This window comes from Ascaphus truei, chromosome 14, assembly GCF_040206685.1.
Source record: "Ascaphus truei isolate aAscTru1 chromosome 14, aAscTru1.hap1, whole genome shotgun sequence".
Taxonomy (NCBI): Eukaryota; Metazoa; Chordata; class Amphibia; order Anura; family Ascaphidae; genus Ascaphus; species Ascaphus truei.
In genome coordinates, this window is record NC_134496.1 from 45,206,995 (window position 1) to 45,279,083 (window position 72,089).

Genomic DNA, 72,089 nt, shown 5'->3' on the forward strand with positions numbered 1-72,089 from the left:
GATGGGTCTCATCAGTGTGGGGTGGATTTTACTGGGAATGCAAGAGAGGCTATGGGATAGGCTAAACCATAATACTGAGTTAAGTTATGGTGAGTAAAAAAAGTGACAAAAACCCTGTCCCCTGGCTTCAAACACTTAACACCCTACCTTATCTACAGTAAATATCTGTTGTTTTTTTTTTTTTTTCCTCTCTCCACACTGTTTTAGCCATAGATTCCTTTGTATATCAGTATTGCTTGACCTGAAGAAGAGAGGATAACTCTCGAAAGCTTGTCCTATGACATACATTTTTAGTCCAATAAAAAAGGTATCACCGAATACTAAAGAACTAATTTATTCTGCACTATCGCAACTGGACTAACACGGCTATTTTCTGCTTTATATATATGTATATATATATATTTTTTTTAAATTTATTTATTCCTTCTTGAAATTGAATTGAAAGAGTGCCCTGTGTTGAAAAATTAATAACTCACTTAGAATCATTAGTGGCATATGCGAGTATGTCATTAGTTCTCTTCAAATTATTTAAAGGTCCTGTCCAACCCTCTTGATGACATAGATGGCCAAATATGGTCCTCTAATGCAGGGTGCTCAACTCCAGTCCTCAAGCCCCCTCCCCAACTGGTCAGGTTTCAAGGATATTCCAGCTTCGACTGAGCCTCTGATTTAGCCACCTGTGCTGAACCAGGGACTGATTGAGCCACCAGTGCTGAAGCAGGGATATCCTGAAAACCTGACCTGTTGAGGGGGCATGAGGGTTGAAGCTGAGCACCCCCTAGTGTTCACCCTCATGACACAGAAACCCATATTCAGGCATCTACGTCATGACGGGGCAGGACAAACTGACTGCATCAGAGCTGCTCGGGGAGACACGGAGAGAGATTGCTTCTCTCTGGGACACCTCAGTGCTGCTCCATCAGACTGTGGTCCCGATTTAATGTACTGTGTTGGGGCTGCAGATTTCAGCATGTTGGTCTGCGGCACAGAGAACAGTAAGTCTGGACACATCTAAACGGCTCATAAAAGTGGAGCACGCTTGTAGTTTATGATAACCTATTATTTACATATGTGCGCCAAAGACATCATCGAAACTTTGCTCAAATATATATGTATATGCTGGTTTGTGGCACCATCTGCTGGATGCGTGTATTCACATACTTTTGTGAAACCTTGAATATTATCTACTGTATATCCAGCAAAACTATTTCTAATGTTTTTCAGTCACCGCTCATTATTGAGGGATGATCTCCTTACAATTCGTTCCTATTTTTAAAACGTACAAAAGCACAAAACGTTGGTGGATATGGAGCGTTGTCACCATATGGTGCTGCATTTTATTATCGTGTATTGTCTTCTATTTGTGACATATAAGTGATTAAAGCAGTGGGTCAGTTCTAAGGATGAATTGAGTGAATGTGTTTCACATTAGACAGTGCCAGCTCCCTGTGGATGTCCTTTGTGCAAGTCACTTTATCTCCCTGTGCCCCAGGTACTAACATTAGACTGTAAGCTCTATGGGTAAGGGCTTGTACCTGCAAAATGCTATGCTCACTACGGGGCCATATAAGGAAAGTGAACTGTGCACTCCCAGGCTTGTCAAGTCTCACTAAGGCCGAGATCCACAACAGTGATAAACTTTAGCACGCCTCAGCTTCGTTCATATGAATGGGATTGAAGGCGTGCTAAAGGCGTACCCTTTTATGGATCTGAGTCTAAGTAAGTCCTAATTTTAAATTAGTGATCTAATAGCTCTCAATACAGTTTTTCTCTTTGAACTCTGTGCTTTTCCATTTGTTTCAATACCCCCAAAATCGAATGTATTTAACTTTGTAGGTGACATCTCTGCTCTCCTGCCATGAAACACAACTCCACTACTTTACTTTGTAAAGCCCCTCCCTGAATATACCTAATTGCTATTTAAAGTGTCTTTTTGTTTTTTTCTTAAAGCATGGTTAGCTCAAAATCTCAATCCCTGTGCAGATAATGAATGATGACACCCCATAGTCCTGCCATGTGAGCAGGCACACACAGCAGCACACATACAGCACAGATATTGTACACAGCACAGCAGTACATATATACAGCAGCACATATACAGCCGCACACACAGCACATATACACAAAACAGCACAGCAGCATATACAGTACACACTGAACATACAGCAGCACACACAGCACATATACACAAAACAGCACAGCAGCATATACAGCACATATACACAGTAGCACACAGAACATACACAGCAGCACACAGAACATACACAGCCGCACACAGAACATACACAGCAGCACACAGAACATACACAGCAGCACACAGAACATACACAGCAGCACACAACACAGCATATACATATATACAGCACATATACACAGCACAACAGCATATACACCACACATATACACAGCACACATATACAGCACATATACACAGCACACATATACAGCACATATACACAGCATAGCACAGCAGAGCACACAGCACACACAGCATAGCACAGCAGAGCACACAGCGCTGTGCAGGCACTTCCGTATTCCGCTGGTAACTAAGGCCGGTTGCTAAGGGCGCCAACAACAGAGAGCCGGGGATCTGCAGCCGGGCCCGAACCGATAACGGTTGTGGGATACACAATACCGGGTGTGGGATACACAATACCGAGGGTAGGACACACAATACCGGGTGTGGGATACTGTACACAATACCGGGGGTGGGATACACAATACCGAGGGTAGGACACACAATACCGGGTGTGGGATACACAATACCGAGGGTGGGACACACAATACCTGGGGTGGGATACACAATACCGAGGGTAGGACACACAATACCGGGGGTGGGACACACAATACCGGGGGTGGGACACACAATACCGAGGGTGGGGGACACAATACCTGGGGTAGGACACACAATACTGGGTGTGGGACACACAATACCGGGTGTGGGATACACAATACCGAGTGTGGGTGTGGGACACATAATACCGGGTGTGGTATACACAATACCGAGTGTGGGATACACAATACCGGGTGTGGGACACACAATACCGGGTGTGGGACACACAATACCGGGTGTGGGACACACAATACCGGGTGTAGCTGGCGCCCGTTACAGATTGGGAGAATGAGTCGCCAGGTTCTCGCCGAGATGAGCTGGCAGGACGGGTTCGCCATCCCGGTGGCCAACACGGAGAATAAATCCCTGGAGGCGGAAGTGAGTCCCGGGGGAGACCTTCCATTCATCTGTCAGTGTGTCTGTCTGTCTGTCTGTTTTTCTATCTGTCCATCTCATTTTCTATTAATCTATTTGTCTGTATGTCTGTCAGTCTATCAATATATCCCATTATATATATATATATATATATATATATATATATATATATATATATATATATATATATATATATATTTCTATCTCACCATATATGTATCCATATCTAGCTAGCTATATATCACCTATCTATCGCTACATATCTATATATCTTTCCATTTCTATCTTTCCATATCTATCCATCCATCCCTATCCATCCATCCATCTATATCTACCTATATTCCAGAAATGCTACTTATCTAATCTAATAGGGAATGCCTTTCTGTTTATTTAGCCCCCTTTTGTGCTGGAAGGTTGATTTGAATTGTGTTGTGGTCCCCATCAGTACTGAACGAGTTCATTGCTAACCCATCCTCTTACAATGATGATAATGTATTTGCCAAATGGGCCTGCAAATCCGTTTACTCTGAGCTCAAAGTTTACTGCTTGTCTCTAACTCACAATTGACCTATAGATTGCAGAAAGTTGGGCTAATTGTTAACTAATATCCCATCTAGCACCAGACGCTCCTGCAGATCTTTGTGACGTAATAACAATGCAATGCTCATTACATTCTTTCAAACATTATATCACTAAGTTAGTTCACCTTTGTAATGTACTTTATTGCACATTTTATAACAGTACGTTTCCTTTGTGTAAAGGATTCAGCCCCACACAAACCTAATATGTCAAACATTGGTGGGATATGCTGTTGTTGACAAAAAAAAAAAATCACAACTTTATCCTGTAAATCGTCTACTTTCAGCTGCAAATGAAACAGAAGGAAAAGACAAGTTTGTCAAATCTATTAAAGGAATTTGAAGATCGAATCCAGGCCATGGCTGACCATCTTAAAAATGTCAGGCAAGAGCTGAATTATACTCAGGTAAGACCTATGTTAGCTGTATAGTCATGGAATCCGAATACTCAATATTTTCTTATTTTGCGACCTTGTATTCACAATCATACCAATCCATTATTCATATGTAATTACCCATTTGGTAATTGCTTAAATCCAAGAGCAACATCAAGTGTTCTGTGCCTTGGAGGTCTGTGTTTTCTCAATGGTCCAGTCCAGTGTAGAGCTTAATGAATAGATCCCATAGTCTTGTATTCGAGCAAATAAAGCATTTATATATTCATAAAACTATGTATGAGTTTTGAATGCATAACCTTTTGGTTTGTTGTTGAAACTAGGTATAGTTTGGTAGAGCGCAACAACCATCAACATTTGACCTAGTAGAGTTCTTCATAGATGAATTTAACAAAGTGCTTTCAAAACCTTACACATTTCTTCTTTATGTGTAGAGACACAAATTGAACTAAGAGATTTCAAAAGCTCTCTACAGTATAAATTAATATATGAAGAACATCAAAACTTACAACCAATCTGTACTTCTCGAGGGCCAATATATCTACTAGCACTTTGAACTATACATAAAAAATGCATTATCCTAACAAAGGACACGTGTCATATCATACAAAAATGAACAGAATAGCATTTATGCAATGCTGATACTTTTCACCAAGCTGTTGCAATTCAGACATTTTTGTTCAATAATTAAAAATGTATCATTAGAATCCCCAGGATAAATATAAAATATTATTTGTTAGCAACGAAATTAATGAACCTAACGTATTAAGAAGTTACAGCATGTAATGAAAAGAGTTACAGTGGTTGACGTATACAAATAGGCGCCTAATTATGTCCTTCATTTGTGTTGTAATATATGTTTATAGAAGCCTGCATGCATCGGCCCAAAGAAATTGATGAGAGGCAATTAAACTGATAACTGTTTTTACAGTCTCTTTGTAGGGCCAGAGAGAAAGAAGCAGAAACTGAAGAACACTTTAAAGCTCTCGCTGAAAGGGAGATTGGACGTCTCCAACAGGAAATTCAGCGACTTGAAAATGAGCTAGTGTCCTTGAGAGAAAAGAAAAATAATCAGGAAGTAAGGTTAAAAAATATATATCATTTATCTTTGCCCATAATTGCGTATTCAAGGTGAAGGTGATTGTAACAGCAGAGCTTGTTGAGCAGTAAGTGTTGTATTTCAGCTCTAGCTAAGACTGTAAAGCTGACTTTTAATTACTAAATTACAAAAGCATAAAAGGTTTTTTTTAAATAACATATGAGTTTCCATCATACAAATAATTGTATTAGCTTTACATCCCAATGAGAGATTTACCGAGTCCCAAAGTTCATGTGCAATATCCCCTTTGTATCATTATCACTTTAGATCAATACAAGGTATAACAATCTATACAGAGGTACAATCAACTGAGTTATTAGTTGAACAGACTTAAGTTAGCTTTGGTAATGTGTTTTTTTCTTCTTTTCTTGTTCAATCTCCTTAAAATCACGATGTGTTTATGTAACTTCTTTCCACTAATGTTTTTAGAATAACATATTCAAAGCCACACAAAAAATGGAGAACATTAAGTGTCAGCTCAACTGGGACCAGCAGGCTTTGGAAGCCTGGCTAGAAGAGTCGGCAAACAAAGATGAAGACTCGGTAGCCATCCAAAAATATTCTCAAAAAGATGATGGGAAAATTAAAGTAAGTAATAATATAAATTCTTTGTTATGCAATTTTACCCAGATTAAGCCAAGAGCTCACTGAATAAGTCTTAAACTGCGCGTATAGTGCCCGCGACGGGCGACGGGACGGGTGACGTCACCCATCGCTGCTAGCGAAAGTTATATTTCACTTTGCGGCGGCGTTGCAGGCTTACTGGCATTTGATTGGTTCAGGGTCTGTCACATGAGGCGACAGCCCTTGAAAAATCAAATATTGCCAGCTTCCAAAATCCGCGACGTGACGTCGCTCTGTAGCATTGTCGCCGTCGCGCTTACTATAAGCGCACATGCTGGCAGCGCAATGCATTTGTTTTTGGGCGACGTCGCGGGCGCTATACGCACGGCCTTAGTAGCAAAGGAGGGAGAGGGATTAGGTGGCATGATACCTTTTATTGGACCAACAAGTAGTTGATATGTTACAGGCTTGCCTCGGGTTGCCCAATGAAGGACCCGAGAGGTTGGAAAGCTTGTAACATATCAACTACTTGTTAGTCCAATAAAAGGTATTCCTCTCCCTTCTTTGCTACTATATGGAAGAAAGGACCCACACGGCGACCCATCCTTCTTTGCTGAATAAGTCTTATGCACATAGCCTTTTTTTCTGACATTCATGTAAAAGATACCCTTATATTTCCGTAGGAGCTCTCACTGCAGATTGAAAAGATGACCACGGTGGCTAACCAAAAACGTAAACTTTTAGACAACGAGCTAACGGAAACCATCACTGCGCAGGTGTGTATAATGTACAGGCTTGGTATGAGAAATGCCTTTCACTGGATTATCAGGAGTTTTAGACTACTGGCTTCGCAGCTCTCTTCCATTTATTGCCTCTCACCCCAATACTGTTTTGCATCAGTACATGGAAGAATCTCTGCATGCTTTGCCATAAGACACTTTCCAGTACCAGAAGATACCCTGTGAGGCCATAAAGTGTCTTCCGGTGTCTGACGGCATAGTACTACTTAGTAAATATGGACCTCAATCCCTTATTTGGCAGCTTTGTATGCTGGGTGTTGAAGGTTTTGGTGCTGAGTTATGCCATACAATTCCTTGATGTGGGATTTGCTTCTGTGATATGAATTAAGTAAGAGAGGAGAACTATCACAAGCGTGTACTATAATATCTATTGTTAGTCCAAATAAAAAAGATCTCACCTAATACTGCATTACTTCTGTGATATGGTAGCAAGCATGGTCCGATAGAGAGATTGGGTTTGTGTTATGTATTAACACAGCGGTGCGCAAACTGGGGGACGCGCTTCCCGAAGGCCCTTAAATTAAGTGCCAGGGGAGCTGCAGGGCCTCTGTAAACCTTTATTAACCTAGGCTCCGGCGGCTTCCTTCCTGCGTCGCCATGGCAACGCGATGTCATCATGTGACGTCACGTTGCCATAGCAACGTGACGTCATGCCGCCGGAGCGTAGGTAAGTGGGGGTTTAGGGGGGCACAGGAGTGAGGGGACCGCCGGCAAGGGGGCGCTGGGAAAAAAGTTAGCGCCCCCCTGTATTAACAGACATTTTGTGAGTGATTTTGTGTGCACATGGTCTGATCAAATAGTACATCTTGTTTTACAGATTGAACTGGACAAGACGGCAGAGAATTTCCGCAAAGCCCACTCAGAAAGGCAACTACTGATCCAACAATGGGAAAACACCATAGACCAGATGCACAAAAGAGACAGAGAAATTGATCACTGTGCCTTGGTATACATTTTAAAAACCCACTTCCATACAATCACTTTATTCATTTGACGTACAAGGGACGTGCCAATTTTTCATTAAGCACTCAGATATGTTCATTTTGGCTGAATTTGTACAGCTGTTGAGCCATTTCATCCTCTGTGCTGATGTTCCTTATTATTTGTTTCATTTTTTAGTATATTGCACCACAGCAAAACCTTGCATTCTTTAAAATTAGTTACCCGATAAATATATCATGTGCAACCATGTGTTATTCTATTGATAACCTGTATTTGTCAGGTGGCTTATATGGTACCAACCTGTACGTTCTGAGGTTTGAGAGATGCAACAATGTATAGTATAAGACTAAAGCCAGAACCTGCTTAAAAATATAATATATTGTGGGTTCGACTTGCTTTTCTCTTAACATAATATCATTCTATGAACTTATTTATGATGAATGGACATTTGGGCATTGTAGATAATCAACAAAGGTTTTATTTTAATCCATTGGCATTAATGTACTCCACCTAAAATATATTTTCTAAAAAATACAAATTCTTTACTCTCAACTCTGCTTTATTTCCGTGTTTATTTTTGTATTAGATTGGATACAATAATGTCAACATTGTATATATATATATATGTAAGAAAAACGAAAAACACAGTGTCCAATTTGACTCACTTGCTAGCGAGTTTATGCTGTGGATTACGTACAGGGGATTCATGCCTTATTTTAAATATTCTGTACTATCTTTTAATTGTTTGTGACCGTTAATTAATAAACTTGTATTTTTTGATATCTCATATGGTAAACCTGAGTGCTATAATTTTGGGCTCCTTTTTCTTTTTTCTTACATATCCATTGGCCCATGTAGCACCACTGACATACTATATAGTATATATTTATGCTGTCAGTTTATGGTTACCTTTATCTAGTCGTGTGGATGCGGGGTCCACTCTCTCTCTTAATTTTTATATATATATATATATATATATATATATATATATATATATATATATATATATATATATATACATATATATACAAAAATAAAAAAAAGAGAGAGATGTACGTTTCGGACCGACAAGGTCCTTTCTTGAGCTTGAGAAAGGACCTTGTTGGTCTGAAACGTACGTTGCTCTGGAGCATGTTCGTTGCCTGATGTTTTATTTAAATATCATTCTTCATTTGAGTGTGCTGCAGACCTATTTTTTGTATATCTACTGGACTGGTTGGTGTTTCCTGCCCATCTGTGTGCACCTCGATTTCTGTTAAGTATATACCCCCCTTTTTTTCTTGGTTTATAGTCTGATGTTTGTGTGTGTATATATATATATATATATATATATATATCTCAGAAAAATTAGGTATATTAAAATGCATCTGTACCCTAGTTACTAGCCCAGATCAAGCAGGAGCTAAGAGACAGAGAAGGTGTGATTAAGGAGAAAATCCAGTTTTTGAAGAGTGAAATTGACAACAATAAGGAGTATGAAAACAAGATTTCCAATGCAGAAAGGCAGGCTGCCAAGCTCGGAATAGACTATCAAAAACAGGAGGTCATTCGAGGTCACCTTCAAGACGAGGTAAGAGCAGACAAATAACTTTCAGTATGCAGACTATGAAAAACTGCAGCAATGATAACAGTCACATCTCATTCAGGAGTAGTGTCGCCAGGTGGCTTCTGCAAAAATACGGGACACAATGGTGAAAGGTGCGACACGCTCGAGACACACACACATGCAGACACACATATCTCTCTCACCTCTCCATGCTGTTTCCTCCTCTCCTTGACCCCACCCCCAGGTTCCTGCCACCTCCTCCTGATTGGTTGCATTACCCAGCAGCAGCAAATTGGGATGGAGGAACCTGCCCAGCCCCCTAACAGCAGCCCTGCTCTCTCCCTGCTTGGGGAAATCGCGCGGCCCCCCCCAAGCCGTTCAGATCACTATGTCCAGAGAGGTAATACCAGACACATACATGTCCAGTATTACCTCTCATTTTTTACTGGACAGGTTGTCCAAATACAGGACAGCCCGGTTCAATACTGGACACCTGGCAACCCTATTCAGCAGTTACATTAACCACAGCTGTTGAAAAAAAATCTATGTTTTATTACAGTACTATAGCCAGAAATCCTATCTGGTAGTACAGTATCCGAGGCACGCTACTGCATTAAAATGGTTGTTTTGTACATTAAGCAAATTAATTCAACTTGATGGTTTCTATAATAAATGTTACATGTTTACCTTCATTACCAGCTGGATACTTTGAAAATTACTGTGGATAGGACTGCTACTGACGTAGAGGTTATGAGAACGCAAGTTACCAATCTGAAGAAAGAAGTACAGGATAAACACAACAGGTACCATTCATTTGTGTTATTTTGTTAGGACTGTATAACAAAGTCAGAAATTTGCCGGTGCTTGATTAGGGACCAATTCTATATGTACGGAAGAGACCCAATAGGTCGCTTCTGCACATATAGAATCAGCCCCTTATTCTGTAGGGTGTGATAGGCCAATCAGGCGCTTCTGCACGTTGACCCCTGTTGAAGTCAATGGGGCGTTCCTTGCGCTTTATAAGGGGGACATGCAGCAAGTGCAGGTACAGGTTTCCACACCCGTTCCAGCATTCCCAACGGAAAACCCGTACCGGCCCATGATGCTTGTGCCCCATAATGTATATTTAGCGATTTCTGAAAATGATTTTGTTTTAAATAAAGTCATGAATGTTTATATGTTTATTCTTATATTTCTGGCCCACTCCCAATAAGAGAAGGAGATCTGTTTCTGAGATAATATTGATACTATATTAGTTACCTGTAGGATTTATTTAAATCCTTTTGTATAGGGGATGGCAAACCCATGTATGCTGAGTTTTGTACTGTTTCCAGGTAGAAGAGTAATGGTTTGGGGGCTTCTTAACTAATAAAAGAATATCAGCTTCAACATCACTGACCTTACAGTAGTTGTACTTTTCAGGCTTTACTACACTTGCATTTTCCAAATCCTGCCAAATTGTTTATTTGTAGCGTAACAATATTCATTTCACAGGTTACGTCTGGCAAAAGAATATAATGATGGTCTTTCTCAAAAACTAACGTTTGTGACTGAATCAGCACTGACTTTAGAAGAGAAAGCATTGCGCATAGAAGAGATACTTAAAGAACAAGAAAAAACGGTTAAGGTATCTCTCTCTTTCCTAGCAGTCCAATGTGTTTGTCACCGGAGACCAGTACTTGTAACACCTTTTATCACCAGGGATCACTATCACCAGGCAGGACACAATAATTGAATACAACAGAATTTATTCTGGCACACCAGCAAACACACAAAATACACAGTACACAATATACACTCAGCAAGTGGGGGTCTGGGGGGAAGTCTCTGGCCTCAACTAGGTGCAGGTCGTCTGCTTCAGGTATGTATTTATGTCTTTATTTATATAGCGTTTCACAGTAGTAATACACTTGACAATCATGTAAATAACAAATAATACAAATAACAGATCATGGGAATAAGTGCATCAGACATAAAAGTAACATTGTGGAAGAGGAGTCCCTGCTCCGAAGAGCTTACTATCTAATTGGTGGGGAGAACGTACAGAGACAGTAGGAGGGCATTCTAGTAAGTGCGTCTGCAGGGGGCCAAGCTTTATGTATCATGTGTATAGTATTAGCCACAGTGCTACTCATATGCTTCTTTAAGCAAGTGTGTATTAAGGTGGTTCTTAAAGGTGACTAGAGAGGGTGCTAGTCGTGTATTGAGGGGAAGGGCATTAAAGAGGTGTGGGGCAGTCAGTGAGAAAGGTTTTAGGCGGGAGAGGGCTTTAGATACAAAGAGCGTAGAGAGAAGACCTCCTTGAGCAGAACGCAAGAGTTGGGATGGTGCATAATGAGAAATTAGGACTGAGATGTAGGGAGGGACAGAAGAGTGTAAAGCTTTAAAAGGGAGGAGAATTGAGTGCGAGATGTGGGATTTGATAGGAAGCCAGGAGAGGGATTTCAGCAGGGGAGACGCTGAGACAGATTTAGGAAAGAGAGAGTGATTCTGCCAGCAACATTTAGGATAGATTGTAGGGGAGACAGGTGAGAGGCAGGAAGGCTGGACAGCAGGAGGTTACAGTAATCGAGACAGGAGAGAATGAGGGCCTGAGTCAGAGTTTTAGCGGTCGAGTAACAGAGGAAAGGGCATATCCTGTCCGCTTCTTTTCCCAGGCTTCTCAGTGCTTCTTTCAGTTCTATCCAGCACAAAGCACTTTCAAATCTCCCGCTCAGCGCCACGCGCTGTCTCCTCTGGTCAGGCTGCTCTGATGCTCCTCCACTGAGCACGGTGCTTGTGTATGCTCTTTTACACAAAGCACCTTGGAAAAGTCTGCCAGCACGTCTCCGATCGCCTCCACACTTTGTCTGCACCTCCAGCGCTTATCCTTAGCCTGGCCGGACTTCTCCGGCACTGCAATGCTGAGCACTCTGCTATTCCAAGCAGAGCACTTTTAAAAAGTCCGCCACGCGCCTCACCGGATGAAGCCTGGAGATGTCTGGTTCCCTGCACCGGCCGCGCTCCTTATATAGCCCCCTCTGGCTATGCTCAACATGGAGCAAGGAGCGGTGGCCAATCACAGCGCAGATCATGACCGGGCAGCCAATCACAAGCGAGGGCTTACCTGGCTGCACTAATGGGAGGAGGGGGCTGGCTTAGGTGCCCAGGACCGTCCCTGGAAGACAGAGCGGCTGGCGGCGGCAGATTTGAAAGCTGCCTATGGGAATTGCGCTTCGGGACCCAGTCCCGGCAACAGCTTCCCCCGGCCAGCCCCAAATCGCCCGCTTGGACGGCGTCTGCGGGGAACAAAGGGTCTCCCCGCTGAGAGCCCGCCCCAGACCAGATAGCCAGCCCTTTTCCTGCCCGCCATTTGCCACAAACCGGTATTTAATTGCAAACAACACAGGTAATTTAATTACTGTGTCTGCCTGCAAGGAAATCATTCCACATAACTTTTACACATGCTGGCTGCCTTTTCTAACTGCATGGGGAACAGGCTACACTTAAACATGTGGAATACATTTTCCTTTTCAGGGAATAAAGTGTGTTTCTTTACATATACCTTCATTACATTTTCTGTTCCCAAGTTCTCCAGTTTTCTCCTTCCAGAAATTAGACTGTGATTTAGCTCTTTTCTGGAAGGGGTTACACAAAGCATATCATGAAAGGAAGATATCCTCCAGCGTGTTGACTCAAGTACAGATGTTGGGCATGGAATAGATAAATACAAAAAGGGAACACCGATGTATTAATAAACGTTCTAATCCTATTTAGACACTCTAAGTTTTGCTTGTACACTTACAGACTGGTGAGTTTTTCAATCTATAAATTCATTTTCACATGGAGTTTCAGAGGTTACATCAAATCGTTGAGGCTAGCTTTCAGCTTATTCAGGATACTTGACCTGCACCCAGCATTTATCTGGTAAGAAGAGGCTGTCGCTGACATGGAAACGTTTCACAGATTTGGGTTTGATCACTTTCATGCCACATTTATATAATTTCTAGACATACTGCACATTGGCTCACGAGTATATTTATTAGCACGAGTCAACATAATATTGTGACCTGTATCCCCAGGATCTACAATTCCAGCTCAAACAAATAAGAGAGCTGCATTTCAAGGCATCTCAGGAGCTAAATGAACAGATAACAAAAGAGAAGAATATCACATCAGAAATTAATGGAAGTCGAGGCTCGCTGAGGAACCTTAAAAGCCACTTGCATAAACTTGACCTGCATGCTCTAAAGCAACAGGGAATCATTTACAATCAGGTACAAATCTAGACATGCTCTGTTCTTTAATTACTATGCTGCAAGCTCCTGATATACTACTTTGTGTGATTATGAAGGGCTAACCACGTGTACAGATTGTTACAAATGAATGACAAAACATCTGTTTTCTGTAGAAAGACAGTCAGATTTGAAATACTGGTAACAGCCCAAGATATAGAAGACATTGGAGGAAGGGAATTTTTGCCCTAAAACAAAGTGGGTTGATTGAACGTATACAAAGATAATAGGAGTAAATATTATTACATTAGGACAGGCGTGGCCAACTCCAGTCCTCTAGGGCCACCAACAGGCCAGGTATTAGGGATTTCCCTGCTTCAGCACAGGTAGCTCAATCAGTTGATTGAGCCGTCTGTGCTGAAGCTTGGATATCCAGAAAACCTGAGATGTTGGTGGTTCTTGAAGACTGGAGTTGGCCACGCCTGCATTAGAGCTTTGAGTGCATTATACAGATTATAAGTATTTAATGGAAGGGTGCTGTTGTCCTTGACAGCTTGTTGGTGTTATTGTAATATTAAAGGGTCAGGTTTCAGTCACTGCATCAAGACAGGGAAAGCTCTGGGTTCTTACATTTGTCATTTTAAAGCAGCATTACATTCCCCCTTTTTTTCCCCCTCTTTTTTTTCCTTAATTTTATATGTAAAGCATGCAACAATGTATAATTCTACATTCTTACCTAAGCTTGCAGTCGCTGGTAAGCACATTATTGTTACAGCTTTCAGGGTAGTAGGCAATCTGCTGTTTGAAACACGGCAACAGATCTGTTTGTGATACTTTGCCGCCAAGTGGCAGAGCTCACAAAAAGGTGTGTGTCAGAGTCTGCTTCAAAAGAGGAAGTGGATATGACTTTCTAAATGGTTGCTGTAGCAACCAAAGAATGATCAGTACATTAAAATAAATCATTAAAAATGTCATTAGAAGTTAAAAAAAAAATGCAGACAGTATTATCTGATACTACAGAACTGATTTATTAAAAAGCATATAAGATTTTTCACGTTTTGCTGCTTTAAAGTAATTACATTCTAGTAAAATCAGGGAATCTAAGCTCCTAGCAACACTTCGTAGCAGGAAATATGTCATTGCTGTTCATTTGCACCTTTTCTCTGTATGTGTCACTTTCTGTCAGAGGTGGCACCATTTTTTTCTATTGAGCATCTGTAAAACGTTTTAGTAAGAATAAATCCAAATAAAGGGGGTTGGATCTGTGCCACACCTTCTATGGCAGGTAGCCAACTCCAGTCCTGAAGGGCCACCAACAGGTCAGGTTTTCAGGATATCCCCTTGCTTCAGCACAGATGGCTCAATCAGTGGTTCAGTCAGAATGTCTGTGAGCCATCTGTACTGAAGCAGGGATATCCTGAAACCCTGACCTGTTGTTGGCCCTTTTGGACTGGAGTTGGCCCGTCACTGTTCTATGGTCGCTGGATGTTCACAATGACGTTGGCAGGTTTCAGAGCAGGGATCCTGCTGCTGTATTATAGATAGCTTCAGTACAAAATGAACACCATTATCAATAACAAAGCCTTCATTATGGAAATGGTTTCAATAGAACTGGTAGTTCAAAGCTTTTGATAAAAGTCCAATATACAGAGAGATCTTCCAATTCATTTTTTTAACTATCCCCATAAATGTACGTGTTCTTGAACAGGATTTTCAAATCCAGCAACTGGAGCGCAGGCTGTCACATTTAAAAGGCGAGGTCAATACTGACGAGATGCGTGCGTTGGAAATAAAAATATCTGAACTTACCAAAGCGTTTGAAGAGCGTAATGCGGCATTTAATCTCTTAAGCACCCAGCACAAAAAACTCCAGGTAACAGGTTTTGATTTTATTGGCAAAGAAAATAAACAGAATTCAAATGTCTACGTTAATATTGTCATATTTCCTAAATGTATTATTGTCTTTCCTATTCTCATGGTACAGCATTATAGAACGTGTTGCCACCTTATAAATAAATTATACAAATAATAATTTGTTATAGTAATACAATCTTGGCATGCACTTTTACGAGGATGCCTGCAGTTAAGCATTTCACGCAAAAAATAAATAAATCTGTACTTTTGAAGTTGTTAAATTTGTGTACAGGGGGATGTCCGTTTCACCACCAGAGAACTTGAAAAAACTGGACAGGAAAAAGATGATCTGGTCAGTAAAATAGAAGAATCTGCACTCTTCAACACAATGTCTGAGAAAGCGCTGAAAAAGATCCGAGTTTCCAAACTGGTAAGTAATGTATTGCAGTTGGTCTTTTTTTGTTTACACACTGTTGTTTTTACATTGTCTCTTACTGCACAATACCAACAACTAGTTTTGTTATCAAAATCCCGTTCCCATAACAACGTATTACAGCAGGGGTGGCCAACTCACCCTCAAGAGCCACCAACAGGTCAGGTATTAGGGATATCCCTGCTTCAGCACAGGTGGCACAGTCATAGTGGTTGAGCCACTGATTAAGCCACCTGTGCTGAAGCAGGGATATCCTGAAAACCTGACCTGTTGGTCAGTGACGGATTTAAAATGTTGCCCCCCCCCCCCCATAGATACTTACCCTGCCTCCTCCTGCAGTGTCGCGGCATTAAATGACGCTGCAACGTCACATGACGCTGCATTTCCATGACAACGCGATGTCATGTGACGTCACGTTATCACGGCAATGCGCTGCCATGTGATGTCACAGCTACAGCCGGAGGAGGACGGCACGAATGAGAAGGTAAGAGACCGTTACAGAGGCTACCCCGCTCTCCCCTGGCTATCAGTGGGGAAGAGAGCCACCCAAAATACAATACACACACACCTTTGATGTGGTCTAAGGCCTCTGGTTTCCTGGCTCTCCCCAGCAGCTGTTGGGCCTCTCTCTCACGCTGGGCCTTCCTCTCTGCGAGACCGGCCCTCTCTCCCGCCGGCGTGCGCCAGAAGCTGGGCCGAGCCTGGAAGTCACTCTCAGCTTCCAGCGGGAGAGAGGCCCGGCCTGGCAGAGAGGGAACCACAGCAGCTGGGGGAGAGCCGGAGGCCCAGCAGCCGAACACAGAAGTTGGGCCTGGCCGGGTCCAACTTCCAGCACCGGCGAGCCAGGCCCACTACAACCCAGCTCTCCCCCCTGTCGGCAGGCCCAATTACAGCGCTTCTATCATCTCGTCCTACAACCTGCCCCCTTGATCCTATTCCGTCACATCTCCACTCCCTCTATGGCACATTAAGCCCCACCTTAACTCGCCTTTTTAACCTCTCTCACACCACTGGCAACTCTCTTGCAACTCTCTTGCTTTTAGTATTCAAATAACCTACATTTAGCAGAGGTTGAACTTGATGGACATATGCCATTTTTTTTTCAACCTCATCTACTATGTAAATATGTGACCTTTTCTATGGCGTCTTTCTAGGATTTAATGGTTGAAGACAATATCCTAAAGCTGGAAATTAAGCGATTAAGAGACATGCTCTACAATAAAGCCAGCGATGTGTTCTCCTTGGAAAAACGTAAGTTGCAGTTACAGACGGCGATGAAAGAACGGAAAGAAGAAATTGCAGTCCACAAAGAGATGCTTAAATCAGAGTTCAGACTTGTGGAACAGGAGCGACAAAGCATAAGGTAATTTTCATTCTGAATAACTTCACCCTCCTCTCTCACTTGGGACCAGCTCCACAAAAGGGTGCTACGTTTTAGCACACCTCAGCCCCCATTCATATGAATGAGAGTACAAGCGTGCTTAAGCTTAGCGCCATTTTGTATAATTGGGCCTTGGTCTAAGTCAGGGGTAGCCAACTATAGTCCCCAAGGGCCACCATCAGGTCGTTTTTCAGGATGTCCTTGCTTCAGCACAGGTAGCTCAATCAGTGGCTCATTCATAGACTGAGGGTCCCTTGAGGACTGAAGTTGAGCACCCTGCATTAGGGCTTTGAGTGCATGATACAGATAAGTATTAAAGGGTCAATTTTCAGTCAAAGACTGAGCCCCTGATTGAGCTGTCTGTGCTGAAGCAGGGATATCCTGAAAACCTGACCTGGTGGTGGCCCTTGAGGACTGGAGATGAACACGCCGGGTGTTTGTGAACATTTTTTAAATTCATCATGTGTGGCCCAAATAAAGTCTTGAATAAAAACGATTTGCAAAAGCAATAATAATAATATCCATGCTATTTCATAGATTTTTGGTGTGAAATTCACTGAAAATGGCATTCTGCTATCATGAAAAAAAGGGCTATTTGCATCTGATTTAGACCATGCATTTAACATGTATCTTGATTTAATAAACCTCTTTCCCTGTCCAGTTCTGAGCTTCATGACCGACTTGCGAAAGTAGATAAAATGAGAAAGAGATATGAAATCCTCACTGTTGCAATGATGCCCCCCGAGGGCGAAGAGGAGAAATCACAGGCCTATTACATCATTAAGGTAAATCAAAATATCAATCTTAGAACAGTCGTAATCAAACCTATATGTAAAGAACTCTGCCTTTTTTGTTTTCATGGCTGTTCATCGATACTTTAAAAATTACCTTTTTTTATCCTATTGTAGCTGAATATTTCAAAACCCAAACTTAAGAAAGATTACTTTTAAAACAGCATGTGATTTAAATGGTGGATTAAAACACAAACACGGCACTTTTGTTTTGCTAATTACACCTATTTTTTTATTTTTTTTTAGTGCATTTTTAATTTGGATCTAATACCCATCATATCTCGGTATTCGATTCAATACGAATGTGTCTGTCTGTCCCATAGTTTGTGATGTATAGAATCTTAATGGTCAATCACAATAAGCAGAAGGAAAACTTAATTGTCCTATCGTTGCTGCTTATCTTTTAGGTGACCATCTAGAACAGTGATTCTCAACTGGGGGTTCAGGAGGTGTCTCCCCCCTCCAAAAAAACGTAATGGCGTATACCAAGTTTCTGAGCCGGTGTGGGATCTGCACACTTAGGCCTGGGACATAGTGCCCAAAACAGTGCGGAGGCTTTCCCTGGCCTTACACAGCGCGCCGTCCGTGGGCGTGTCGGGGGCGGGCCAGTGACGTCACAGAGCTGGGTCGCCCTTATTGGGCCAACCGCTCACGTGACCGGCCCTGCGCTCCGGCGCAGACACATGCTTCCCCAAGCATGCGGACGCGTGCGCGAGCCCCTGCTAAAGCCGCTCTCATTGCGGCTGCAGGGGCTCAGTGCCGAGCAGCAGCACACCTCAGCACGGGTCGCATAAGCGCATGACCATGCTCGAGGCCTTAGGCCTCGGCGGTGCTGGGCGGGCACGCTCACGCTGGTCGCTCTGAAACACATTGAGGCAATGTGTGTGGCCAGCGTGAGCAAGCGCCTGCGCATGCTCAGCGCTTAGATGTTTGCAGAGCAAGCAAATTTGATTTTGTCGCTCGCAAGCGCGTTACGTGAGCGGTTCGCCTGGCCGCAGCCTGAGTAAGGCCCCAAACTGTAACTAGGGATGCCAGGTGTCCAGTATTGGGGGAGGGAGGGGCGGGATTTCCCTGAGCAGGACTGTTGCTAGGGGGCAAGGCAGCTTCCTCCATCCTGATTGGCTGCTGCTGGGTAATGCAGCCAATTGGGCGGTGTCAGGAGCCTGAGAGTGGGGCTACGGAGATGAGGAAATAGCATGGAGAGGTGTTTGTGTCTCTCGCACCTTTCACCCTTGTGTCCAGTATTTTTGGAGAGGCCACCTGGGAACCCTAAATTTAGTGTGTGGTACAGCTGTCAATTACAGCAGGAGTGTCAAAGTTGCTCCCCACAAAGCTTTGCAGCCACAGCGGCAAGGCATTGTGGGGTGTCTTTGAAAGTTCCTGCAGTGTTTGACAGCTGTACCACCCATTCTGCCTGCACACATTGAAGTGCACTTTGGGGCCTTATTAAGCGTGTGTTCCCCCCACGAGCTCAGGTCTCGATACTGGGATCAGTCACACAGTGTTGGCTATATTCTGAGTAGGCAAGAAGATGTAATAATTAGGGGTCCACAGAACAAATATTTTCTAGCAGAGGGTGGTGCAATCAAAAAAAGGTTGCAAACCGCTGATCTACAAGTACAAAATCCGGGAGCATGTTTACAAAGTTTAACCAGTTTGCTACAGAGTACTGTATCCTGTATCACCCTGCAGGTCATGAACGCAACAATGCTAATGTCCATTCTCTCTCATAGGCAGTGATGAAACTGAAGGCATATAAACATGTTATAATCAAAAGATGCTTGTATCTTTCAGGCTGCACAAGAAAAGGAGGAACTCCAGCGTGAAGGTGATGCTTTGGATGCCAAAATCGCTAAGGCTGAAAAGGAAATCAATGCTTTAGAAAACACCCTTCAGGTTATTAACGGTTGTAACAACTCCTATAGAAAATCATTTTGCAAAGTCACTGAAACAAGTAAGTCTGTTCATAATTCAGTACATCTTTTTGATTGCCCAAAAAGTGTGAATTACATGATTATTAAAAGGCCTTTGTTTTCAATTAAAATATAGACTAAAAATACACAAAACACTTTTTTTTGCACAAAAACTTTTTGTAGAAATATGTTCTGCGTTTTGTAATGTTAGGTGAGGAATATGAAGAAAAACATCAACTTGAGGAGCAAAAAAGAGCAGTGGAAGAAAAGTATCGGTACAAGCGGAGGCAGATAAGGGAGCTGCAAGAAGACATGCAGGTAAGGATGGTGGAACCGTAGTGCGAGACAGTAACGTGCAATGTTCACCGCAACTCATTTATTCAGGGTGCTTGGCTACAGTATTGCAAAGGTTTCAAGATGGGCTACTATGGACAAACGTGGGCAGCTCCATAACTACGGCGGTAAGAGATAAAAATGTATGATATTTTACGGTTGCAGAGGTCCCGCGCTCTCCCCCCCAGGCATTTAAATGAACCGCGAGAGGCCTCTGCAACCTCTACTTACCAGGATTCAGCACGCCTGACCATGGCAACACGGCGTCAAATGTGACATCACGGCTGCCCTGGTAACGTGACACGACCCGGCGGTGTCATTTGACGCCGCACGAGGTAAGGAGCGGGGCGGCCAACGTAGAAGGTAAGGCAGGGGAGGGCGCCGCAAAAAAAGTTTGTGCGCCCCTGGGCTAGGACGCCCTTAGCCAAACTCAATCGTTTGTTGAATTTAACTAGTATATATTTCTGGTAAATGACACAATTACTCTTCAGTCAACAACCTGTTCGTGTAGTACTACAGCAGTAACAGTAAAATGCGAAGCATTGCCGGAAGAATGTAAAGAAAAGTCAGTATGTCTGACAAGCTAGTAAGGTTACTGCTCTCATCCACATGGCACCAGGACTGGTTCTAAGGAGTCAAAACAGCCGTGCTGGGTTATGTACCTGCGAGAGCTCACTCAATAAAAACTCAAGAAAGTCACCATGTGTTTAATCAAAAAAATAGATACAGAGAATGTTTTTATTCTTATATTTTGGTGTGCCATGTAGCTTCTTAAACTTTGCAACGAATGTAGGCAACCTTGTCTGCCACATTACTTGTCAAGCTGTGTAGGTAATGAAAAGGTCATTTATGAATCTATCACAGAATCTTTTAAATGAATACAAACTCTGCTAGCACTTTATCCACCTTAAAGCTGCAGTTCAAGCAATATCCTACGTGTTTTTTTCTAAAATCAGTTCTGTACTATGAGAAAATACTTGTAGCATTTAAAAAATTTTTTTTTAATTAATGTTTATTGTATTATAATGTAACGAGCATTTGTTCCTACAGCAACCATTTACAAAGTCACATCCCCTTCCTCTTCTGAAACAGGCTCTGGCACACCCCTTTTTGAACCCTGCCCTCTCTCTAGCAGTGAATCAATTGTATCTAGTGATTGCTTGGTCACATGATCTTTCACACAGAACTTTGCATCTTTGGTCCTCTTCTGCTGCACTGACAGCCATCTAATGAACCCCTGAGCCGAATCTTCACTGATCGATCACAGGAGAACAGATCGATCAGCAACTTAGCTAATTGCTTGTCAGTGAGCAGATTTTTTATTTTTTTTTAAACAGCAGCTTGATCTGCTTTAAATAGTATGCAGCTGTACAGACATACTGTATATACAGATCTACATAGTTTTACATGTTGTAAGGCAGGGGTACGCAAACTGGGGGACACGCCCCCTGCTCACTTACCTGGCTTCAGTACCCGCGTTTCCATAGCAACGCAGTGTCAAATGACGCCGCAGGGTCATGTGACATCCCATGACCTCACGGCATCATTTGATGGCCATTGCCATGGAGACGTGCCGTCAAATGACACCGTGGGTCACGTGACCCTGCGCAGCATGTGACGCTACATTTGTGGTAAGGGAGGGGGGCGGCGCGCAGGACGTTTGTGCACCCCTGTTGTAAGGTATGGAACTGGGAATAATAGCTGTTCCCTACATATTGATAAGACTCACTGCTTTGAAAACCACATAAATAAAGATGCATCTGAAAGTCTATATGATCTGTAAAATAATAAAAGCTGTACTTCATTCCAGATTATGAAAAACACTTTTGATAGCATAATGCATGAGGAATCATCCCACCAGGAGAAGGTGAATGAAATGCTTTCCTACACCACACAGCTTAACAAAGAAAAGCAAGATCAAAAGCAAAAGTTAGACAGAGTGATGAAACAGGTAAGTTTCACTATTGTGTAATGGTCTCGATTTTTATTTTTTATGCTTGTATTTAGGAATATGGTATCCAACCTAATATGGACATGTATGGTGTCAATTAAAGCACTTCATGTTTGAGAAAATATGATTTGGAAACCCCAACCTGTGAAAATGAGTGTTGACACCTTAGAGATGCTAAGAATTTTAAGGTTCCATTATTACACAGCACCTTCCCCTTACAGAAAACACAATCCATGTATCGAAAATCTACAGAAAATAAGACCACTTCTGTAATGTTTTTGATGGTTAATTGGATTACCAAAAACTGTTTAATTTGAAGGTGGCTTTATCACAGTAACAGAATGTGTGTGGTGTGTGGTGTGTGTGTATAAAAATGTTGCTATATTTACTAAAACAGTGTTCCAAAACGGTGAGAGAAATTCGTTCAGCTAAGAAAAGCAGAGGAGAAACCCAAGATGAGCAGGATGTGAACCTTCGTGATCTCCGAGACTTCAACAGATCAATTAACAAGATGCTGGCTAACGCAATGGAGGAACACCCTGACTTAGCGGCAGCTTTTAAGTTATATTTCCAACAGGTTTGTGGTTTATATCCCTTCATGCATTCTTAAATAAGTGTGCAGAAATAAGAACCTTACGGTTCACAATTACTAAGATTTGCTATTCTATGGGTGGCAAACGCCAGTCCTCAAGGGCCACCAGCAGGTCAAGTTTTGAAGATATCCCTGCTTCAGCACAGGTGGCTTAATCAGTGCTGAGACAGGGATATTCAACCTGACCTGTTGGTGGCCCTTGCAGACTGGACTTGGCCAGCCATGTGCTATTCCCCATGGGTACCTTCTGGTGTTGGAAGGGCTCTTATAGAGAAGCACCATGTATGGGCCCATGCCCCTAAAATGTATATACTGTAGCTTTAGAAGTGGAATGGAAAGTGATTTTCCTTTTGCTATTTCTTAATATTTTTCATACAGGGTCCAAGACTTTCCTCAAATGAAAACCCACTAAAGGGAGGCAGTGTCATAATTAACACAAGAAGAATATAGAGAATATATATATATATATATATATATATATACATACATATATATTTTGCATATCCTTATAAATACAAACTCCCCCCCCCCCCCAAAAAAACCCCCATTAAATCTATTTTTTATTTCAGTTTGGTTTAGAAATACCTACAACTAGCTCTACCCCAGGTAGTTCCAGCTCAAGATCTGGTTCATCGAGGAACTCCGCTTTGTCTGTCCGGTGAGGTTGATTTTTAGAAATAAAATAAACTGACAATATTGTTGATATGAAAAAGTGCATGTTAAGCATAGCCTAAAGCAAAAGTTAAATAAAAATTATTATTGCATGCGACAAGACAGGACCAGAACTGTACAGAGGAAACACAGATGCTGTGAAAATATAGTTATGCACTGGCTATGTTGAGATAAAAGCCTGAAACAGACCCAACATTATGCAGTGTGTGAAAACCAATTCCAGTTTTCACCCGAGAAAACGTCACTAACTCTGTAACCCCTCTAAAGACGGTGTTCCGATGAGGGAGAACTCAGAGCCAAGCACCTAACTGCCTCTTCTACACTACAGGACAACCTGTTGTCAAATTAAACCTTAGTCTTTGAAAAAGTAATTTGGAATAAAAATAATGAAAGGGCTTAAAGCAGCACTCCTGGGGACACTTATTTAATAGGGTCCAAGCAGGGGGTCTCCACAGCTGACCCATGTTGATTTCAGCTCCAGTGACCCCCCTGCTTCCCGAAATACTTACTTCATAGGGGGAACTGGTCTCTCTGCTGTTGAAATGACCTGCGTCACATGGGCCAATAGGAAGCCATAACAATTCTTTGCGGCTTCCTATTGGCCCACGTGACGCAGGTCATTTCAACAGCAGAGATATTGGCACCCCTTACGGAGGTATCTTGGGCTATATCGGCTCCCTGGATCGGAAATCAATGCGGTTCAGCTCCGGAGACCCAGCATCAAACCGATTATGGTTTGTTGTTTAAAGTGCTGCTGTAAGCACTGCACACCTAATGATGCTAATGCTACAAAACACCCCCCTTTTTTTTTTTAACACAAAAATGATACCAATTATAATGGATTTTAGAGATTAATAATGATCATTAGCCATCGATAGTAGCTACAGCACTTTAGTCTTAACAGTTGTATACAATTAACTTGCAGCCAATTTAACATTTGCCGTCATATCTGTCACAGTCGCACAAAGTGCCATTATAATGAAGGTAGAGATATTTTTTCATTTTAGATCAAGTTTATCTAGAACTTCAGCCAGCTCCGGACCATCCCCCAGCATAAAAGTTGTTGACCTCAGGCTGCCTCCCACCTCTCCAGCCTCAAGTTCATCATCATCCGCTCGCAGTTCCAGAACTCCGACTACGGGCAGAGCTCAGAAAAGTTAGACAAACGCAGAACCAAGTGTGAGAAGCGCGTCACAAGTATCTACATCACCAACAGTTACAGTTAGAACAACGGGTAACACCTCGTTACTATTCTTATATTAACCTTACAACTGTTGATTATTCAGGATTAGCATTGTTCTGTTTTAAGTAAAAACGGTTAGATTACAGTTTCTGCTTGACAACATTTTGTGTGGTTCTCCATTTGGTCAGATTGTTTACTAATATAAAATAAAGATGCTTGGCTCGTAATACGTTTTAAAGTGTGTGATTAATAAAACAATACACAAAACTCCGTTCTTAACCAATGTTAAAATATCTTTACTCGATGCATAGTTTGACATGAAGTTAAACAAGTAGAGAATTCTTTAATAAAAATCAAAAACTATAAATACGATTGTTCTGCACAACCAGATGTAATTTACAGCAGAACAATTTTTTTTACAATGGTAGATTGAGCAGCATCACTAAACATGGTGGTGGAATATGCATCTTTATTGAAGAGAAGATACATTTTCCAACGTTCTTTGGCCCAATATTAGATAGAACAGTTTCTGTAATGCTCTTGGTGGTAGCAAGATCCCAGTTCTATAAACCCTGAAGGATAAAGAGTTTGAAACCGTTTCTCGTACGATTGATTTTTTTATTTTATTTTGGGGCGGGGGAAAGAGTGCTAATTTTACAGCCACTTATGTAGAGAACGCCAGATAGGTGGCATTCATGCTCTTTCAGTTAAAAAAAAAAAAAAAAAGGAAATGATTTTAACACATTGTACCAGAACACATTGCAGGCATTTTAAATAACATTTTAGGCACCTGACATGGAGTAATTAATATTAAAAAATAGTTAAAAAGTTACAAATCTGTTCTGGCCCAGATGCAAAATGATGTTTGGCAATTTCACTTGGTTTATAGAATGTGCGTTTTGTATTTCAGCATATAGAATTATAGTAACAGAAATATTCACTTGCACAAAAGCAGGAGTTTTATTCGTTTTTTTGCTTACTGCCTTTTTCTTTCTTGAACTCCGCAATCTGGCTGAAAATGTTTAGTAAATTCTGCGGCAAATTGTTGGGGGCAGTTGCACTGCCATTGTGCGCTTTACCACTTACTGGTTTCCTTGTGTCTTCCGTGTGTGATGCCTCGCATCCGCCAGCACTACTTTGAAGATTATTTGGTTGAAGCAATCCACAAATATTTCCACTAGACTTCCTCTCTCTGGCGTCAGACTTTGCCGCAAAATACTTTCTCTGACAAGGCTCAGACTTTCTACTTAATCTACTTGACTGTGCTTCTTCAGGCATCTCAGAGAAGTAAATCTTGTGTTTGTCATCTGATTTTTTGTGGAAGGAGTCGGTGGAAACCCTTCTACCAGACCCGGATTGACCAGCTTTAGCCACGCTGTACGTTCTGCTGCTACTTGCCTGAGTCTTTGCACTGCTATATGAATCCCTGGAATCTTCAGACCTACCTCCAAGGGGCTCCATGATTTCCAAGGACGATGAAGACCGAGAGCGGTATCTTGTTTTCTCCTTTGCCTCTCCCTTCTGAGTGCCTGATCTGTCTCGCTCTTCCAGCATTTTTTGCATTTCTGACTTGCGGTTCAGAAACGAGGCTGATGTGTCAGCAGGAGGGGTGTAACATTCCTCTTCCTGAAGGGATGGAGCTTTAGACGAACGATTTTTAGACTGGCTTGAGCACTCTGAATGGTTTGTGCGTCTCTTTCTCGTAGTCTTCTTTTGATCGTCAGAGGATGAAGATGAAGAGGAAGTATCCGAGGATGAAGAACCACTTGATGTAGAGGAAGATGAGGATCTTTTTCTTTTTTGCTTCCTCCTAAAATACCAATAACTAATAAGCAATTGCCAAAAACACAGGTGCCTAATCACAGCCTGCAACATAACTTGGACTCAAAAATAAAATAAAACACAGACTTCCAATCAGCAATACAGGATTCTTTTTTAAAATGTTATTACAGGATTGAAGTGATGGGGAGGGGAGGGGGGGGGGGGGGGGCAGGGGTCTCTGTAACTGAACTGCGTTAATTTCAGCTCCGGGCACCCCGTGCTTCTAGACAAACGTACCTCCCCTGTAGGTGGTGCCAGTTCTCTGTGGAGTTTAAATGTGCTGGTCACGCGGGCCAATAGGAAGCCTCACCGGATAATGTCACAGCTTTCTATTGGCCCCGCGGGACATTAAAACGCCACTATGATAGACACAGTGTTTCTCCGACTGTAGAGATACCAGCACCCCTCACGGAGCTCTAAAAGCAAGGGGTTCCCCCAGAGCTGAAAATAACAGTTCAGCTTCGACGACCCACTGTTTCAGTCCAGTAATAAAATTAAAATAAAGTGAAACCTGTATTGCTCTTTTACGATTAATGCCAAGTCAATGATGCATTCAGAGAAACTGGAAACATTGTTTAGGTTTAAAAAGAAACCATTTAAGCGCACAAATTCTAAATAAACCTAGCGCGGGGTTTACAGATTCTAAATAAACCCGGGGGGCGCAGGGTTTACAGAGGCCCTACGCACTTCCCGAAGGCACGTAATTTAAGTGCCGGGGAAGCACGAAGGCCTCTGTAAACCTTACTTACCTTGCTTCTGTAGACACGACCCCATGGCAAGGTAAGAGGTGGGGGGGGGGGGGAAATCGGTGCGCAGAGAGGGGAACAGCTGGTAAGGGGCGCAGGAAGAAAAAAATTGCGTTCCCCTGCACTAGCTGATCCTTTTTGCACTACTATAAATACAGAGACTAACCTCTTTCTGTAAGGTCTGGTGAATAAGGTGTACAACCGACATTCCACGGTCCAGAGGCACTCCTTACCAATTGTGGTTACCACTTATTAGTGAGCAAGTCCCAAATATATTAGACAAGATTAATTTCAATAACATTTTAAAATATTGATATTTCGCAAAATGTTACATACCTTTGTTCGGGTTTATTATTATTATTTGGTTTACCTTTTCTCGTCTTTTAGGAGTTTACGCAATTTCTCTGCGCTTGTCTCCAGCTGCTTTTCTTTGTGCTTTTCTTCTTTTTCATCCTGTTTCTCTCTTTTTTCCAGAGATTTCTTTTTTTGAACCCAGTCATCAAAACAAAATCAGTTATTACAAGGTAGCAATTTGAGAAGCAATATGCGAAAGTTCCCCACCACCCACAGCAAAAACACAAAAGGAAGAGTTGGAAACCATGGATGTTTTGTAATAGAATTAGAATTTTTCAGGGGTGTGTATATAAAAGCGTAAAGAAATAAAATTAGAAGCACAAGGAGTCAATTGCCAGTTGACATTTCATAAATGTAGTCCGTTGTATAGCGATTCATGCCAAAGCATGGTAAAATTGTACATCAACACACCAAAGTTTAAAGAGAAGAGCAACACATCCATTTGACACAGTTTTGGTTGTGATTAAGTAATAGAAGTTGGGAGATTTGAGAATATATTTCATACAAACCAGTTTATGGATAAGAACCAGGTCCGACATAGGTGGTGGTTGAGGAATCAGTCCCGTTCCAATTTGTGAAGAGCAATAATAGATATTCACGGCCACAGCACCAACAGTTCAAGGCAGAAGGAAATACACACACGAAAAACACATCATCAGTATTACAGGAAAACACAATTTAAAAAGAAGTATTTGTGCAACAATAAAAGTTCTTAAAACATGGAGGCTTAGTAAGGGAATTCTACGGCTCTTTGGCTCAAGTTATAACCATATGAAACCATGTAACACTAGAGTGTACAAATAATATGCCACACTTGAAAACGAGAGGCAACTCAATGTATTACTTCCTGGTAAAACATTTTATAAATAAATATGTTTGCTTTCCTTCAAAGCAGCGGGAACGAGAGAAAATAAAGAATCACCTGCATGCTCGCTCGCACTTTCATCAGTGCCTCTTCAGCCTCTGCAAAGGTCGCGTCGACACTCAACGCTTTGTTGTAATGACTCTCAGCATTCAACAGTTTATCTTCTTCCTCAAGCCTAAAATGATAAGAGGCACGTTATTCGATTAAAAAAAAAAAAAACTTCAAGCAACGCCATGCATGTAGTTTAGGGGTGCGCAACTCCAATCCTCAAGACCCCCCTGTAGGTTTTAAGGATATCCTTGCTTCAGCACAGGTGGCTCAAAGAAGACTGCACCTGCTGTGCCAAAGCAGGGATAACCTTAAAACCCCAGAATTGCTGGGGGAGGAGGGGAGTTGTATAACAAACTGAAAACCTGAAAACTAGTCTTCCAAGCTGGTACTTTCCTGATATTCTGCAACGGACAGTGACACAAACAGTTTTAAAATGCTGAGCATGCTTTGACTTCTGTAGCAGGTTGTGGCCACCTCCCCAGCAGTACAAGGTCTTTGCAACACTTTCCTCTCTGTGACAATTTGTTGCCAATATTCCCAGCAGCTTGAGCTGCCATCTGCAACATTAGTAATATACAAATACATTGTAGCTGCTATTACACTCACTGAAGGATTGATTGGAGCGGACAGGCAGCCATTTAGCGAATCCTGGGAAGCAGGATCTTTGCAGATCAATTATGGAAGCTTAGTTTAGTTTTCAATTTAAAAAAAATATATATATATATATATATATATATATAAATATAATATAGATATATATATTTTTTATATATAAATAAATACACACAATAAGTATATGTTTTTGTTTTAAGTGTAGCTTGGATTGCCTCTAATAGGAAGAGCAAGTCAGAAGTTTCTACTAAAATGTATTAAATCGCACAAAGAAATTAAAAAAAAAAAAAAAAAAAAGGGGGGGGGGGTAAATATTTTTTTTTTATGACAAAATCAAGATTTCATAAGGGTCCCACAAGCTGGGATAACAGTATTCACTTAGCCAAGCTACCGACAGTGTCATCCTAGTGTCTCGGATACTCACTGGCCTCCTCTTTCTACAAGCGTTTGGCAAAGATACTTTCTTGCATTTCGATGCGTTGGACAGTTCTCCAGAGCAACTTCAAAATCGCTTATCGCTTTGTTTAAACTTCCCTTTGTAGCGTATCTAGAAGACATTTCAAAACAACCATTCAAACAGGTCTATTTCAGCAGTTTGTCAACACCCAAGTGAATAACAGGCAATTGCCTAGCGGCTAAACACATTTACTGGAATGTAACTACCAAATACTTACAGTGCACCGCGCGCTACCAACGCTTCAACATTTTTGACATCTATTTCCAAGGCCTTGTTATATTCATTCATAGCATCTACATGACGACCCACTTTAAAATAGTCAACTCCAATCTTCACACTAGAAAAACAAAAAAAAATTTAAAAAAAGTTACCAATAGATTCATAGTGGGGGAAATAATGTGCAGTCATTTTCAAATGCATTAAAATCGAAGGCTGAATTACAAACCATTTTAATGCCCAAGACGACGATTGTTTTTTCCTTAAATAAGGAGCGTAGTCTTCATTACGATAATTTTCCCTGTGGGGAGAGAAATTAAATATTGGTTATTTTACGACACTTCCAATATAATAAATGTTCAGCTTTATCAAGGAGGCCGGCAGCTCAATGCTTCACTGGCCCCTTTCAGACTATAAAAACTCAAAAAATGGAAGGGCTCCGAACTGCGCATGACAGATTTCCAGACAGCTCCCGGATGAATATAACAAAACTTTATTGGCACATTACACACTAGGGCTACACCACGATCTCCCCCTCTACGCGTTACACGCTCTAGTACAGCGCTTCGTCTCGGAGGTAAGGGTTATTACATTTCCCTCCTACTCCGGTCATCTTAGTGGCCATGCGTAGCTCCCTCTTTCCCAGCCACACATGACCTTGCTGACACCATAGGTGCCAACTACTGACTACCGAAGCGCAGGACAGTTTTTTTCTTTGGATTATAAAAACTCAAAGAATTATTTGGGGGAATGTGTGTGAAGAATACAATACTGTTCTCGTCATCAATAGAGTGTGGAAATGGATGTGGACATTTAAAATGATGTCGTGTCATGCAGGAGTCGAAATCAAATTCTCTACAAAATTTGCAACACTGGGGATTTCTTCTAGTAGTTATAGAACAGCCACCTGGTAAATACTATATTGCCTCCGTATAACCAAACGCTGTAGCCCTGGGGTGGGCAACTCCAGTATTCAAGGGCTAATAACAGGTCAAGTTTTAAGGATATCCCCACTCCAGCACAGGTGGCTCAATAAGTGGCCCAGTCGTTTAAAAAAAAAAAAAAAAAAAACACACACACCACATAAAAATATATTGGTTAATGATCAACAGAAAAGGGCAGCTGAACGTTTTGTAGACAGGACGATCACAAAGCAAACAGACGTTTTCTTTATGAAGTTTAGTTTTCCAGTTCAAACATTACCTTTGAAGGCCTCTGATTAAAGATGGTGGGTTGGATTCATCAATGCCAAGTTTACCCAAGAGAAACTCCACTATTGACGGGTTAGAGAAGCCCAAGGATTGCTGCAAGACCTTTCCATAAGTGTTCAAATTACTACTGGAAACAGCAATACTTTGCCTTGAAGGAAAAAAAAAAAAAAAAATTACCACAAAGGATGCCTGGCTGCGGCCACGCTGCCGCCGAGCGCGCTTATGCTTGAGAGACTACGTGGGCGTGTCATTGGCTGGATCGGGGCTGTGTGCATTGACTGGTCATGTGACCCTTCAGCCCGCTTGAAAAATAAATTTTCCATCTCCCCAAGCGCACGTGCACGAGCGCAGCGTGGCCATGCTAATTTGATTGCACTAAAGTGAGCGTGTCGAGGCAGCAGCCTTAGAAGTTCAAGTGCTTAATGGCATTAGGTTACAGATTATAGTAAAGCACTGCAATCATGAAATGAACTGGACATGAAGATTGAAGTTGGAGACATTTGTGTTCCTTTTCAAATCTACATGTAGGTATAAAACACATGGAATATAAGATAACTAGCAGAATAGCAACCACTTAAAAAACACACTGCCACTTTACATTTACCTAAAATGTTTTGTAACCGGCTACACTCATTTTGAGACTGAACATTTCTAAAAAGAACAAAAAAATACTTTCTTACTTGTAATATTCAGGCATATCTTCAGAGTTTATTACTCCCAGTTTAACAGAGGACAGGTGTGTGGAGAGAGCAGATTTGTGCAAAGACAGAGTGAGCTTCTCATGATAACGATCGACGTCCTTTACCGCAGCTAAAAATGGCAACAATATGGTTGTCAATCAGATACATAGATATATTTTCCCTCTCTCTTTCGTGTTTAGGATAACCACACATCTATCCCAACCATGTTTGAATTCCCTTATTGTATTAGCCCCTACCACCTCCTGGAGACCATTTCCACCAACCCAGAGAATGACCTCTTGTTCTAGTACGTCTCTGGAAAATGCCTCCCTCTTGTAGTTTGTTGAAACCCTTTATGTATTTAAAAGTTTATCATATCTGCCCTCCCCTCTATCTTCTAAACTGTTATCAATAACACTTTATGCTGCAACAATGTACTGGACTTCTAAAAACAATAGTTTGTTAAAGTTGGGTAATTAATTTAAGCACGACAGACATTACCTTGGATTACATCTCCAAGTTGATAATATGATAATGGGTCACCGTGGCTACTTTGAGAAGGGACATCTCTTACGGGACATAATGCCTGCAACAAATCAGTGAATATTTTGCAATATTTATAACAAAAATGAGTTTGTTCACATTTCCCCACAGCGCACATTTACACCCAAACACCACCATTTACTCTAAATAAGAAAAACATCGGAACTATGCCAAGTGGACTATTTTATGATAGTCAAGTTGTTGATCTGCTTACACTTATTTCTAAAGTTGATAGATCTCTTAAGATGCCGCTGCCCATAGAGATCAACACCACGAAAAAGCCAAATTCACGTATGGAGTTTATTCTTCCAACTACCACATCACCACGTTCCACATCTCGAAAGAACAGCTCACTCTTCTCCCTGCTGGGAACCTCCATGAATTGCTCCAAGGGGGGCATGACAGCATAATAATCTGAAATTAAAAAGGGATATAAAATCTCAAAAATAATACATGTTCAAAGCGTCTGACAGTCAAGAGCAAAAAAAAATAATTCAAACGAGTTGGTGTCTAAAACATTGAAGTGATCTCACGGCCAATATAAACTTTTTTTTTTTACATTTTCCTGCTACGCATTATTTAGTTTGAAAAGGAGAATTACTTACTAGGCTAAGTAACTGCATAGGGGAGGAATTGAACATGATTATTTCGTCTCAAACAATATCAATAGTAATACCTGTTAACTCATTTGATTCGGAAACCTTTGGTGCATTAGACGTCCATGAAACAGCAAAAAGAAGGTCCGCTTTCCTCGCGATGAACTGTTGTATTTCAATATTATCGACTTTCCTTTCCTTCCTGATGGAAAATAAATAAAAAAAGTCACAAGGGTTTTTAATATTCAGCAGTTATAAAGCGACAGCAGATTGTAATTATGTAGTTTATTAAGAAAGCACAATGAAAATGCTGCCTACTATGTACACTACAATTTAACAGTACAAAAACTAATCATCTTGTACTGCCAACTTCTAGGGCTTAAAACATTTATCTGTTCAAGAGAGATATATATTATTGAAAGTTCAATAGCGAAATTCTTCAGAATACTGTAATATCCCTTTTTGAAAATAAATAAAGTTACTTTTGTCTGCCCAGTACGCCCTAAATCTCATTGTATCTTTAGGTGCTGTAAACTGCAGCACACTCCATTATCGAGTTCCACTCCAACACAACTTGGGGTCACCCATCAGTTAGATTCCCACCCCCACTCCATCCTCCCCGTGGGGTCTCTCCCTACGAAAGATTCCCCTCTCCCCCCATTCTCCCCTTGGGGTCTCTCCCTCTTGGGGTCTTCCCCACTGAGACCCCCCCCCCCAGTACTCGCCTCTGGGGTACTGCCCCAAGGCCTCCCTCCCAGAGACCTCCCCACCTGTACTGCGGCCACTTGGGCAGGTCCCCCAGCAGCTGGTTGAAGCCGGCGTGCTCGTGCTGCTCCCGCCGCAGCTGGGACAGGAGGGCTGGGCCGTGGTAGCTCAGGCACTGGCGGACCAGGTCCTTCTCCATGGTGCGGCCGGGTCACCGACCAACGGAACAGGAAGCGGCGAGGCCTGCACCCGACTGCCGAGCAGGAGGAGGAGGCCCGGGAGGAGGCCCGACACCCTGCGCCGTCAGCAACAACACGTACTGCTCGCTCACCCATGAGAACTCCAACGTGATTGGTCGCTATGGGTGATGGGTTAGAACTCTGTTTGCCGATTGGTCAGTTTGAACATCCACGTTCGGCCATCTTTGATGTGGGCAAAAGTTTCTCTTCTGTGGCTTTGAGTGGTGCAGAGAAGTGTCTGTCAACATGATAAGGAGCTGATTGGATGCTGAGCTTTGTCTCTGCCCCTAACTGATGGAATATTTTTAGGTGCAATGCTGCTGTTGTTTTGTGGGCCAGATGTAGATAGTAAGGAGTTTCCTTTAGGATAAAAATTAGCTAAAGAGAGAAAGTGATTAAATAGCACAATTTCCCCCCCACATCTTTATATAGTACAGGTAGTCCTCGTTATCCAACGTTTCACTTTACAACGAATGACATATCCAACGCTTTACAATGCAACCCTATGGGACGTTTTTCAACGCCTGAATGCGTTATCCGACGCTCACCGCCACTGATTAACATGGGGCTCACTTTACAGCGGTTTCACTATCCAACGCTACTTCCAGAATGGATTCCGTTGGATAACCGAGGACCGCCTGTACTGAGGATGCATGTAGCACTTTACATAGATACAAACTAACAAAAAAAGCCACAATACAGGAAGGGAAATATAATGTAAAACTGGCATATGTACAAAAAGTCTACAAGTAAACATTGGAGAGATGAGGAGTCCCAGTCCCGGCTGTGGAGGGAGGCAGTAGTAACAGTGTTGATCCAAAGAGGATCAGAAAGGTTCCCTCTACATATAGCACGCGATGCTGGATTTAAATAGGCGGATAACAGTGATCCAACAGATAATTACTGTTAGGTCTATTGACCCATAGGAACCGGAAAGATCAGAAAATAATAAAGTTTTATTAATTCAAATATTCATTAAAAACACACAAATTCATTCATACATTAAAATAACCCCATAGTGAAGTGGCTAAAACAGATAGCTTTCAAGGATAAGTATGTCTATATATCATGGATTCAAGCTGCTGTCTATAAACATCAACTCCAATTTTAAACACAGTGGTAATTGGAACAGTAATGTGATCCTGGCACATAGTGAGGCTCTTACTTATATCTTTAGGTATATTGTATATAAATATACATATAATCTAATTAATATCCAAAAAAGACCTTTATTTTATTTTAATACCTTTACTTAATACCTTTATTTCATATAGCGCTTTTCTCCCAAGGCGACTGAAAAGCACAGCACAATTACAGTACTGCATAGCGCGTGGTACGCAGCACATAGGATTTCCACAGACGCAGTCCCTGCAGAGCTTACAATCTATCATTTTGGTGCATGAGGCACAGGGAGATAAAGTGACAACCAAAATCACAAGGAGCTCTGCTGCCCCAGCACTTGACATGTAAGTGTGTGTGGTTTTTAGACTTTAGAGGGCGAGTAGCAAGTTTTGCAGAGGATACCGTTGCTGGGTTAAGGAGTTAAGCATACAAACAAAAATCTGCATTTCTGAGTTTACAAACCCATTTTTGGGGCTGATACAGGGGTATTAAGTGGTTTGTGTACAATCCGAAAGGGATGACACAGGGATTCTACCTGGGTTATCCTGCTTTAAATGCAATGACTTCACCTCCACAGTATTCCCTTTGTTATTATAGTGGGGTTATTGAATGGGGGACACGTAGGGAAAATATACATGTTAAAGACATCAAAGCAGAGGGCACTAGAGAATAGAACAGGTGCCAGGGGTAAAGGTTGGCAAAATATAATTGGGAAGGGTATGTATCGAATATACCCCATGCAGCAGGGGTGGGCAACTCCAGTCCTCAAGGGTCACCAACAGGTCAGGTTTTTAGAATATCCCTGCTTCAGCACAGGTGGCTCAATCAGTGGCTCAGTCGAAAAGCCACAGATTGAGCCATCTGTGCGGAAGCTGGAATATCCTTAAAACCTGACCTGTTGGTGGCCTGTGAGGACTGAAGATGCCCACCCCTGGATTAAAGCAGCGTTTCACTAAATAGACCTCCCTAATGGGTTTACAATTGAATTTACATGAAAGGAAGACCACAGAGATGGCTGGGGAACACACACGTACATTAAGGAAACCAGGACGTAGTGGGTAGGATAATTGCATTTAGTGAGGGGGTGGTGTCTGCATCTGTAATAACACAAAGAGGAGAGAAACTACCAATAAGTCAAAAATATCTATCAAGAGATATAGTAGGTGTGTGGCCACCGCAATACAAATCGAGTAATTGAAAAATAGAAGGCAACGCTGAAGCAGCTGGGTTCCCTGCCAGGGGTCTGTGCAAGGAATCATTTCAGCAAGGGATGTTCCCAATAATGGGACAGCGTTTTATTCACGAGCATGCAGATGATGCATCTTTCCTGGCCTCAATGGACCCAGGTATGGGAGGAACAGGAGAGATAACAATAGTGCCTTTTATACCCCCCTCCACCCCCAATCTGTAATATGAGTGGTGGGGATTTATTACGCGTTGATTCGGGTAGTATAATGTAGACAGGTAGTTAGAATATCCATTGAAGAATGGGAGGGTTTCTAGCTGAGCAACCTGAACGCCATCTTGTGTGTTCACACTAACTGGAAAAGCTAGAGGCCAGCACCTACATAGTTAATAGAATTAACAGGGAAAAGGCAAAGTTTCCTAGTTATCTAGAAGTAGCAAGGTCATTAATGCAAAGGGGCATTAGAGAAATACTGAGAAAGTGAGAGAATTTAGGGAGTAGAAAGAATGGGGTACAGGGGGTCCCTCTGGTACCTACAAACGCAGGGTTTACGGAGAGGCCAAAAACAACAAGGGTTTGTTCTCATTATGATGGAGTTGGTCAGAATAGCGGTTGATGGTATGAGTAGGCATATCAGAAGAATGTCTGGAGATAAACTATAGGGAGACATTGTTCTACATGAATGTCTAAGACTAGAGATAAGTTAAAGATGAAAATATATTTTGTTACTGCCTGGGGGGGGGGGGGGAGGCACTGAGTTTGAAGCAGGGAAGCCTGGTTCAATTCCTGGTGTCGGCTCCTTGTGACGTTGGGCAAGTCACTTTATCTCCCTGTGCCTCAGGCACCAAAAACATAGATTGTAAGCTCCTCGGGGCAGGAACCTGTGCCTGCAAAATGTCTCTGTAAAGCGCTACGTAAAACTAGCATCGCTATACAAGAATATGCTATTATTATTATTATTATTATTATTAATAAGAGTTTGCGCACCACTGCGTGAGTATGACTCATCTTTCTATATTCCACAAGAGGGCGCTCCAGCCCTTCTATGAAAACAGGTACACACTAGTTCTCCTATATACTGAACACTGTACGTATTTTGTCACTTTTTTTGTTGTTCCCACCGTAACATTTTTAATGCCCATCTATATAGGAATACATGAGCTTACAAGTCCTGCCATGGCGCTGTTCCAATTGTATTATATTATTACAGTTCACCAATAAAGCACTTGTATTGCAAGATTCATTTGTACAGTAATTACAATATAGACATAACATAGAGAGCTGCCCTGTGACCCACTGATCATTTGTCAAATCGGTTATCCTGCAGATCAGGGGTGCTCAACACCTATTCTCCAGCACCCTCCCTCCTCCCCCCCAAAAGGTCAGGTTTTTAGGATATCCCTGCTTCAGCACAGGTGGCTCAATCGGAGGACTTGAGTTGAGCCCCCCTCGCTGTACATTCAGAGCAATGAATAGGACACAGGCAGTGGAAGATGCCTCGTCTCTCTCACACAGGCAGACATACAGTAGGTACAATGTGTATCTGGTTTTATTAGGAATACTAGAAAGGTATTGTGCAAATGTGTTCAATATAAGAAGCCGGGGTGACCAACTCCAGTCCTCACGGATTTGAAGGACATCCCTGCTTCAGCACAGGTGGATCAATCAGTGGTTGTTGAAGATGGAGCCACCTGTGCTGAAGCAGGGATATCCTTAATACCTGGCTCCCTGCTGTTTGCCCTTGAGGACTGGAGTTGGACACCCCTGTAATTAAGCAGTTACAGTACATAAGCAATCTACCTCTGGGTTACGGGACAGTTTAGGAACAGAGCCCGGTAACTTAGTTCTGATAACTCTACACTCGCAGAATATTCAACCTCGAAATAAAGCAGATTTGAGAAAAATTGCAGTGATGGCCATTGGTCAGCATCCACACAAAAATGTATTTACATTGAAAAATATATACAAAATCTGAGCAAGTGGCACTGCATCTTTACAAGTGGCTAGTTCAAGATATGCTCATATAGAACCACTGAGCATTTGTAATGGAGAAATTTAATATAATGTTTTCTCATCACCACAATTATCCTGCACATAATCGTTTCCATTTTTTGTTTTTGCATCACGTGTAATCTTTTAACCGTCTTTGAAAAAGGTAAACTCCTGATGCGCCCTCCTGTATAAAATGATCAATTAAACCAACAATAAAAGAAAACGGAAACATTAAAGCTTTGGTTATGAATAATCCAATCTAGTCTCAGATGTTTTTATGACTGTCACCGAAATTCCCACTATTATTTCAATGATGAAAACGGCATTTGAGGGTTCTTTTTATTCTTGTATGGTTGCAACACGCTGAATGACTTAAAGGACAAAGATCATTTTATAACTAAATCGCTGAGTATTTGCCAAACATAATTAACCCCTGTGCTGCCAGAGGGGCAATACAAGGGGTTAATAACAGGTACAAAACATAACTAGTAATCAGGGTTGCCACCTTCTAATAAATAACCCAGAGACTTTTTTTTTTGCAGGTTTTTATGATCACGCATGCGCAGTAGCTAAGTGCCAGTCGCGCATGCGCAGCAGCAAAAATATTAATTGTTCCCGCTAGAGAGCGGGCCCCCCAAGAGCGCAGGCCCCGGGGCTATAGCTACGCCCCCGCTTTCTGTGAATGTAGACGCGCAATACCTTCTGTATATGTGGCCCTGTGCACAGAGCACCTACAGGGAGGAAATTCCACTGGAATTTGGAAGAGCAATTCAGCACGAATCTCAGCATTGAACTGTTTCAGCGTTTTGAGCGGAGTCCCATGTGGAACTCCTCTGAGCCAGCAGGTAAATACTTTAACGCAGATCATTCTAAGAAGCTGCACACGTTCATATTTGAACATCCGAAAGAAGAGGTCAATTCAATTCCTTTTTTTCCTTCCGATTAGCGTTCATATGGTCCCAGAAATCTAAGGTTATTACATCCGTGGCAGGTCCATGTTCTGTATCTACTTATTTTGTGTTCTGAATAGCATAACCCAGTTGTGCTCAAGTACCCCCTCCCCCCAACAGGTCAGGTTTTCATGATATCCCAGCTTCAGCACAGGTGGTCAGGTGTGCGTAGCACAGGTGGTCGAAGACTGAGCCTCTGAATTAGCTACTTTTGCTGAAGCAGGGACTGATTGGACCATCTATGCTGAAGCTGGGATATCCTGAAATCCTGACCTGTTGGTGGGGGGGGGGGGGGAGGGCTTGAGGACTGGAGTTGAGCGCCCCTGGTTTAAGCAATAGAGAGGTGACGACATTTCGTTTTTATCCAAGCCCTTTACTCTATGGATTTGCAGGTTTTTTTTGTTATTGGTTATTTAGATTTTGAAAATGACCAACAAAATAAAAAGTAAATACAATGAGAAGGAGCATTATCAATACTATTTCAAATGAAAATGCACATATAAGTGTTTATTCAAACACTTTTAAACTATGAACTATTTAATTGACATCAAAATATTGGGAAAGAGAAACATAATACAAGAAAATATAATGTAACATTGTTAAATAGTATTTGCAATTTCTAACTTTAAGTTGGTATTTTAATCAATCATTTTAGGGACGTCCATTTATTATAAACTCCACATAGTAGAGGACAATGCTGTTACATTTCTTTACAATGAATATCTGTGAAGGTTGAACGGTGACATTAAGTTTTTGTTAAAATTGAGTTTTCAAAGAGATGGTTACACGTTTGCTCTTGTACTCCTTGGCCTCAGGAAGTGAGTATTACACGTGTCATATATTAATTTAGTACAAACAAAAAAAAGCTGTAACCTATTAGAAGTACTCCCTCATCTCTGCACAATTGTTCTAGTACCCAAATTACTCCAATGGGATCCACTGGGAAGAGGTTGATGAATTTCATTGGACAGTGCACCAAAGGGGAGACCCTTATTTATTTTAGAATTTTTTTTTTATCCTAGACTATGTTATAAAAAGAAGACAATGAAGGGATTTAAATGGGCCAGTTACAGCCAGGATAATAATTCTCTCTCAAGTCTTGAATACATTTTCACTAGGCCAAGCTGATGGTAAACTATCACGAGATACAGGAGTCTTTCTCAGCCGTATCCTGGGTTTCAGTTTTCTTGGGAAAACCTTGCAGGCTTCTACATAAAGAATGAGACTAATATATACTGATCATTTGTTGGATCAATATACTGAACCTTGTATAAATCCACTGGCAGCATCATTGCATTCTGCTCAAGGATGTCTTCTGTCTATCCCTTCTGTATCTAAAGCCCCCTCCTGCTTTAAACCCTTGTCAATCACTGCCCCACACCTCTGGATTGCCGTTCCCCTCAATATCCGACTGGCATCCTCTCATTCTATCTTTAAGACCCATCTGAAAACACACCTCTTTAATGAAGCAAATAGGTAGCTCCTTTGGCAGGTTTTATACATCTAATAGGCACCGACCTTGGCCCCTTGCAGACACACTTACAAGAACACCTTCCTGCCTCTGAATTCTCCGGACTTACAACTTAGATTGTAAGCTCTTCGGGGCAGGGACTCTTTTTCCTAATTTCACTTTTATGTCTGAAGCACTTATTCCCATTATGTGTCATATTATTAGGTCACGTGTATTACTCCTAGGAAGCGCTGTGTACATGGACGGTGCTATATAAATAAGAATATACATGCATAATTTAGGAAACACGCTACGCGAAGGTTACATGTAACTGTGGGGGTGAGGAGCGGTGCACGGGGAACCCTCACAAAACTCGCTGTCTCCACTGTGCTATTTGCTCTATCAGGCAGCTCAGATCACTAATGACTAATGAGAGGATATGTTGAAATAAAGGGATTAAAAAAGGAACCCGGTGGGTTTCTGTCACATGCAATAAATGTATTCAGCTCTTCCATAATGAAGAATTCTTCCATGTTTCCACTGCAGAGATTTGGTCGGGGATTCCTTTTTTTAATTTATCACGGTACATAACAAAGACAGTAACTAACCTGTGCTCCAATGCAAAGAGACTCTAGATTTTATACAGCGTCTGGCAGAAGTTATTATTTCTGCAGTGCAAATAAAATGAGATGGTCTACAGTCTCTCTCGCTCTTTCATTGGGCAACACTATCGTTATTTCAGTGGGACTCCATTGTAGACCAATACCTTTCCCTTGTAATTAAGGAGATAGGAGTACAGGCATACCCTGGTTTAAGGACACTCACTTTAAGTACACTCGCGAGTAAGGACATATCGCCCAATAGGCAAACGGCAGCTCGCACATGCGCCTGTCAGCACATCCTGAACAGCGATACCGGCTCCCTACCTGTACCGAAGCTGTGCGCAAGCGGGGAGACTATAGAGCCTGTTACACATGCGTTATTTACATCAGTTATGCACGTATATGATGTTTGCAGTACAGTATATGCATCGATAAGTGGGGAAAAGGTAGTGCTTCACTTTAAGTACATTTTCGCTTTACATACATGCTCCGGTCCCATTGCGTACGTTAATGCGGGATATGCCTGTATACACTGAATGGAACTGAATTTGAGTTCCCGGCAAGTATTGATTAGAATTACTATAAAAGTACCACTGCAAGGTGTTGTAACAAATGTAGCCCCTGTAAACAGCACAGGCAACACCTATCTTCCTCCTACTGTGGTAAGTCCTGTTAATGACAGGCCCCAGTAGTAATCATGGTTTTTCCCCCCTTCCTAGCCCTGCCCTGAGTGGTAGATGCAGCCCCCCAACTCTGCTGCAGGCATGAGACAGAGGGGAGGTTCTGCTGACATCATGAGGGGTGGGGCTGACTCTATTTAGCAGCCAGCTCCTGTAAGTGTTGGTCTGTCTGCGCTGTTCTGTCCGAGGAGTTGGAGGAGACAGTGCGGTCTCGCCCGTGCCGTTCGTACGGGAGCAGCGAGAGGAGAGGAAAGACTCAGCCCTTTTAGTAGAGCTGATAGTACCATAGACCCGGTGGACCAATGCCCTCACCCCCAGTGCTGGGGTGATGGGGAGAATCCATTCCCCACCCAGAGGATAGCCTCTGAGGTGGGCCGCGGGGTATTGACGCCCCAGCCCAGACGATCCTGTCGGAGGAGAGACTTGGAGGGAAGGAGAGGAGGACAGCCCTGTACAGGGAGGAGGGTCGTGTGATAGCAGGGCATTGCTGTTGTTGTTGTGGCTGCTGGACGCCACTAGATTTGGAGTCGCTGATCTGACCAATAAAGAGACAATACTTTTATACCAAGACTGTTGTGTGATTTGGAGCATTCACCCGTGGACCAGAGGGGGTTCTTCTATACGGGTCCTGTCCCATATCCCTGGGAGCTATAGAAGATGGAGGCGCTGCACCACTGAGAAAGCATGGAGGCTACCACCCCAGAAGCCTGGTCCTGTCTCCCCAATAACAACGCGGGAAGCTCAGGCCCTCCTGTTCCACGCAGGTATGCACCACCCCTACGCATGTAATCTGCCCTCACGCACCCTAGACACCACAGATGAGTCTGGGGGGGGGAGGGGGGAACAAATAAAGACGCATTTTTTCCAAATGTCAGCCTAGTTTGAAAGTTGATGGAATTTACTGTTTATCAGAAGGATGTATTCGCAACAAAATACGTACAATGTCTACAAACGGGTGTCGTTTCCTGGTTTTCTGCTTTTGTATGTGTGTATATTAGAGAAGCCGAAAAAAAGCCTTTATCAAAAAGCAGAGTGACTCCTTAACGAGAGTGACTCCGCTTCTTAACGAGAGTGACTCCTCTTCTTAACGAGAGTGACTCCTCTTCTTAACGAGAGTGGCTCCGCTTCTTAATGAGAGTGGCTCCGCTTTTTAACGAGAGTGGCTGCGCTTCTTAACGAGAGTGACTCCGCTTCTTAACGAGAGTGACTCCGCTTCTTAACGAGAGTGGCTCCGCTTCTTAACGAGAGTGACTCCGCTTCTTAACGAATCTGTTGTCAGGAAATTGTTTTATAGGGAAAATAGAAGTCTGCGACCAGGGAACAGGTTGATGTACAGTAAGCCTTCTTGATAAATAATGTAATAGCACAAATGGCAGGAGACACGTAGGCACGCAACATGGGGTTGATATTACTTGTTAGAAACCACCTGCAGGGTTTACGTGCAAAGAAAAGCAGACATGCAGGAGAAAAAGACAGGCGGTGGGTCATTGGAGTTTGCAAAACTTTTACATTTGCAAGTTTGTTTAATTGAAACCTTCCTCTGTCCCCATCAGCTACTACAACTTCTTTCCTGTAATTGGCTCGACCTATATGGCATTTAAAGCAGTAAAACTTGAAAATCTTATTTTTTAAAAATAAATCAATTCTGTAGTATTAGATACTGTCTTCATTTTTAAACTCGTAATGCCATTTTAATGATATATATATATATATATATATATGTATATGTTTATGTATATATATATATATATATATACATAGTTAAGTGATGGTGGGTACAAAAAAGTGACAAAAACCCTCCACAGCAAAGCATATAGCAAATGGAAATTTTACTGAGCATAATGAGAGAGAATTATTATTTTGGCTGTAACTGGCCCATTTAAATCCCTTCATTGTCTTCTTTTTATAACATAGTCTAGGATAAAATTTATTTTTTTTAAATTCTAAAATAAATAAGGGTCCCCCCTTTGGTGCACTGTCCAATGAAATTCCTCAACCTCTTCCCACTGGATCCCATTGGAGTAATTTGGGTACTAGAACAATTGTGCAGAGATGAGGGAGTACTTCTAATAGGTTACAGCTTTGTTTTGTTTGTACTAAATTAATATATGACACGTGTAATACTCACTTCCTGAGGCCAAGGAGTACAAGAGCAAACGTGTAACCATCTCTTTGAAAACTCAATTTTAACAAAAACTTAATGTCACCGTTCAACCTTCACAGATATTCATTGTAAAGAAATGTAACAGCATTGTCCTGTACTATGTAGGGTTTATAATAAATGGACGTCCCTAAAATGATTGATTAAAATCCCAACTTAAAGTTAGAAATTGCAAATACTATTTAACAATGTTACATTATATTTTCTTGTATTATGTTTCTCTTTCCCAATATTTTGAAATAGTTCGTAGTTTAAAAGTGTATGAATAATGCATTTTCATTTGAAATAGTATTGATAATGCTCCTTCTCATTGTATTTACTTTTTATTTTGTTGGTCATTTTAAAAATCTAAATAACCAATAACAAAAAACCTGCAAATCCATAGAGTAAAGGGCTCGGATAAAAACGCAATGTTTTAATATCGTCACCTCTCTATTGCTTAAACCAGGGGCGCTCAACTCCAGTTCTCAAGCCCCCCCCCCTCCCCCCAGCATCTTCTCCAGCGCTGGGAAGTATAAAGCGCCGGCATATTCCGCAGCGCAGTACGATAAGGGTACAGAGTTATGCATCTTAATACATAAAATTGAAATTTGTGGGGTTGTTGCTAGATGTGGTGAATCTGATTGGTCCGTGGGTCTGTCACTCAGCCTCTGGCCAATCAGATTGGTCCGTATCCCTGCCCCGTTCCGCACGCCTCTCATGCGTGGCTCTATGACGTCACCTAACTGCCACTCTGTTCTCTTCCTCACCCGCAGCTCATCTTCCCCCTCGGCCTCACACAACTGCCACACACACACGAGCACCCGGCCACTGTCCTCTTCACACAGCGGCCCGGACCACCGGCACTCCCCCCCCCTCACCCCCCCACCCATCACCCCCCCAGCACACCTCCCTGCCGGCTCCCCCACCATCACCCCCCTCCACCCGCAGCTCACCTCCCCTGATTGTGTGTCTCTGGCTGGCTGATTGCGTGTCTCTGATTGGCTGCCTCCCGCCAGGAACCGCACACACTGACTGACAGCCGCTGCCGGACTACATCCCCCAGCTTCCCCTGCGAGCGGGTGACGCGCCGGTCCCGTGACCCGTCCCGCCTGGCTGCTCCTCCCCTTCCCTCTGGTCCCCTTCCCCAGGGCACTCCCTTGCTTGCCCGTGTGGGGAGGGAGATGGGCGCGGGGGTGGGGTGGGATGTGTGTGTGTGTGAGACACTGTGCGTGTGTGAAACTGTGTGTGTGTGTGTGACACTGTGTGTGTGACACTGTGTGTGTGACACTGTGTGTGTGTGTGTGTGTGTTTCACACTGTGTGTGTGTGACACTGTGTGTGTGTCTCACTGTGTATGTGACACTGCGTGCTGCGCAGGTGGGGGACAAGAGCTGCGCAGGGGGGGGCAGAACTGCGCATGGGGCGGACCAGAGCTGCGCAAGGGAGGGGACCAGAGCTGCGCAGAGGGTGGGGGTGGGAGGGGGGGAGACCGGAGCTGCACAGGGGGGGGAGCGGAGAGAGGGGAAGCGGAGAAAGACTTGGGGAGCGGAGAAAGAGACAGGGGGAGTGGAATGAGGAGGGAGCGGGAAATTTTAATCCCGGGCAACGCCGGGTCTCTTAGCTAGTATCACATAAACAGAATGACATGCCCAATAAGGACAAACAGATACAGGAGGTAATCAGCGCCCTGACCCTCAGAGCTCACACTCTAGAGGGAATGATGGGCAATGTTGAAACAAAAAGTAAAGTGGCTGCTCGTAGTGGGGGTGGAGTATACATCAGGGTGGAGTATGGTCTATCTGCACTGCTGGATCTATTCAGGTTTGGGGGTGGTGGGGATGTAACTTTAATAGTGCATTCTTGAATACGTTTTCCTGGTGTTTGAGTAGCGGGAAGTTGAATTACAAGGAACGGCAGGGAACAGCTCTACAAGCATCACCTGCAGTTCTCTAACTGGGACCTGGCCGTGTGATTTGGGCTGTTTGTTCCTTACTGCCTGAGACTAGTGTAGCAGCTACAGTACATCTAGCAAATATTTTGCTTGCGTGAGCATTGTTATGAGCACTTCACAAGCATCCAGAAAGAAAAGGTGCCAGATATACAGAAGCCGGCTAAAAATAAATGATCTACTATTTCAGTTCAGAGGAGACATGATGATTAAATGTAATAGCTCTGGCCTCTAGACTGTTATATCAGCAAAAAGCGAACGCCAACTATAAAACGATAGCGGTGGGCAGTGTCATATCGTCATTTCCCCAATCTGCACATACGCAGAGGAACAAGACTCATCTAAACAGCATGATGCATTTTGCTTTGTTTATTAAATTAGTCCCACCTGATTTGGAAGCATAAATTAAGATAAATCCTAGGTATTGCTAGTACTCTTAGTATTTTGGTAAACTGTTTCTCTTTAAAACCTTTTGGAGGGGATTTCAACGGAAAAAACACCAAAGCTAAACTGTGTTCTGATGCATGTTTAAAGTACTAGGTTTTTACAGGTTGTCATTATTAGTATATAAGTGATGTTAACTTGATGACATCATAGCAACTGCTATTTTGTAACACGATGACATCACAAGCAGATGCTTGCAATTGAATGAGGGAGGTGTATGTTGTATAAAGGGGGTGTCACAAAATATGGATTCTTTTACTGTCACAGATTTGGATGATATACTGAAAGTATTTCTGAGTGTGTGCAGTTTCTACTCGGATAACGTGAGCGATAAGCATGCAGAAATATTTGGTTTTATAAGCAGATAAAAAACAAAGCACTGGGGATGACAATGAAAACTGTCCTCTAAAGCAAGCGAGCGAGTTTTAGCTGTGACTAGGACGGTAGCTACAGTATGTGTGTGTTTCATCTCTGCAGAATATTTAAACTGTGTCAGTAAATAAAAATAAAAAGATGTCTAAATCATGAATGGGGCGAAAATCTTCTCCAATATGGGGATGGCGGCTTCACAGTATTCTGGATAAGGGCATACAGAGTCAAGTTTAGCCATTGATTTTGGAGAAGCACTGTCGTGCATACAGTTGCCAGGTAGCTTCTCCAAAAATACTGGACTCAATGGTGAAAGGTGCGTCAGGTCACTATGTCCAGGGAGGAAAATACCGGACACATACATGTCCAGTATTACAGTACTTCTCATTTTCTACTGGACAGAATATCCAAATACAGGACAGTCCGGTTCAGTACTGGACACCTGGCAATCCTAGTCGTGCATCATCACTGCCAAGTTCATAAACCTTCGTAAACACTTTGTTTCCTGCTGTTGAAGGAAGCACTGGGTTAAAAGGGACGTCCTTTCTTCACTTGTGATGCTTCAAGGAAGAGTAAGGAGGGAGCCTGAGTCTAGTCATCTAGCAGAGCTTTGCAAATGTATAATAGCTACAATAAATCACCTAGGCATATAGGACACGACAGGGCGACGCTCGGCATTCACGCAGTATTTGTATGAATGTTTCTGGGCGACTCACCATACAAAAACATTTATAAAAATGGCCATGCAATGAATAGCAATACTTACACCAGCCGGAGCACGGCTAGGGCCTGGGGACGAGCAATGGGCTGATATGAATCTTACGACAAAGCATGCACCTAAAACATAGCCAAAGTATATTTTGAGAAGCCCAGTAAAGGTATTTTTGTCCACCCTACTCTATATTGTAACTCACAATAGTATTTATTGATTAGTGTTATAATATGACGATAGTATGCTGGTAATGTGCTGATGTTTCTGTAAACGTAACTTATATGTTTGTTGTTCCCTTATAACCTCCTGATTTCAGTCAGGGCATCTGCTTTAAAGGAGCAATTTATGCGCTTTTTTTATTTATCATTTTTTTTAAAACATAGAATTGAAGCAGGGGGGTCTCCAGAGCTGAGCCCCGTTAATTTCTGCTCCGGGGACCCCCTGCTTCCCAAGATACCGACCTCCAAAGGGGGGTGCCGGTATCTCAGCAAAGTTTACCCGTGTCCCGGGCAACGCGGGTCAATACGGCTTCCTATTGGCCCGCAGGGCGGGGGAACTTTGAAACGCCGCCATTACGTGAACCGAGTGGAGCGGCTAGCGGCACCCCCTACAGAGGTATGTTTCTCTGGAAGCAGGGGGTCCCCGAAGCTGAAATTAATGGGGTTCAGCTCCAAAAAAAACCCTGCTTCAATCCTATGTTAAAAATAAAAAAAATGGCATACTTGGATTGCTGTGTTAAGATGGAGGCTTATATATTTTTACAAAGCCGCCACATTTCACTCACCCACATTGTCACAAGAGACAGGGCAATGTGTACTAAGACTGGGGGGGGCGCAAATTCAGTCCTCAAGCCCCCCCCTATAGGTCAGGTTTTCACGATATCCCAGCTTCAGCGCAGGTGGCTCAATCAGAGCTGATTGAGCCACCTGCGCTGAAGCAGGGACTGATTGAGCCTCCTGTGCTGAAGCAGGGTTATCCTGAATACCTGACCTGTTGGGGGGGGGGGGGGAGGGCTTGAGACTGGAGTTGAGCGGCTCTGTACTTAGTAGTGCTACTCCATCCGACGGTCTGATGCCTGAAGACCTTTTACACCCCATTTGTCTAAAGCTATAAAGTGTGGCACCGCTGGCTGTGGCCCATTGTGCTGGGAACATGTGTTTCTCACTTCTCATTCAATATGTAACCCTGCCTAATTTGTCTTTGTACAATCTAATCAGGAACGCTGTCTCTTACCTGAAAGTTCCATTATGTAACTGTTGATATTCTTTCATTTGCATGGATACACCAGCATGGGGGAATTGACTGAAAATTCACTACAGAAAGCGGAGCCGTCAGAAGTACTTTTAATAATGATTGTAAGTGTTATAACTGGTGAATCTGGGCAAATATCAGCAGGGTGTTTAGCTCATCTTGCATTAAAATGAATTACAATTGCAGCTAATTGTTACCAGTAACTAAATAGGAGCTGCGTATGGTATCTATAGTCATTTAACGGAGTCATCGAGCGCAGTAGTTGGGAAAAGCCTTTAAGGTAAAACTAATTGGCGGTAACAACTTCACTGCAATGAAACGGTTTTATTTAAACACACCATCATTTCTCTTTTCTTTGGCTGGTAGGTTCTGCAAATGACAGCATTGCATCCTTCCTCAGCCAGAGAAGGCACTTATTAGGCCTCGTCCAGTAGGATTGCACGAGCGCCGTGATGTCACGCGCTGATGTAGCTGTGGCGATTCCTGGTCTATAAACATTTACGGACATTACGGGGGGCGGGTCCATGACATCACGGAGCTGGTTCGCCCTCATTGGGCGAAGCGCTCACGTGACCCGGCCATCACACTACAAATACATTTGTTTCCTCCGTTGAACGCTCACTATACATGTTCACATTGCCACAACGTGATTCATCGCGCAGCGCTTAAGCACGCGCAGTCATTCTGGCTGCGGGCTAAAAGGAAGAGGAACAACCCAGGCGGAGAGGGGTGCTGCACAGCACTCGAAAAGACTGTCTGTGGATTTCTGCACAGAGGCTAAAAGAAGAGTCAGTTCTTTCGTAGTTCAAATCACCATTTTTACTTCTCAGGAACATGCAATAAAATATGTTTCAGGCTACACACAGCCTTTCCTCAGGTAAGTGGTTAAACAATAGTCATACCCATCTGGCTAATATACTCCGTCCCCACATTGTTAGTACAACTCAACCCCCGTATAACGCGGTGCTTGGGGTCCAAAGAATCACATCGCGTTAGAAACGTATCGCGTTAGAAATAATGTACAATTGTATGCATTGTACAATAAAGTATTTAAGATGCCAATAATCGTGTTGTAAAGTATTCATAAATATGAAAATTGGGAGCCATACTTGCATCACGTTATAAGTGGATTAGCGTTATAATGGGGTTGAGTTGTGCTAACTTTTGGCTCCAAAAAGGTACTCCACCCCACTCACTATCCAATGGGAGCCTCATAATCCCTTATCTACACTTCCTCCACATCACAGCAACTCCTTCTGGAACACATCACCCGATGAACCGGAAGTGACGCCAATATTGTCGTAGATTGTTCCAATGAGCCCTGCTGGCAGGCGCTCTCCGTGCAAAGTCGTCGTGTGACGTCATGCGTTCCTCCCGAACGGCTGCTGGAACGCAAAATACTTCAATAGTAGTACAAAGGTATTCAAGCTAAATTACACAATAAGAAATAAATCCAATCTCAGAAAAGGAAATCCAATTACAGTACCAGAGAATGTCAGAGAACAGCGAATTAGATCATAAATTACAACACAATACTTCATATTTTAGTGTACGTGAGAATTCAATACATTTATATAAAAAACACAACATATATCATACAATAATGACCAATTTCTTAAGTGAAAAAAAATCCTTCATAGTACATATACTTCGTAGTCTAACTCCCAAATAAATAGCTTGTATAAATGGTTCAACTATACATCCCACATATATAGGTTTAAAAAAATAAATAAATGTAGACCCGTTTTGGGCGACTGCTAGTTAGTATAAGGGGTTAACTGCCTTAATGGGTTAACAATGTGGGATCACTTAGGTCACTCCCCTCCATGTGATGCAGGAGGATTATGCAGAAAGGGATATCCCCTCCTTTGTATGTCTTGCGACCAGTGATGCCACTTTAGGGCAGTGGTTTTCAACCTTTTTCTGTCGGGGCACCCCTAACCCCAGTGCTCAGTTGCTGAGGCACCCCCTACAACAGCACAGGGACATAGAAAACATAGGACAGAGAGACTGCCACAGAAGACAGACAGAAAGCCAGGGGGGAGCCAGAGGGGGCAGAACGTCACAGAAAACACACACACACACACAACAGGACTGTCACAGAAAACACAAACACACATGACTGAACAAATACACACAGAACAGCGACACAGCCTCACCTCTACTACCCATGCTGCTTCCTCCTCCTCCTCTGCTTGGCCGCACCCTGCAGGCTCCTGACACCTCCTCCTTGTTGGCTGCAGCTGGGTAATGCATCCAATCAGGATAGAGGAAACTGCCCTGCTCTCTCACTGCTCTGGGAGATCTGGGAAATCTCGCAGCACCCTTTTGATCCTCTCACAAAACCCCAGGGTGCCTCGGAACCCCGGTTGGGAAACACTGCTAAAGTGAGATAGATGGATATATATACACAGTAGCTCCACCCGATGTTCTAGAAACAGATTCTTCAGAGTTCAGACTGAAGCCTCATTGTGAGTTCTGTAAATACATGTGTTTGTGTATAGTTACGTGTTTTAAGGATGTCCTGTCACCATTTATTGTTTTCAGTTAAGGAACATGCCCTATATAGCTAGAGCCCCTAGTAATGGCGCAAGATTGTTCTCTGGCCAGAAGAGGAGTAAGCAAAGTGCTCAGCAGGGAGTTCTCAGAGTAGACGCTCCGGAGCATAATTGGATCGGCCCCCCCTGAAGGTGCTCATTCAATTCCCAATTTGATAAGTATAGACTGAGAATGCCGTGCTCATCAACTGAGCCACTGATTAAGCCACCTGTGCTGAAGCTGGGGGATCCTTAGAACCAGAGCTGTTGGGGGGTCTTCAGGACTGGAGCAGAGAACCCCTTCTCTAGACGGTTTTTTTTTTTTTTGCTTCTGCGCCACCAAGATTTGTTCATTAGCTCAGTTTGTCCCCTCTTATAATGTGCACGTGAACCCCTTTAGAGTCGAGCAGGAAATGTTTCATAAATAATATTGCTAAAACTTTTCTCAAAACATTATCTTACAAAACGACATATTCTTGTTTTTAGGATATTGTCATACAGTAAAGTTTTTATTCTAACGCCTCAAAGGAAGACTTTAAAGTCATTCATTTCATTTAGCCCTTTTGGATGGAGAAATCCATTTCAAAGATACATTTACATTCTTTCTGCAACAGTCATTTTTCTCTATCTCCTCCCTTGCTCATTGGTGATCCCAGTCTACGACGACATCTAAGCTCACTTATACTGTGTTTCATCTTCCAAAAGGGTTACCTAAATCCACTGGTGCTGAATTTGGTTTCTGTAATGCCTGTTACATAGTGCATGTATGATCTTTGATCCTTTCTTAATTGCTCTTAGTTTTTCCAATGTAAATGTGTTTCCCATGGGGACACCATATCGCATATATTGCATTATCCAAATTACATGCAAAAATACATTATTTATACATTATTAGAAGAATATCACCTTTTATAACTGCATTACAATCATTACATCCTAAGCACGGTTAGATACCAAACTATAAAAACTGAATATATTGTATGAGAAAAGGGGAGATCTAAAAATAATGTGCAATAAAGCATCACTTTAAAAAATCCTCCAATGTTTCATTATTGTTTTTTTTTAATAAACCCAGATGCTGTTGCAAATTGTGATACAAGCGGAATTCTCTCCCTTGTGGGTTTAACGTTTGGTAAAAATAATTAATCCCTCTCGGGCATCTTGACCTTCTCTAAATGTTTTTGAATCAAGGTCTTTTTATGTCCTCTCTATACATTTCCCCACCATTTGGTATTGGCGCTTGTCCAATATTGTAGGATCAGATACAATTCGCTTCACTCTCATGAGTTGACCCAGAAGAAGATTGTCAATGCAGGAAGGAGTATGAAAACTATGTCCCATCAATAAGTTTTTTTTGTCCATGTAAATATCAGTGGACAGCCAACCATCCGCCATAGCAATACCTTGCTTTTGGAGGTAAAATGTTTACGCCAATCGAACATAGTTTTTCAAACTGAATTCCAGTGTTTGAAGCTGAAGTTACTTTCATGCAATTATCTTTCTCGTCTAGGATCATGCCTACCACCCATAGCCCAGCATCGTGGGGAAAAGCAGTATTGAAACTCTGTAACATCTATGGATGTCCACTCATGAACCCTACCAAAATCCTGTATAACACTCAAGAACTGGGTAGTATCCTTAAAGAACGGCAGATTCTGCTCAACATATGGTCTCCAAACTATGTCCAAATAAACTGCTAGAGGCTGGAATACAGAATTGGTCCCGCCACTACTGGGCGACCTGGTGGATCCACAGGATCTTTATGGATTTTTGGTAAGGCATATAGTACAGGACGTACTGGAAAACGTGTCACAATTTTGTTCCCAATTGTCACTAATAAGTTCCTTCCTAAATGTCTCATTCACCAATAGGTCAATGGCAGCTTTAAATGTAGTAGTCTGATCATAAGTAAGTGGTGTATAATGATTCTCGTTTGATAGTTGGTTAAGAATGTCATTTCTATAGTGCGTATAGTCCATTATCACTAGTTTTGGTTTTTACTGAAATCATTAATCATTTTCCTCTCGTTTTTATTCTATTAAAGATTACCCTACGTGAATCTTTCTTAAAGTTACATTTTTTTAAATCTCATTTGAGTATATTACTAAAGTTTCTACTGTATTGTAAATCAATGGTATGTACTTATACTGGGCATAGCTTTGAGACTGCCATCTCACAAGGTATATTCTCTCCATCAACATCAACCCTGTTAATTTGGGATTTACTCCCCCCTGCATAGAGATAATGTTACTCTCTGTCATCTGTTTAATATTTCTAACCAGTTTTAATAGATCCACCTCTGTCGGAAATAAGGAACCACGACTATATGGTACAAAAGAAACACCTTTTTCCAAGACCTCAACTTCATTGTCCTGGATGAGATATTATGGTTTAATGTTTGTTTTCGGGCTTGTTAGACCTCGCCATCCGCCCGAGATTCGTTGTTTGATCTTACATTCTTCCCCTTATCCCCTTCTGTGTTTCTTTCTTTTATGAATCCAGGTCTGTCGAATGGCCTTGGGGTGTCTAAAAAAAATATCTCTTAAACTTGTAGAGGTGTCACCTGATAGACTCATATCTGAGTGTATTGGTGTTTTAGTGAATGACCTTTTTTTTTATCTTTCTGTGTTTTAAAACAGTTATAGGCCAATCCATTCTCTTACTCATATCTCTCCCTTGAAATGCTTTGCCTTTTGATCCTCTACTTCCGAGCTATGTGATTGTATCACTTCATCCAGTTCTGTTTTCAGTGCCTGTCCTTTAGCACTATCCCATACAGAGGTCAGGATATTCTCTATACCTTTAATTCCTCGGTGTACACTTGCAATCTCCTTTTTGTAAGCCATCAATGGGATTCATGGAACATCTGTTGAGTATAGCTTCCCTCTCTTGGCAGAATTATTTCTCCTTATTACAGAATGTTGGTCTCAAGCTGATGCAAAGTCCCCTTGGGATCCGTTTCATCTTACAATACTCTGGAAGAGCAGAGATGCAGTTCAGAATGTGTCAATTTCTTCATAGCATATTCTAATTTTTTGATCACATCTTTGTCACAGTGTTTTTTTTAGAGACGTCAATTGTAGTTAGTAGAGCAAACAATATCCTATTGGTTTCACTTTCCATGAAAGAAAAACATGTTGCATGTTCCTTGGTAATACAGTATGTAGCTATGTCATGAGACAACATTTGTTGTTTTATTTAAACACACCATAGTTTTATTTCCTTTGGCTGGTGGGTTCTGAAAATGTATGTACAGTATGTATATCTTTATTTATATAGCGCCATCCATGTGCATAGCACTTTACAATACACATGACATTATATTATAACACGATGGGTTATAATGGGCATTTTAGACATGAAACACTAGGAAAGGATTCTCTGCCCAGAAGAGCTTACAATCTAAGTGACGGTATCATGTAATTCCTCAGCCAGTGAAGAAACGTATTATTTATTTATATTTATAAAATGTTTTACCAAGAAGTAATAAATTGAGAGTTACCTCTCATTTTCAAGTATGTTTTGAGCACAGAGTTATGATGACAGATACATGGTTACAAATACATGGTTATAAATACATGGTTACATTAAGTGAGCAGGGTTATACATTATATACAAGACATTGCATGCACAGTAAGAGATAATATATGTTATAGGCGTATGTAACAGTTACAGACCAGATTCAAATGTGAGACAGCTTTAGTCTTGAAAGGACTTAGACTGGTGGCGGCTGTGAGAGTCTCCGGTAGACTGTTCCAGTTGTTAGGTGCACGATAAGAGAACGAGGAGCGGCCGGATACTTTGTTTAACCTTGGGACCATGAACAGTCTTTTGGAGTCAGATCTCAGATGATAAGTGCTGCGTGTGGTAGGGGTGAGGAGCTTGTTCAGATAGATTAGAACACATTTGCACACTGGATGGTCACCTGGAACTCAAGCGGAGATTAAATCAAGATAAAAAGTACAACATTTATGGAAACCTATAAAAGCATGTACTCAACGTATATTTCATAATTTTCTCTTTAGATGGAAGAGCTATATGCCAACCTATCAGGGGATGCTATATATAACCCTTTCGTTAATTAGCAGCAGTTAGGTAATGAAAAACAATATTCTCTATATAATTAATCAATTATTAGACAAGACCTCCCTGATATCACAGAAGAGCAAGAAAAAAAAGTATATCATCAATTTATACAAGGTGCATATCCCTGCAAAAGTGACCGCACTCCAGAGAGCAGAAAAAGGGGAAGAGGAGACGGCACATTAAGAAATACAGACTCGCTGTATCTTGGCATCTTGGGTCTCTTGTAAGAAATCACTCGACACATTTTGCTGTGAAAAATCAATTTGCCTTTACTGGAACACGTACCTGATGAGAGGCCATGTGGGTCTGAACCGTTGCTTTTTTGGGATGTTTGCCCGATTCCTTTCCAGTAAAGACAAATTGATTTTTCACAGCAAAATGTGTCAAGTGAGTTCTTACAAGAGACCCAAGATACAGTGAGTCTGTATTTGTAGTATGCTGTCCCCTATCCCCCTTTTTCCGTGTAATTAGTCACAACTATCAAACAGGAGGCAAAATCTGAATTCTATTTTCACAATTAGACTGGTACATAAGCAGTTTCTTAATTTAGTTCTAAAGGACTGATGGTATTTCACTTAATATTACATTCAGTTTCTTTCCCAGATTTTCCAATGACCGTCATAAAACTACATAGTGTCCGCATTATGGTGCTTCAGAAAAATGATTCGTAAGATGTGTTTAAAAAAAAACAAAAAAAAAATACAATTTAAATAGATCTTATTTTAAATAGAAATACAGGATAAGTATCTGTCTAAATTTAGCATAGGTTGAACTTAATGGACAAATGTCTTTTTTTCAACCTCGTGTACAGTAACTGTGCAATTTATATTTTCTGAATCTTCAATTTGTGTTGTACAACCAACATAATATTTTTTTGCAAGAACACCATATTTATTGTACGCACTATATGTGTACTGTTACAAATAAAAATCCATATTATTATAGGAGATGTTCGTCCTTTAGAAAAAAAAACTTTGTTTTAACACTATATTTTCAAATACAAGAATGACCACATTTAAAAAATAAAAATAAATTAAAAACAAAGAAAAAAAAACTTTCTACTGTTGTAGCCAAAGTTGTTTATTTATTTTATTAGTGTCTATTGATCTCACCAAGCAATCTCTAATATTTCTCACCCTCTATGTTTTATCTGGGGCATTGGATAAACACTTTGCTCAACTCCAGTCCTCAGACCCCTCCCCCCCCCCTCCACAAACAGGTCAGGCTTGCAGAATATCCCAGCTTCAGGGGGGAGAGCTGGGACTGCTGTCCTGGGCCTGGTCAGATAAGGGGTCTAGCCCCCTGTGACGGGAGCTTTGTGACAGGCTATTAATAATACACAAAATAATATATATATATAACTGGGTTGAACTGGTACGAGACTTAGATATGATAAAATATAATTGATTCCTTGATAAAGGTGAACACACAAGATATACAAATAACAGGCAAAATATAGACACTTACTTAAAGATTATGACAAGAAAGCCATCAGGATACAGGATGGGCCATTTCTTCCATATTTCAGTTGATATCACAGCAAGACAGGCAGGTCATGAAGACACATGAAGGACATTTGAGTAAGGGGTGACTCTGACTTAAATACCATGTCAAACTCATCTCTTAACCCTAGATGCCGAAAAGGCTAGAAACAGTTTTTGAAGCAGATTTTGGGCTTCCATTGTTTAGTGTGAAGTATCACACTTAAACTAGTCAGTTCCTGGGCAGAGCATAAACAATTAGGCAATTTAGCCTTTGATCACCAGGCTATGTAAATTCTAGCAGGATGTCCTTCCTGCTCATTACCATAACAGAGGGAGTCTGCAGTTTTCAGAACAGATTCAAAATCCCATATACACTGTAAATAACTTCATAACTTCAGTTCAGTATTACGTACTGGCACGCGAGACATATTAATACATTCCGTCACGCATGACGCTCCCAACGAGACTAAATATTACCGTGTAATACTAAAATCAAGAGAGATATTAATATATGTCTCTTAGAATCTGTTAAACCTCAGGTGTCTGTATTCGTTAGTTGAGGCTTGGTCCCACGAATACACATATGTAACTCTTAGCATGTTCAGCCGAGGACATCTCATAATATTCTTATATTTAATAAGGTCACTCATTCTGATCTCTCCTTGGGTTACCTCACCCCTGGCCCCAATCAATAAATCCTATGAAGCAGGGACCCCTGGGTAGTGAACATTTGTCACCTGGTGCTATATTTCACACCCAATGCCCCCCAGCCTGGGTCTAGCTGTCTCTACCAGCAATATACCCTTGGCCTGCAAATTAGTTATTAACATACTGTACACTAAAAACCCCTTCTGCTCTTCACACCCAACTTCAATCAAGCCTTTTGAAGCCCAGATTTTCTGAAAAGACACACCACAGTTGTATTTTCTTAAACTGTAGCTTATTAACCCCTTAAGCCCCAGTGTGTGTGGTGCAGACACTGGCATAACACAATACAGTTACACAGGGGAATAAGCATTTTGATATTGAAGCGAGGTAAAAACACATTACTGGACCTCAGTCCAGTTAACCCCTTGCTTCCCAGGTGAGGGTAGAGGGTGGCCAATTGGGGTGTAACCCCTTTAATCCTGGGCCAAATCCTCCCCATCGTCACACCCCCTACCCTCCCCCCTGCTTACAGCCCTGCAGTTTATTGCCTGTGCAGGCAAGAAGGGCCCTCCCGACCCCCAGGCCCCCCATGCAGGCTTGAAGGGTCCTCCCCTTTGTTGGTCAAGGCCCATCTAGAAGGAGGGGGATTTCCCAGGCCCTCATTATGTGAGGCTCCGCCGGGCCTGCAAGGCCCTCCTGTTAACCAACCATCTTTATTCAGCAGGCTCATCCAAGGGCCTCCTGTAAGCCCACAAGCCTCTGTCCATTATGATCCCTGAACCCCAGGCCCATTACCCCCTTAACCCCTCCCCAAGGCTCATTACCCCCTTAACCACCCCAGACTCATTACCCCCTTAACCCTCAACAGGCTCGTTAACCCCTTAACCTTCACAGGTCCATTTCCCCCTAGCCCCCCAGGCCCATTACCCCTTTTGCCCCCCCCCCAGGCCCATTATTCACTTATACCCCCCAGGCCCATTACCCCCTTACATACCCCTAGGTCCATTACCTCCCTCCCCCATGCCTATTACCCTCCTTGGCCCAATTACCCACCAAAGCCCAAGTACCCCTTTATATTTTTAAGCCTGTTTACCCCCTCCCCGCACCCCCCGCAGGCCCAGTACCCCCTTATATCCACCCGCAGCTCATACCTGCTTTTTCCTCCTCAGTGCGCAGAGAGGGGTCTGAATCTTATATTTGTCCTGATTCCAATGATTTCTGTTGGCAGCTCTGCCTATTGAATACAACCTTGGGGATTGCATTGAGAAGAACAATGTCACACCAGCAGTAACATTTCAATAGGCTGACTTCCTTAATAACCTTAATGACAACATTAATTTATACTACTTCAGTATTGGAACTTCATCTAAATCATGCTTAGGATCTACATTTGGTGAACTGGAGGTCAGAACAGAGCAGAAACCCCTCCTTATAGTTGTCTATGCCTAAGGAACTAAAACGAGTAACATCTGCAAGCTCTAAACTCCAGTCCTCAAAACCCCCCAACACTCTTCGACTGAGCCTCTGATTGAGCCACCTGTGCTGAAGCAGGGATATCTTTAAAACCCGACCTGTTGGGGGAGTCTTGAAGACTGGATTTTAGCACCCCTGTGCTACACCAAACACTGTCATTGTAAAGGAACTCTATTGAATTCAATGAACCCAGAGATGCTTCAAATATCTAGCTACTTGATAGGACCATTCACAGTCCTTGCAAGCTCTAACCCCAACTCTCACCACGTCACGTCCTATATATTGATAGGACTGGTGTTATAGGAACTTTGGACTGCAGCAATTAAGAAAATGAAGTCCTCTAAATAAGAACATTATTACAATCGTATGTTTTTCTATTTACAGACACGTTTTTTTCTCGCAAGTATCTACATAGAGGTGTTTAATGGTTGATGTAGGTAGATTTTTATAAAATGATTGCAAATGACTCTCATAATTCATTGTCCATTGCACATGTTGTTGTTTAATCATGTCTAGTCTTTTTGTTGTTGTACCAATTAACCAGTCAATGTTCTCATTTGTAGATCTTTAGTTATTTCCTTTTAGCGTATTTAATTGTACTCTGTTTCAGTCAATTAATTTAATCTTGACAAATCTCACCGCTAAGGAGGTCATTTTTTTATCGTGTTACTGTAACTATTCTCTCCATTCACAGCATGCTGCAAATGTATAAAATACCTTATTCTACCCAGCGTTTTCTCACCATCAGGATGGACAGAGCTCTTGGCGGTAACAGGGAAACGCAAAAAAAAGACAGGAGACTGAAATATATAATAACTGATAGAATTTAATCTAACACAAAAATAAGACAGGGAAAACAAAACGGAGTCTGCAAAATGTGCAGAGATACACCAAAAAGATATGGGGGCCTATGCAGAGAGCAGCGCTATTTCAAAACTCGCCATTTTTTGGAGAAAATCGCGCAGAAAACAGCAGAAAAGGGCGAGTTACGAAAAACGCGCCAATTTTGTTTTTCTATTTATAAAACTCGCCTCGCGGCTGGCGAGAACCTCCATCTCGCCAGTTTTAAAAATATCCTTATGCAGAGAGGCGCGAACGGCATCTAGCGGCTGTTCGCGCCAATAAAATGGCGCGATTGTCTCCTTTTTGCCTCGCCAGAAAAAGTTGGCAAGAAGCTGCCGCTCGCGGCCATAGCAAAGGGAAAAAAAAGGCGCGAATTTTTTTTAACACATTTCTGCAGCGCGCATCTCGCCAATTTAAACTCGCCACACGCATTCATGTTAAACATAGCAGAATTCGCACATTTCTGCATATGGAGAATAAAACTCTCCAAAAAAGCTACTTTTTATTAAACTCGCCATTTTTAAAATTCGCTGCTCTCTGCATAGGCCCCATGGTGGCAGGGGACAGACAAAAACCAGGGGCAAAAGGTGCAAAGGGAATAACTAGACAAACCAAAGTTAACTGCAAGAAACTGCAGTGCTAAATGCAAGAGCAAAAAAACTGTGGCAGGGCGCTGAAGAATGAAAAATAATGAATGGTATGAATAGTAAGATGTGTAAAATCATGTCAAATTGTATAGTTGGGCTTTGGTAAAGTGGATTACCCACTTAGGGGCCTATGCAGAGAGCAGCGCTAGAATAAATTGGAGAGTTTAAGAAAAAGTAGCTTTAATGGAGAGTTTTTTTCTCCATATGCAGAAAGGGCATAAAACTGCATTTAGAATCCTGTCTGCATATGGAGAGTTTCAACCAGCGATATGAGCGCTGTTGAAACTTGTGGAAAAAAAATCGCGTTTTTTTTTTTTTTCTCCCCCACCGGCCGCCGAGCTCCAGCTTCTTGCTGGCGAAGCAAAATGTTGAAAATCGCGCCATTTTTTTGGCGCGAACAGCCACTAGATGGCGTTCGCGCCTCTCTGAATACGGCCGTTTTCAACACTGGAGAGATTAAGGTTCTCTCCAGCCGCGCGGCGAAATTTGTAAAGAAAAAAAAAATGGCGCTTTTTAATAAACTCTCCATTACCTGCCTTTTTCAAGCTATACTTCGCCAAAAAATGCCGCTTTACCTGCTAGCGCTGCTCTCTGCATGAGGCCCTAAATGCTTTATAATGCCTTAAAGATGGGGAATAACGGTACACCAACTGTTCACATCTAGGGTAACGAGAAGAGTATCATTAGCACGTAAAAGCATTGTTGCACACTCTTGATTGATAAATGGATAATTTTTACAGTGCAAGGGAGCAGAACAGTATTTTGCAGCAATAAAGGTCCCTAGCTGTGCAAAACCATAACAATCTTTGAATAACCCTAATGTAACCAGGTAACCCCCTAAAGTATTCTCACCGGGTCAAGGTTGTAATCTGCTTTGATTATAATCTTCACTCAACTCTTACCCTAGAAACGTATAATTTGTATGCACGTAAATACAAGTTCTTGTGTTATGTTTTTTAGAACAAAAACAACATAAGCTGCAGCAATAAATGTGGCCAAAACCAATAAATGACTATAGAAAAGACTTGGGTTTACTGTGATGGGGTTTCAGACTTGAAATGTTTGGGCCAAAGGTTTGAACTAAATGATGCCTACTTGTGAAGAAAAATATATAGAACAAACATATAGTAATGTACTAAATAATTTGTCATACTGGCGAGCATCAGGGCTTCTTTGTTTATTGAAGCATACTTGGTCATACTCCAATTGACACAAACAAATATATAATATCGTGGGTCTGGGTTTTAAGCTTGCTAAGATTCTGTATGTTTAATTATAGAAAAGACAAGCCACATAAATCATATGTTTGGCCAAAACTCCTGAACCAGGGGTCTCAAATTCTGTCTTCCAGAGTCACCAACAGGCCAGGTTTTACGGATATCCGTGCTTCAGCACAGGTTGCTCAATCAGTGGCTCCGTCTTTGGCTGCACTACCTGTGCTGAAGCAGGGATATCCTGAACATGACCTGGTGGTGGCCATTTCAGGATATTCCCACTTCATCACAGGTGGCGCAGTCTTCTACTGAGCAACCTGTGCTGAAGCAGGGATATCCAGAAAAGCTGGCCTGTTGGTGGCCCAGAAGGACTGAGTTTCAGACCCCTGTCCCAAAAGAAGAGCCCGCTGCTGCAATCACACGGCTGTATTTACTCCCATAAAACAGAGCGATTGCTGCTTTTAAAACTCACACAGGCTAACTTATCGTAGTCGTTGACATGTAAAATATGTTCCACCTGGAAGTAGGTGTAATTATTCATGCACACCATGTGATCCATACACCGTGCTGCATAAGGTGTTCTGAATTAAGAGCTGTTCTGACGATTGGAAGTACAGACTGTTAAGGGATTTAGAAACGCATTGACCTGAGCAGTCGGAAGGCTGCCAATGTGAAAACTTGTGTGCTCACATAGAACAGAGCAGTAACAGAGACAATTTATTTTAATTTAAACAAAAGGCGGCTCAGCACCTCGATTGCACGATGGAATTCTCAGTGATTTGGCAAATAGTACCAGGAATTTATCATGGCTTTAAAGCGGCAATCCAAATTGTTGATTTTGAATTATTTTTTTTTTAATATAGGATTCAAGGAGGGGGTCTCCGGAGGGGTACCCCATTAATTTCAGCTTCGGGGACCCCCCTGCTTCCAAAGATACGTCAGTAGCGGGTGCCGGTAGCCGCTCTGCTAGCAGGGTTCAAGTAATAGCGGAATTTCGAAGCTCCCAGGTCATACAGGCCAATTGGAAGCCGTGATGTCATCAGGTGCGGCTTCCTATTGGCCTGTGTGACGCTGGAGCTTTAAACTTTGCTAAGATACATGCACTCCCTTTGGAGGTCTGTATCTCCGGAAGCAGGGGGTCCCCGAAATGGAATTTAATGGGGTTCAGCTCCAGATACCCCGTGAATCAAACCCATGTTTAAAAAAAAAAAAAAAAACAATAATTAAAAAACATAATTAGGAATTGCTCCTTTAAGGTGACATGTGGAAGTGACATGAATCTAGCAGCACCTCTACCACACCAGATTTTGGGAGTAAGCAATGAACTAACAAACAACCACTCAATTTAACAAAGAAAAAACGTAATTTGCTGTCAGTGGGATTGCGTTGTTGTTTTGTCGCACTGGTTTTGTCTCGGTTTTGCCGCCAAGAGAGTTCGGAGTTTACATTAAATGTACAAATACAAATCCTGGAACTAAAGTATGACATGACAGCAAACAAATGCAAATGATCACTTATATCTGATACAGCATATGCCACACAATAATGCAAAAAACGATATGAAAGTATGAATACCATTAATTAAGCCCAACGGGGCACCGCCAGGGAATGAGATATCTGTCTCACTAGTAGCATCATTCCCCAGTCTATGCGTTTTGTTTGTGTAGCTTGGTGTTTTTATTAAAAATTATGTGTATGGCACATTTTTAAATAAAGGATTATGGATGTACATTGATATAAAGTCAAATTAACCCCTTGCAGCATCAGATCCACACAATACATCTATAAAAAAAAAAAGAAACTATAATATAAAAAAACTAAAATCGACATTTTCTGGGGGGGTGAGGTGCTTACAGAGGCCCCCGCGGTCTTCCTCACAACAATTAAATGCTGGGGGAGCGTGCAAGGCCTCTGTATATCCCTTACCTGCGCCTCGGCGGCTTCTGGCGACACATCGCCATGGCAACGCGACGTCACATGACGTTGTGACGTCAGAATATGCCTTTGCAAAATGCATAAAACCCAATTTGGCAGTGATAACATGACATACCAAATTTAAACATCATTAAGTGATGTAATATAATAATAACCAAATACTCATAAACTATAATTTGATCCCAAATGCGTGCAATCTGGCTGAATATAAAGTGCAATTACATGATCCTAAATTATAAACATCAATATGAATATAAAATCACAGCTTTTAAAAAACACTCATAAAAATATTTATAAAACCACTTGTGAGAAGGAAATTGTAGAAAAAACATTTAGATATTTGTTACTAAAATGAATTAAAAAAATGCAATGGAACTACATGACCAGCATGCTTAGAGGACGGAACAGGTAAGTCAAAGAGTTACTATAGATAGCTAAGTCAACATATCTTATTTTAATGTTTTCAGCCATTACCTTAAAAAGAGTTAATTTTATCAGTTCGTTGAAACCATAGGGGTGTTTAGACCCAAACGTTTAAATCCAAAATTGTTCACGTTTTAACAGTGACAGCTCCCTATTCCCTTGTTTCGCCGAATAGGGGATGGATTCAATCCCTCTAAAGATTAAAGTGATTGGATCACACTTATGAATATCTTTAAAGTGACTGAGCGAGGGTGTGAGTGGTTGGCCTTTTCCCATTAGTTTCGGAATATCTGTCAGGACTCTATATGCATGTTTTTTAATCAATACATTTTTCTACGGTCCATCTGTCCAGTGTTGCAATTTTGTGACTGTGCTCCGGTTCCTGTTTTGGATCTTTCTCTCTGCTGATTGCCCCACCTGGATGCACACGGTGCTGGAAATGCTGTATCTTCAGTGAGTATATGCTTATGCTTACCCTCTGCCTTACCTGAGTGGAACAGCCTGCTTTGCGGGGAGCCACGCTGTGCTGAAGCTGTCGGAGCCCTTCTCTGTGACTGTGAGTAACCGGGTCAACATTATCGTGCTTATTTTGCTAAGCCAGTTGGTATTTGGCCATATAGTATTATGTGATCATTGGCTAAAAATTGCAGTCTGTTATTAGTCTCACTTACCTCCGGTGTTTTTGGTTGGATCGGGGACTGTTACATAAACACAAGAACAGGCGAAGATATTGAGGATTTATTCATTTATTTTGCAAGAATACAGCTTTTTTTCAGCTCATCATGTTTTTGGAGGACCAGATCTGAGGGTTAATCGTAGCTCACTACTCCTTGGTATTTTAACCTGTTAGATCCTGTGAGATCTGAATAAATATTCTATTTATGCCAGTCCCTGGTGCGCTGCGTGCATATTCTTTTTCGTTTTCTCTGCGGTATACCCTTTGGGTTATCTCATTCAGGAGACTGTGGGGAGTGAGTCCAAGCGCCCAGCAGCAAAGGGATTGGTTTTCTTATAAGACTTTCAGGACAGCACGAGCGCTGAATTCTCCAATTGTGTTCTGTCCAAATAAACTGTAGTATTTAATTTGTGCTCTTTTCCCAGAAAAAAAATTATTTTGTCGGTCTCGGATGTTCTGCCTCAAAATAAATATTGACAAAACATTTCAATTGATTTAAACCAATGGCCAACATGTCTTTTTCTGTTTTGTTCTGATTCAACGGGCTAATCCCATACATAATGTATTGATTATGTCTCTCAATGTAGCAGTCACACTTGTTGGATACAGAAGTATATTTATATATAAAGTGCTACGTTGAATGTGTCAGTATTACTGTACATACTGCATTCTTTCAAATTAAGCTGCCTCACATTTTAATCTGGTCTGTAACTGTTACATACGCCTATAACATATATTATCTCTTACTGCGCTTGCAATGTCTTATATATAATGTATAACCCTGCTCACTTAATGTAACCATGTATTGTGACCATGTATTATTTGTTATCATAACTCTGTGCCCAGGACATACTTGAAAACGAGAGGTAACTCTCAATGTATTACTTCCTGGTAAAACATTTGATAAATAAATAAATACATCCTCCACTTGTTTTACTTTCCATAGAAAGACCATTAAATTAATATTTGTGGGGTTCAGTAAAGATGATTAGTATAACTATCTCAGAGGTGCTTTTGATGTATGCCCTAATCTTTGCAATGTTTAAATCTTTGCAGCTTTATCAGTAAGACACACATGTATTTTAAGAGATGTACTGATCAGACATTGATTTTGATGATGTTCTCAGGAATATAAGGATTGAACCTACATTTTAAAAAGCAAAAAATATACTGCGTTTTGAAAAGACACTTAAACGTTTTAGATTGTGAGTTGTTTATATTACATCCTGAAGTCTTAAAGTGGCATCCGTTCTTGACAGTTTTTATTGTTCTTGTTTGAATAAATGCAGCAGTTGCGGAACTTTAAGGCAATGTAATTATCTAAGCTGCCGATCGATCCGTTCTCCCGTGATTGATCGGCGAAGATCCGGCTTCCCCGGGCACCCAATATGGCCGCCTATTTCGTAACGAGGAAGTGCTGTGGTTTCCTAAATGGATGCTATAGAAATCCAAGGAAGCTTAATACATTAAAACTCATTAAAAAGGGCATAATTAGTGGGGGGAAAATAAAAAAGTGCAGCAAGTATCATCTAATGCTACACAACTGATATATATTTTAAATCTACATATAGGATTTTGAAGGCAATGTTGCTTTAAGTGCTAAGATACTCAATTTTCCTTTTACAATAAGTATTCTACTATCCAAAAATGCCTGGTGGGACAAAGCAGGCGAATCATAAGCACACTGTTCTGCATTTCTCTGTGTCCCTGCTGATAGTGTAGTTTTGATGAATTGGTATAATCAGTCACCTACACAAAATACTCTTTCAGTGATATATGACTTAAAAACATAGACCCCCCCCCCTTCTTGTTGGGTGAACTAGGCCAGAGGACATAGGAACGAGCCAATGTATTATACTGGCCTACAAATGTCATTTTGTATCGCCTACCTTGTGCTAACACAGAAATACAATAAGAAAATCAGGCACATAAATAAATGCTATAATCGTGGAGTCATGCAATCCAGCGTTGCCATTTCTAAACGTCAGGAATAATAATATTAATACAATAACTAGAAAACACTTTGTGCATTATTAAAATACAGTACTAATAATTATTTAATGGGAATCAGAACTGACCTGCAGATGTTCTGTAGTTTCAGTTTTGTTTTAATTTATTTTTTGGGGTTGGGGATTGTTGGCGTTAAGTTGCTATTTGTACAATTTTTGTACCATTTTTGTAAGTCTTTTTTGCTGTTTCTTTGGTTTTATTCAGTGTTTTTGAAAGGATGTTTTCATTTTGGAATCCTCACCTTGAAAGATCTCAAGATTTCAAAATTGTCATTAGGTGGTCATGGCTGAGCTGAGAACATGCAAGGAACAAATCACAGATTGAAAACAGAACGAAACACATGGTAAAAAAAAATCTCTAGCAATATGTTTCTCTTGGTTTAGGTGCAAGCAGGAGGAAAATAAATGAAAGCATAGAACAGTGGTGGCCAACTCGAGGCTTCAAGGGCTTCCAATTCCAGTCCTCAAGGGAAACCAACTCCAGTCCTCAAGGGCTACCAACCCCAGTCCTCAAGGGCTACCAACTCCAGTCCTCAAGGGCTACCAACTCCAGTCCTCAAGGGCTATCAACTCCAGTCCTCAAGTGATACCAACTCCAGTCCTCAAGGGATACCATCTCCAGTCCTCAAGGGCTACCAACTCCAGTCCTCAAGGTCTACCAACTCCAGTCCTCAAGTGATACCATCTCCAGTCCTCAAGGGACACCAACGCCAGTCCTCAAGTGATACCATCTCCAGTCCTCAAGGGACACCATCTCCACACCTCAAGGGATACCAACTCCAGTCCTCAAGGGACACCATCTCCAGTCCTCAAGTGATACAAACTCCAGTCCTGAAGGGACACCAACTCCAGTCCTCAAGGGCTACCAACTCCAGTCCTCAAGGGACACCAACTCCATCCCTCAAGGGACACCAACTCCATCCCTCAAGGGACACCAACTCCATCCCTCAAGGGACACCAACTCTAGTCCTCAAGGGATACCAACTCCAGCCCTCAAGGGACACCAACTCTAGTCCTTCAGGGATACCAACTCTAGTCCTCAAGGGATACCAACTCCAGCCCTCAAGGGACACCAACTCCAGTCCTCAAGGGACATTAACTCCAGTTCTCAAGGATTACCAATAGGTCAGGCTTTCAGGATAAACTGCTTCAGTACAGGTGGCTCTATCACCACTGTGGCACCCGGTATGTGTCTCCTCCTTGGCGTCTAGTGCAGGATTCTTCCATTTCACATGGTATACCATGGATACCATGTGCAACAGAAGAATCCCGCACCAGGCACCAAAGAGGAGATGAGTACCGGATGCCACAGTGGTGAGAACACATCTTGTATCGCCTTCATGCCGAGTCGGTTGTATTCGAAGAAGCGTATTTCCTACTGCTATCATGTGAGTGCGATGTGCATCTCTGTAACATTTTAGAATTGTATTAAATTGGATTTCGCTATGCTGGCTTCCCTCTATCCCTCTTATGCATTTGAGCTGAATATAAGCACCTGCAGAAGCATTTCTGCAAAGGATACAAGCAAGAGGATTCCTTCTACAAGGACTTTTATCTATTTGCCCAATCAAGATTACCTTTTGTGAGTTCCGAAAATCTTTGAGTAGGGACCATTTATCCTTACAGATCACACTATGTTTTTCTTTCTTTCCATCACACTTGACTTATTTCTGTGTGACTTTTTGTGTACCTCTCGGGGTGGGAGAGACTACCTTAGCTGCAGGGAAAGTTGACAATTTATTTGTGCACACACATTTTATATATCTTAACAGGTTGCGCTGTTCAATATTTTGTTTCTATAATGATGAAAGATGTACTTTAATGTAGGAGATTACATCTGCATTATTCCTCCAGTGGCTCAATATGCAGATTTGGACAGATGAAGCATTACAGAATAACAAAGTCAGCATCCTTATCTAGCCTCACTATGACAGGAATGAACATCTGCCTTTGCTAATAATGTTCACCATTGATTGATTGTTGGGAAAACATTGAAACAGTTGCAAGGAGCCATCATAGCCCAGTGTGTATCCTACCACTGGAATGGAATAGATTATGAATAAAGTCAAGAGTATGCAACAAATGTCTTCGAACCAGGAGGCTGTGTACCCAGAATGATGGAACAGTGGGTTTTACATTAGTGGGGATCTTCGTGAGAAGTGCTGGGGATGGATGTTTGGAAAATATTGAAGAACCATTCTATAACTTTAGTAATTAGGCCCAAATGGATTAAGGGTCATATTGACAAAGCAGTCTTCTGCCGTAACTCACCTTCCTGTACTGGAAGACACCTTACAGCCTATTTAAGTCAATGGTCTATAAGGTGTTTTCCCATGCCGGAAGGTATTTTATGGCATGTCAACGGCTTTGTATATATGGGCTAAATGTAGTCTGAACCTAAGAAACAGATGGCGCCAGAGATAAAGGAATATCCTTGAGAAATGGTTCGTGCTTCGGATGTTTTGAACATGAGCAATGAATAGAAAGTGCTCTCCCCCCACCTGATTGTGATGGTGGAGTAGAATAAGAGATTGCATTAAAAATCCAAAAAAATATTTGATACTAAGAAATGTAACAACTGCGTTTGGTGGTGCACCTTCTAGGACACAACTAGGTCTCAGCATTGAAGTGTAAGTGGGAAACCTGCAAGAATCGGTATAACCAAACATGGACAGGTTGATTAGAGGCAGTATTGGTTTATTGTCTCACAGCTGTTATCTGCAAACTCTTTATGCAGTGGATTGTTTCTCGTGTGTATGTTGTAAGATATATCCTGGATGTAAAAGTATTTCGTTTTTATATTATAACTCTATTTTTTTCTGTAGTCCTCTTAAATTCTTTGCACCTCTAAGCAATCAAAAACAGCACGCTAATTATGGAATTAATCATCTCCATCTTCTTCATGGGACTGAAATCTGGAACAAATTGTCTGTCCTTTGAGAGTTATTTTTGTCTATGTGAAGGTGCAATGAAGTTATACACCCGAGACCACATCACTCTTTCATTTATAACCCCCACGTTACTACTTAAAATGTAGTATTCAACATGGACATATATATATGAAGAATGAGTGCATAAATATTAGTCTAAATGAAGGGACATTAAGGCTGCGGTCCCAGTAACTGCCTGTGCGCACGGCGCGGCGTGCGCTGTGCGTGTAAGCACCGCCCCTCAATGGGGCTGGGCCCAGTAGACACCGTCACGCTGAAGGTGCAGCCACGCCGTGCTGCAAGATTTTTTACAACTCAATGAAATTGAGTTTAAACCTTGCGACAGAGGCGTGGCCACGCCCCAACCGGCAGTTCACCCAATGAGGGCGAACCAGCCGCGTGACGTAATGGCCACGCCCCGCAAATCCCCGACCACGCCCCCTCCCGTCGCAAGCTTCCCTCTCTCCTGGAGACTGCAAATCGTGGTTAGCGCTGTGCACGCGCCGCACCCCCCCCCCTGCTGGGCACGCTTGTCACAGAACGCAATGGGGACTCAGCCTTATGCATCATGAACTGTATGTTTTGCCACATTTCATCATTTTCCGTAAAGGAAATGGAAAGAAAAATCAACACACTAGGGAGCACTGCGGATGGCTACAGTATCTGCCTTTATATCATTCTGATTTCTGATGCCTGTGTCTTACTCACGATATGAGATATACAGTACAGTACATGCCACAAATAGCTGTAGAGGAATTGAAAGTGCTTATGTCCTTCTGCATTATCTGCAATTGGATATCTGGCAAGGACCCGAGATGTATGCAATCTGCCTCTCCTGATATAACATTTTGATGAGCTGTTTCAACAGTCTGGGGAAGGGTGAGTTTGATGGACTGTAAGAGACCCAAGGAGTTAAACTCCCTTTACAGGGCAGGAAACTACACTGGTGTCGGGTTTCCTACCTGAACTGGAAGGTGGATGTAATTAACTCCTGATTGAGCAGGGATTTATAAGCCAGGAAGTTGCCTGCACAAATGAGGGGACTGGTTTTCCCCAGAGAGAGGGGAAGTTAAATTTCTCCCAACCAGAAGAGACCCTGGTTGTTCTGGACCCTAGGACTGCAGGAAGCAGGCCTGCGGGGTCCAGCTGGGAATCCCACCCAGGATAAAGATTGCTATGGACTGGACATAGCCTGCTCCCCGGAACTGGCGTTCCTGACTTGCTGAAGGAGCTACATGGAGACCCTGTGAAGGAATCCCTGCAACATACTTGATATGAACTAAAAACTATACAGTTGTGCCTAAAGACTCTTTGTTTGCATATCATAGAGCATGTTTTGGGCTGGCAGTAGTGAGTTAGTTTCCCGAAAGGGAAAAGGTGTTTATTTTATGATTTGGTTTTGTTTAAAGCGACAGTGCACTTGTTTTGTGGAGTTATGTACACTGTTTCTTTAAGCAAGACCAAATCATAAAATAAACACTTATTCCCTTTATGGAGGGGGGGGGGGGGAGAGGGAGACAGAAACATTGAACTGATTAGGAGAGACACGTTACCTGCATTAAAAAAAACCTCAAATTAATATGATAAGCTATATAGCGTCAACTAGAGAGTGAATTAATAGATTGCTAGCCTAAAGAGTGAAACGGCATCACTAATTTAGTGTGGAAACCGCCTGGCTATAGTTGGTGGTGGCAGCAGCAACCCGATGTAGAAGTTGTATGAATTTAATAAAGGGGTGTGTAGCCCGCATTAATTGTGATGTAGGTTCATCTCGTTTTCGGAGTTGGTTTGTCCATACTAGTATTTGTATTGGGGCAAGTACTTGGGTGGGAACAGGCACTCAAGTGCAGGCAGGTATTTGGGTGGTAACAGATTTTAGTGATCGGTTCGGACAGGCCTATTCAATCTCCTGCAATTGCACCTGCAATTTAGCTGAGTATAACAGTTGTTTCATGTGACGTGTGCTGGTCGCAAACACGCTGTTATTCCTTGCCTTGTTTTGTCATCTTTGTTTCCTTGCAGTTACACAAACAATTGCTATGGATACTGACTACCCGCCTGTCTCCTGCCCTCCAACCTGCTACGGATACCACTACACTGTCTTCTTCTACCCTCGACCTCGGCTACGTGACCCCTACTCCTCTCACCTCTCCAACCCCGACCAACCTAACCACGACAACGCATCTGCATTCAGGACTCTACTTCGTGGTCCCAGGTCGGTGTATCTATATCCCCACCTTGGCCTCGCGGTTCAGTCGAGTCTGCGGTGAACACTCGTTACATCACACAGGTGTTACGCAGGTGTCGGCGCCAACGCCGCAATCTGTATGTAACCATCCACTTAACTTAGCTCTTGACAGGTCTTTCGTTCAATCCTCTGTTGTTCATTAGCTCCAGTTGTTGGAATGGAATTCCAGGTGCTGAATACCTGGAGTTGAATCACTTTACATTTGCATGTCATGACGTTCAGGAAAATTAATTGTGCATCGTAGTAATAAACGAGCAGCGATATTAACTACCAAGGACTCTGCAAGAAGCTAATATCCCCCAACAATAAGATCTTGAGTTTTGGTTTACTAATCATGGAGGAATTCCCATGACAACCTCTGGTGGAAAGGAATATTTAATACAATCACGGGAATAGCTAATATAAATCCTAGGAAGTATAAAAGCTACAAAAGAATACCTTCTTTAATAACAAAATAATGCATAATTGCATTTTCTTGTTCATTGTACAATTGGAATATTTATTTGGGATGCAAACTGTTACATAGATATGAACTGCAAATGT

The 72,089-nt window shown here is 42.0% G+C and overlaps 2 protein-coding genes across 5 annotated transcripts; one reads left to right on the forward strand and one right to left on the reverse strand.

The window, feature by feature from the left end:
• The first annotated feature begins 2,542 nt into the window (after positions 1 to 2,542).
• Positions 2,543 to 27,632, forward strand: CCDC39 (coiled-coil domain 39 molecular ruler complex subunit). Of its 2 annotated transcripts, XR_012788044.1 has the most exons (21): positions 2,543 to 3,211; positions 4,074 to 4,193; positions 5,113 to 5,259; positions 5,710 to 5,868; positions 6,528 to 6,620; positions 7,462 to 7,590; positions 8,965 to 9,156; positions 9,832 to 9,935; positions 10,627 to 10,759; positions 13,194 to 13,388; positions 15,055 to 15,219; positions 15,493 to 15,630; positions 16,788 to 16,996; positions 17,676 to 17,799; positions 19,600 to 19,759; positions 19,930 to 20,036; positions 21,862 to 22,002; positions 22,400 to 22,579; positions 23,164 to 23,252; positions 24,274 to 24,500; positions 27,491 to 27,632. XR_012788044.1 is itself a non-coding variant. In XM_075570716.1 (20 exons), exons 1-20 carry the CDS (start codon positions 3,122 to 3,124, stop codon positions 24,425 to 24,427), a joined length of 2,829 nt encoding a protein of 942 aa, XP_075426831.1. In that variant the 5' UTR covers positions 2,543 to 3,121; the 3' UTR covers positions 24,428 to 25,199. The 2 variants fall into 2 exon arrangements, 1 of the variants encoding a protein (XP_075426831.1); XM_075570716.1 differs by lacking the exon at positions 27,491 to 27,632 and having other exon boundaries at positions 24,274 to 25,199.
• On the reverse strand, positions 24,722 to 33,610 carry TTC14 (tetratricopeptide repeat domain 14). 3 transcript variants are annotated; one of them, XM_075570717.1, is made up of 12 exons: positions 33,372 to 33,609; positions 32,682 to 32,803; positions 32,220 to 32,419; positions 31,964 to 32,048; positions 31,463 to 31,592; positions 30,775 to 30,930; positions 29,801 to 29,872; positions 29,573 to 29,692; positions 29,323 to 29,445; positions 28,293 to 28,410; positions 27,387 to 27,496; positions 24,722 to 26,259 (listed from the first exon to the last, which is right to left on the reverse strand). In XM_075570717.1, the coding sequence occupies exons 1-12, from the start codon at positions 33,503 to 33,505 to the stop codon at positions 25,410 to 25,412; spliced, it is 2,220 nt and encodes a 739-aa protein (XP_075426832.1). In that variant the 5' UTR covers positions 33,506 to 33,609; the 3' UTR covers positions 24,722 to 25,409. The 3 variants fall into 3 exon arrangements, 2 of the variants coding, with proteins under 2 accessions (XP_075426832.1, XP_075426833.1); XR_012788045.1 differs by having other exon boundaries at positions 26,121 to 26,259; positions 27,387 to 27,479; positions 33,372 to 33,610; XM_075570718.1 differs by lacking the exon at positions 24,722 to 26,259 and having other exon boundaries at positions 26,334 to 27,479; positions 33,372 to 33,610.
• Positions 33,611 to 72,089: the final 38,479 nt, after the last annotated feature.

Coding starts and splice junctions, on each gene's coding strand:
- CCDC39 (XM_075570716.1), top strand. CDS start 3,122: ATGAGTCGCCAGGTTCTCGCCGAGATGAGCTGGCAGGACGGGTTCGCC. Junction 7,591..8,964: donor AAATTGATCACTGTGCCTTG/GTATACATTTTA, acceptor TCTGTACCCTAG/TTACTAGCCCAGATCAAGCA. Junction 20,037..21,861: donor AGCTGCAAGAAGACATGCAG/GTAAGGATGGTG, acceptor ACTTCATTCCAG/ATTATGAAAAACACTTTTGA.
- TTC14 (XM_075570717.1), bottom strand. CDS start 33,505: ATGGAGAAGGACCTGGTCCGCCAGTGCCTGAGCTACCACGGCCCAGCC. Junction 29,873..30,774: donor TTAATCAGAGGCCTTCAAAG/GTAATGTTTGAA, acceptor CTCTCCCCACAG/GGAAAATTATCGTAATGAAG. Junction 29,693..29,800: donor TCGTCTTGGGCATTAAAATG/GTTTGTAATTCA, acceptor TTGTTTTTCTAG/TGTGAAGATTGGAGTTGACT.